This window comes from Candoia aspera, chromosome 5 (assembly GCF_035149785.1).
Source record: "Candoia aspera isolate rCanAsp1 chromosome 5, rCanAsp1.hap2, whole genome shotgun sequence".
Lineage (NCBI taxonomy): Eukaryota > Metazoa > Chordata > Lepidosauria > Squamata > Boidae > Candoia > Candoia aspera.
Window position 1 is genome coordinate 83,835,974 of NC_086157.1, and position 72,089 is coordinate 83,908,062.

A 72,089-nucleotide genomic window follows, 5' to 3' on the forward strand; every position below is an offset into this window, starting at 1 on the left:
TCTCATCCCCATAACATCGACTGGCCCTACCTGATCATGCAGGGAGGGCATGTTACAGACCCCATCTGTAAGATAATTTTATCGGGCGGGGTCCAGGAAGTGGGCCTTCTCTGCAGTGGCCCCCGCCCTTTGGAACATCTTGCCCCTGGATGTGAGGCAGGCCCCTTCATTCCTGACCTTCCAGAAGGCCCTGAAGACTTGGTTCTGCCATCTTGCCTGGGGCAGAAGATGGGTAGCCATTCTTGGGGATGGCTCATGCCTTAGAGCCTCTCCCACCAGATTGGAATCTTTTTAGCCTCTTGGATTTTATATTTATTTATATTGTATTTATATTGGTAACTTGTTTTTATTTTTATGGGATTTTAATGTTTATTGTTATTGTATTAATTTTATTGTAAGCCACCCAGAGTCCCACTTTTGGGGGAGATGGGCAGTAACAAAATTTGAATAATAAATAAATAAATAAATAAATTTACTCTTGATTTAAAGACTTTGCTCCTATTCAAAATGCAAGTGTTGTTTTTTTAATACCAATAAACTATATCACTGTTTGGATTATCTTCTCCACATATAACACATGAAAAGGAAAGTGGGCCATACTTCCTGTAGTTGTGATATAATCACATATGTCCTCCTTGTTTTTAGTCCTAAACAGATGGAAAACAAAGGAAAAGCATCAGGTGATAAATCTATTCTCAAATTCTTCCATTACTGATAAAGAAAGGGGATTGTCATTTAAGGATCACAAAAGTTTCAGACTCAGTACCTTCTGCCATATGATTCATATCATCAACATATCAAATAACTGCAAGAATTACGATGTAGAAATTAAAATTGTGGGATTAATATGCAAAACAGCCAGGAAAACAAACAAATTGATCACCAAACAAATCAATCCAGAGTTCTCACTCGAGGAACAAATGACAAGGCTCAAATTACCCTACTTTGGACACATTCACTTACCAACAGTAATTGAGACCATGAATTCTGTTGCTAAGCAATGCAGTCATATGGCATGACTGTGCCAACTTACAACAGCAGTTCCAGCAGCCCCAGTTGCTATCATCAGGTGAATCCTGTGTGGTTGCAGTGTTCTACAGTCATGTGATCACAATTTGTGACCTTCTGCTAGCTTCCACATTGACTTTGCTTCTTGAAATCCAGCAGTGAAGGCCACAAATGATGTTCACATGACCATGGGACATTGCAATGTCATAATTGTGAGCCAGTTGCCAAGCACCTGAATTGCAATCACATGACCACAGGGACTTTGTGACATTCTTAATTACAAGGACCCATTGTAAGTACCCCTCATTCAGTGCCGTTGTAACTTTCAATGGTCGCTGAACGAGTGGATGTTAAACATAACTACCTGTATTCGAAGACCTAGTTCTCTGGAAAAGGCTTTAATTCTGGGAAAGGTGGAAGGAAATAAAAGAAGAGGATGACCAGCAGCAAGGTGGGTTGTCTCAGTTACAGCAGCAATGGATATACCATTGGAAGACCTGATATGATTGCTAAGAGTCAACACCAACTTGATGGCATGTAATCAATCAATCAATATCAATTAGTCAGTATGCAAAAATCTTCATCTACACTCTTCAAACTTTTAGACCATAGTTGCCACAGTCTCTGCACATTGCCATGCTTGTTGGAGCTTCTGTCACATACAATCCCCAAACTCTGGAAGATACTTATTTATGGCTGTTCAACAAAAACATCACACCAGCATTTTTCTGATATTACTTTTCAAATTATTTTATTAATCATATTTTACATGCCATCAGATCTATACCCTGAAGTGCAAGTACATGTTTCTGAGGTATTAAGACTGGAGAAAACCATGCACAAGTTTCATGTAAAAAATACAATATTTAGCAGGCAAGATATTTGATGAGTATTTGGAACCCAGAATTAAATGACATGACAGGTTTGATTTAATATCATGATATTCAAATCACCCTGACAACTTTTTCTGTACAGTCATACACCCATACACAACATTGTTTAGAGCAGTATGTACAGTATGCAGTTATACAGTTTGCCCACTGTAATGTTGGGCATAGGTTCCAAAATGTTCGCATAAAATTAGCATCCAAATTACATCCTATCATGCTATGCTGTGTTTTGCGTTATGTAGCCTGGGACTGGCATACATTATCACATATTTTGGAAAATGGTACAGATTATCTCTAAGTTTCCATTCCTTGATGCCTGATATTAAAAACTAAACCACTTGGTTAAGCAGCACTTCATCAACCTGGCAGACTCCAGAAGTTTTGAGACTCTGTTCTCAGCATTCCTAACTTTCATTGGCTGAAAATTCTTGGAACTGCAGTCCCAACACATTTGAAAGCTACCAGGTTCAGAAAGGCATGTCTGAAGTGTATCAGGGTAGTTTGAGATATAAAGTAATAATGCTAATGGAGTTTGGGTTTGGCCTGTTGTTTTCAAAGACTTTTCAGTGATCTGCTCATAGTAAAAAGCAAATTACTTTGCAGTTTGTATGTAGAAGGAGAAAGAATTAATTTACATGATAGACTTGATACACAAACCACTTCAGCATGCTAGCTGGGGAATTCTGGGAGTTGGAGCCCACACATCTTAAAGTTGCCAAGTCTGAAAAACCTTGTTTTAGAACAAAAAGGGTCATATAGGTTTGGCAGTTACAATTACATCTTTCAGATCATAACCCAGGGATATCATCTAGACTTCAATTACTCAGCCTGGTGTTAGTATCTGGTAACTTGAGGCAACTGCTAGGAAACCAGTAGCCTGGCAGAGCCCACCATCACTGACACCTATGCTAGTCCTCCTACACCAGTGGCTACAAACCACCATGTTAAATTTCCCACAGTGCAGCAAATTAATGCTTTGCTAGGTACTCAAGAGCATTGTGGGAAAATCAAAATGGGAGATCATAGTCAGTTGCTGCTAGCACCAGTTAGCCCATGAATGGGAAGAGTGTTTTGGCTGATATGAAATACATTTAGATCTGATTTTTGTCAAAGATGGGGAATAGAACTGGATGATAGCATACCTCAATTCTGCTTCAGCTGTAATGTTAAAGGTAAATGAAGCTTCTATCAGGCAACTTAATGAAGAAACTATAAGCCATGGATTAACATCTCTACAACAAGTATTTATGTGAAAGTTCATTAAACTTCAAATTTCACTAGAACCTTAGGTTATTAATGTAGGAAGCCTTAATTAATAAGTGTTAAAGCAGGGCATTCACTATGGCCATGTGCTGGCTGCATTCTTTTCACTTAATTTGCTGGACTTGTGGAGATTTGTCCCAACTGTTAAAAAATGTATGAAAGCCATTCCTTTACAAACTTGAAGTAAAAGAATTTTTAAAATGTATGAAAGGTTTTGTAGAACAATACACTGTGCTATAAACCAATCTGGTGAGCTGCAACCCAAAGCTTCATACTTTGCCAAATGTATACCCTTCTTTGTGCAAAAGTTTAAATTATTTTACTATAAATCAAAGTGAAAATCATCAACCTTACAGGCACTTTTGCTTTCATTCCTTAAATGGTTGTAAGTATGGGATAGCCTACCAACTGTTCCATTAATAAGCAGGAAAATAGTGAGCTTTAGTGAAAATCTATTTTCATCACCCTAGAAATAGAATTTATTTAGGCAAATACACCAAGAGAGAGCATGCAGATCTAAGTAAGGTTCATCAAATAAGAAGTGAAACATCAGTTTCTTGTTCAAAATCATTCCATTAGCTATTTCATGTTTCATGTTATCCTATCCCTGGAACATCCCCAGAAAAGTTTCTCAAGGATTAGTTGGGTCCTTTTGAGTGGAATAAATAATAGCAGCAATTTCGATGAGCGGAACAGAAGGAATCTCCATGGCTGCTGCATCAACCTACTAGGTTCCAGTTGCATATTTGGTTTAATTGTATGTAGCCAATGCCATTAAAACAGAAGAAACCAGTTTAAAAAATAGGGATACAACTTTCAAACAGAAGAAAAAGGAGGAGGAGGAATCTCAGTGCCCTGCCCCCTCCCAACATATTCCCAAACAATGAATAGTTTCAATCCATATTATTTCAGTTTTAAATTTGCAATACAAAGTATTTAGTTCAGGCAAAGTATGAATTAAACACCGTCATAATATTCATTGCGGTATAACAGGTTGCTACCCTAAAACAAAGCAAAAAATCACCTTACTACATCATTCAATCTCATTTTCCAAGCTATTATCATCACAATTGTTTTTATTTTCAGTGTTCTGCAGTGCTTTTGTGTATCCCAATATGAATTCAAAACTATATGCCTCTAAAGATATAAAAATCAAAACTATATGCCTCTAGAGATATGCACAGAAAGTTTTGACATACAGTGCATAATTTTGTAAAAAGTAGGTACAGAAATTGTCTTTTCTCAAAAGGATAATTTAACTATGAAAGTTTCATAGCATTCTGGTTTATATAGTATATAGAGATTTAGACGAGGATTTTTGCTTTATTTTATCTTTATGATTCTGGTTCTATTATCAGTTATCCCATTGGCAAAACATCAAAATACCTATTCATTCACGTATACAGTACATCAATGACACAAAAGAGCTACTGCTTCTACTGCTTATTATCTACACAATAGCATAACACTACAAAAAAGAATAAGTGGAATCTGAAAACAATAAAATGCTGCCTTGGTGAAACTTTAAGGGAAAAACATTTTATGGCAATCAGAGAATGTCTAAATTATTTGTTCCTTCTAGTTGAAAACTGGATTTCTTACACCACTCAAAACTAGGCTACTGCTATGCCATTTTCTGTAGAAAAGGAGGGAGGAAAGTACACAAGAAATGGTGCTGATAATTCCTAGAATTACTATTCCTGAAATCAATGCACTGGTCACTGGATTCAACGGGAAAGAGAATCCATTTGGACTTCCTACAAAGAAAAGGAATAGAGAAGAAAGAGTTAAACATATTTTGCAAACCCTGGGAACAATCCAGCTAATATAGTGTGTGTATTGATGTATGTATGTATGTATGTATGTATGTATGTATGTATGTATATATATATGAATGAATGAATGAATGAATGAATGAATAGTATATGTTAGGAGTCATCTTTCTCTAAAAATACATGTTGTACGATATGAAAATGGAAAAGATTTCCACCACCCTATTGCAATAATCAGATCACAACCTTATCCAGTTGTGATAGAGACTCATCCCAGACTTCCATGGGCAAGCAGGATGAATCTGGATGGTCCACCCAGGTGTCTAATGGATTCTATTGCCCAGCTCTGCACTAATTGCAGACATAACTGGTACAGGAGGACCTGGCTACAGTAACTAATGTGCTCACTACCACCTGGGTAGACTGCAGTAGATTGTGCTTTATCCTTTTAAAGTCAACTAGGAAATTATAATTGGTCTAGAATTCAGTGGCCTGTACGTTAATGGGCTCCCAATGCTGGGAGCATGCAACACCAGTACTATGGGCCCTGCATTAGTTACCAATTCAGTTCCTGGTACAATTTAAAATGCTGGTTTTGACCTATAAAGCCCTTTATGGCTTGTTGCCAGGATATTTACAGTCTAGCCTACTGGATCAGCAATGGAGAAACTCCTCATGGTCTCACAGTTCCAGGAGATGAGGAAAAGGTAGAAGATGCTGCTTTTCAATGGCAACACTAGTGTTTGGAACAGTCTCTTTAGTGATAAACCTAATCCCCTCCTTGATAATTTTCAAAAGGTTATTAAAAAGTGGCATTTCCAGAGAGCATTCCAGTGATTTTTACTCAGTCATCTTATACTTTAAAAAAAAAATTATTATTTTTACTGCTATGGCATGGGGGATATTTTTTAATGCTCTTTTTAATCCTATCATATATGTTTTAATCACCTCCTGTCCATCTGGGGACAGAGCAAAAATATCCAATTCAAGTGACATGATCATCTTACTCTGTAACTCTAAGTAACAGGTACAGAAATTTCAGGAGAAAAAAATTAGCCAGAAATATAATTAGTGGATAGAACACATAACTTTGGCTGACTTTTTCCCTCACTGAATTTTTAAATGTCTTCTCTCTTAGTACTATGGCATAGCCACACTTCACTCTTTTTCTTACCATCTCCTATGGAACGCAGTCAGAGATACATCTGAATATGACCTGTGTCTGATCACAATAATATCAGCAGGACTGGCTTTTTGAATGTCATATCCTTTTTAAAGGATGTGATCTACTAAGTTTTTAAAAGCTATCCATAGAAATTTAATTGGATGTTTAACATTTACCATTTGCTTTCCAGTTTCAATTAACAGAAAATGCTGCAATGTATCAGCCTAAATCCAAAGTATTGCACTAGTAATTAGCATAACATTCAAATATTTCTTTAAAATTTGAGGGAATTTTATTGTTATTGCTATCACTTACCAAGCTGTGAATTGTTGGTTGGGATCTCCTCTATATGAAATACAAAAGTAGATTCATTTTAGTTTGAAGGTATTTATTTTCCCAATTTCTTTGTGTTCAGACAAAAATATCTGATACTTTAAACAGGAATATCTATTTGGGGGTGACTGATCTAACACCCCAAATGTTAGATTCACATATAGGAAGATATTCATCAGAACAAAAATTTCTACCAGGTTTCAAACCAACAAATTTTCTATTTACAAGGCAAAAGTTATAGCTATTGTGCTATTATAGCATTCATGGTATAGTAAACTATAAAATAAGCTAGAAAGAAATAGGAAAATAAAAAATGTGTTTTTTTTAGTTGCTTTATTGTACCTGCATGAATGCACATGTTGATAACTTAACTTTATATATATAAATTTAACTTTTCTTTAGCACTGATTTAACTGCTTTAACTTTGTATATATATTCATATACATTCAATATAATACATAAGCAATATATGTGTATGTGTGTGTTCAATGGGAGGATATGGTAGCCTGCTTTCTGGTCTGAATGCCTTGAAAGCTGGTGACAAAGTGTTTTGGTCTAGATGGAAATTGCTTAAACTAGATTACAGTCAAGCCAACTTATAGGACAGAAACATCTTAAATAATAAATGCAGATATGCCCTAAGAGCTATTTGACATTTTCCCTAATTACTGAAATTATTGTACAATCATAATTTGCTTGTCATTTAAAAAATAATAACTAGGGCCTGCAGTATCATTTTTCCCAGTTTTATTGCTCTTGTTTTTGCTTTCAGTCTATATTTTACCTTGACTCCCCTTCCCTATTTTGCAGTTATTAACACAGAACCTATAGGCATTCAACTCTTTCCAGAGTGATGGCAATTTTTTTATTATTATTCTTTCCATAGAACAAGCACATTGTGTTGATTGCTGTCTAAAAAACTATGTGGTTACTGATTTATAAAATGTAGGTGTCTTTTTGGTACAGATGGTATGTGTGTGCTTAGTAAAGCTTTGGTAATGTGACACAGGGAGCTTAAATGTAATGTGACAATTATGGAATTTGACAGCTTAAATCTTAATATATGAAGAACAGATAAGAAAGTGAAGAAATGGATTGCCATGTGCATAAGATCCAGTTCACATTTTGTTATAAATGGTAAATGTCAAAATGTAGAATTAAACCACAAGTTATCTGTATGTGGTAAAAAACCCAACATGCTAAAAGTAGCAAGTGCCCAAGGGCCTTGCTTTCATATTTTTGAAGCCCTATTCCCATGTGAGAATGCAAGCAGGTTTATACTGGCTGAATTCTCCAGTCTTTGCGTTCCCAACATTCTCAGTTCAGTACTGTCCACATCATTTTATTTTTATTTATTTTATTTATTTTATATCCCACCTTTATTATTTTTATAAATAACTCAATGTGGCGAACATACCAAATACTCCTTTCTCCTCCAATTTTTACCACAGCAACAACCCTGTTATTAAGTTGGGCTGAGATAGAGTGACTGGCCCGAGGTCACCCAGCCGGCTTTCATGCCTGAGGAGGAACTAGAACTCTCGGTCTCCTGGTTTCTAACTCATTGCCTTAAGCACTAGTCCAAACTATTATGGATGATGAATCACTGAAATAAAGATCCAGCTATATTTATGTAGGTTCTCTGCATGATCTGTTTTCTGAAACTATGAGATCTATATTTGTACTGCAGGCACCTTGCTTCAAAAGTGCTAATTTAACACCTGAAGAACAGTGGAAGGGCCCACTGGAAATGTAACAGGGTAACACCTATAGTTGTTTGTTTGTTTGTTTGTTTGTCATATTTTTATCGCTGCCCATCTCCCCCACGACAGTGGAAATCACTAGGGCAGTGAAAGTTTGAGCAAAGAATCCCTTTAAATCTATTTCTCAAAGCAAAATGATCCCCTTGCTTATAAAAGCAAAGCAGCCATGTTGCTTTATACCTCTGGTTCCTCTAGTATCTGTAGTGGTTTTAGACCTTCCACTTAGAAGGCTACTATAGTAGGGTTTTTTACCAGATACAGATACATAACTTGTGAGTTAAGTCTATATTTTGACATCTGCCACTGGGTCCTGCAAGAACATATTCTGATTATGGCAATTGTCAAACAAGGTTACATAAAAGAACATAAAGAAACACATCATGTCTTCTCCCTGATGAGGTGCATGTCAGTCAAAACTGCGTTACGTAGGCTTAGTGATCACATGAGAATTGAATACTCAAATAGGGGTGTAGAGCCTATCCTTGAACAGGAAACTATTCTTGAATAGGAAATTATCCTCTTTATATTTTTGAAATCATGCAGAATGATTGTTCTTACCAGTTCTAGTAATTATGGGGCCAGCAGATATTACTGCACTTCCAGAAATGCTCTGTGGGCTCCAAGTGGTTCGCTTTGCCACATCTCTTCTTTTTCTGTTACTGCAGATCTAGAAGTTTCAATCAAAATAATCATGATTCAGAGCAGATAGGAATAACACTTTGGTGTTCCATTTTAAGATTGTATAGAAAGTGGATCTTAAAAAAAAAAAGCAAAAAACAAAACCTTCCTGCTTAAAAGAATTTTCCTTAAAATGAAACTTTTGAAAATTCACTGAACATAGTTCACGCTTGGTTCTTTCCTAACATATTAAATTAATTTATTGGGTCTTTCCTAACGTATTAAATTAATTAAATTAAGAATTTTTACCATCTATCTCTTGGAACATATTATTAAGAATATTGTTTTTATTATATTGTTTTATTGCTTTAATGTTTTATTGTATTTTAACTAATGTTTTATTCCTATTTTATGTAAAGAGTCACTGTCTGAGTGAGATGGGCAGTGAATAACTTTGATATATAAATATAAACAAATAAATATTCAGAGCTTTTTTAATTGTATAATGGTTATATCTTTCATTGTCTTCTCTTATTGTGGTTGTGGAATCTCATTCAGAAGGTTGTTCAAATTTGGTTGGGGAATAGCAGGTGAAATTCAGGCTACAGAATGCTTCTTTCACAAACTAAAGAGTTTGTTTCCATCCAGCAAAGATTCCCATAAGTCATAAATATGAAATTATTTCCATAATCTTCAATGTGATAGCTCTCCTCTATAAGTTCCATGCTTTGCTGGGATGTTACTGTACACTTCAGAATACATTTACCCTTTCATAACTTGCCTTCTTCATGATCAAGGTATCTCCCTTACCAGATAAGTATTGCCTTCTTCTACCTGTTCAGAAAATCTGTTCTGAAAGGTTGGTCAGCACTTCAGCAGAACATGGAAGATGCAATGAAAACTTCAAATAAAAGATTAAGGAAATATTCTCTAGTTATGGAACCTGACATTCAGATAATACTAGAGTATTTTTCTCAGTTGGATTACTTGGGAAATGAAATAATGTTTATTTGGTCAATGACCAGCAACACTTGAACATATACAAAACAAAAGTAAAATCAAAAGGGTGAGATAAAATACTACCATAACATGGAGTCTCTATAATAAAAATGTAACATACCCTACTATAAGGTATGTTAATTACCTGGATTACTGAGGAAATGATATAAAATGCAGAGGCCTGAGGTTCCAACCATCTTCAGCTATTAAGCATAAGAGAGGGAATTGGAAGATTTGGGTGGAAAGCTGTGTCAGAGTAAAACTCTTGGTCTTTGCCCTGGTATAGCTCCAGGCAGTCCTGTGATCATTTTAAATAATAGCAACTTTAGCTAAATAAATCTACAGCTAGATGCAAAAGAATAGCCAAAAGTACTAACGTTACTAGGAGCCTAGTACTAATTTGGCCAAGAGAATAATCCCACAAAAATTAATTTAAATGGTAACCCTAAGCAAATTTGACTTACAGTAACAAATACCCACAAAGCCAAGCCTGAGTATCTTTTATATGATTACCTGGTAAAAATATTTCAAAAAGCAAAGAACTGAATCGAAGTTGAAACACTGTTTTATCAACAGCAGGTTTGCCATTGGATTCACTATGGAGACATGCTATTCTTCCCACATATAAACAGAACAGTTTAATATAAACATAACTGTTTCAGTTTTGGAAAAAAAATTACTGGAGACAGTAATACCAGGAGGGATATTGCATAACTCCCTAAAGGAATGTATATCTCCTCTTATTTCTTAAGGAATATCAAGATATCCTACTAGTACCCAACATAGAACAAGTGGAAGGAGGAATAAATGAAAATCACTTCCACATCCTACTTTGAGGGGTTCAAACACTCCTTTCCTGAGCAGAACATTGCTTAGTGGTCTCTGGATATAACTCACTATATATAGTTTTGCAGCACTTCAGGAATTTATATAAAGCTTCTCCCCACATTAAACTGATTGTGTTCTAGATTCAGTTTTGCTCACCATTAGCTTTTTGGAAGATGAAACTTGATCTTTAGGGTATCGTATTTCATATTTTTTTCACATCACTCTTTGACAGTCCATAATTAATAATCTTTTAAGACCTACCTTTCTGTTAAATAAATAAAGTATCTGGTAGTGGAGGGAATCAGCAATGAACAACATGCTTCACCAAAGCTAACAGAAGTCAGTTCGATTATTTTATCTTAGTGTAACCATTACACTGAAGACTCATCTCTCATAGAGAGTATGAAAATCATTACACACTAGTCAACTACTTTAAAAAAAAATCCTCTATCATCACAAGTATTGTTAAACCTTCAAGTTGCAGCATTACAAACACCCCAAAACCTACTGGAGCAAGAAAGGGACAGTCATCAGCTCTGCACAACTTGGTCACACAATGTAGAAAAACAGCAGACATTTTCTGGTTCTTATGTTTCACAAAGCGGAACACCTCAAAAGAGAATCGGCCCATCTGACTCTTGCCATTTTCAATTATAGTTGTCTGAGGGTCCTTGTCACAACTGAAAAAGGGAAAAAACGAAATGAACAACTTTTTCTCGTTGAGAAATACCTTAGAAAGAGAATATTGTTCACAAACAACACTACATTTTAGAAATAGTTAGCATTCCTTTCTGTACATCATCTGAGAATACAAGATATAGCCAGTTTACTAAGACTAAGCACATCTGGCTCAGGGAAAAGCCCGGATAGGAAGTTACCTGGGGCTTTCACATAAATCACCTTGATTTCCATGAGAGAATAAATATTATACATTTAAATAAATGAATAACTAGTTTTTGAACATACTCTATTTTTATTGCTTTGTTAACTATTTGAAAAGTTTAATATCTCAGTGCAGATATAAATTGCTTGTACCATATCAGACAAGTTCTCTTGTTACTGCAACTCATCCTTAGGCCAAAAGTAAACTAAGAATATGAACAAAATTAATTTGCTTCACATTTAAATATGAATTGACATAATTCGTAGTTTCTGGAGTAACATGTACAGTAAACAAGAATACACTTCATTTTTCACATTTCCCTACATCTTGCAATCAAAGTTTCCACTTAAAACTTGCATTCAAAACTACATACTGTATATTAAATATATTTTTTTTCCAAAATACCTACATTTTTTTTTTCATCAGGAAAATTGTGTCAAAATCATGTATGAATTTTCAACATGTTATACCAATACCTACATAAGATTTCTTTACATCTTCATGATGATTGCTTTTAAAAATGTTTGGAAAAAAATGTCAACTTTTCAGAAAGCAGTAAAGGTAGATCCAGCCATTCATTGAAGAATCTTGCTCAATTTCTCATAACTATTTGGTAGTTCTTGTTAACCCTGGTTATCCATTATCCATAAATATTTCCATGATCCTGGCTAATTCTTGTTGAACATAAGAACAACTGTTTCAGCTGTAGTAACAGATGCCAAAATCATGACCAGATTTAGTGACAGATCAGATCAGAAGATAGGGTGTTGGGTTTGTAAGGAAACTGTGTTCAGGGAATGCTTATCACAGAATACTATTCAACTGTCCATTAATATCTGAAACAAAAATAGCACTATTTATTTTCATTTATAAATGTTATCTGCCTGGCCACTTTTATACCAACAGGTATGTGTGTTTTTGAGTGAGCATGTACATTCACTAATGTGCAAGAATAATTTTAATGCTTTTAATCACATCCATCTATGCAGAACTCACTCTTAGAAAGAACAGTGGCAAAACATGCATGCAGACTGTACCAATATGAGTCATACATGCAATTTGAAAATGCAGTATTCCAAAATGAAACAATTGAAGCCCCAAGAATGGTTAAGTCTTTCTTCATACCTTTCTTCATGACATGTTCATGTTAACATTTCTTCAGTGTTAATTCCTTTTACTGTGTGGGGCTATGCAGGCATTATTCAAAGAGGTTTGATCATGGACGAACAGAGATTATGGTAGTACTTGATACTAAGCATTTAATGCATATATAGCATTAAAGCCTATAGTAAGGCCATCTTAAATCAGACCGAAAGTCTATAAAGTCTAGTATTCTTTTTGCACAAACACTTACCTAACAGCTGTGAGGAAACTGTAAACAGACATGAGTGCATGTTCTACAATAAATGGACTTGAAATATACACTCAGTGTGACTAGTATCCACTGATAAAGTTATCCTCCATAAATTTGTCCTTCGAATGCAATGCAAATTGGAAGCCATGAATTGAGAATGTTTGCTTAGTATATAATTATTGGAGGAGGCATGTAGAATAGGCTAGACCTAGCAGATAGCCAATGACAATGGGCATTATTTACATACATATTTCTGCACTGATACCAAAGAGTCAGTTCTTCTATTTGCATTACTTATTATATTAGCTGTAATATTACCACTGTAAATAGTTATTAAATAAAACTAACACTTTACTTAAGCAATTACAACTTTTGAGTTTATTTTTAAAACAAACAATATATTTTGTCTAGTCTATCACAACGATGTAAAATATAAACATGTTGTTTAAAAATGTCTACCTAAAGAAGAGATCATATCGCAGATTATCGTTTGGATTTCCAGATGGAGTAGTATAGCAGTAATCCATCAGAACATTCCATCTGCAAAAGGAAAGAGAATTAACTGTTAAAGCACTATTTCTCATTCATTATATTCTTTCATACATATACTGTGTTTTTAGTAACTGTGCAACATGCTTAACCATTTTGAGTAAAACCTAACAAATGGATTTGCACAACATGCTAAACTTGGATACATTTTTTTTAACGTTTTGTGACTTATCATGTCCCATGAACCAGACCACTTGGTTAGGTTATGGTTCAGTGTATTGTGCAAATGCCCAAAATGAGTAATCATGTTAAGTCTTTTAAGTGAATGCTCCCATTGAATGCTGTTGCCTTCTGAACAAGATTAAAAAAAAATCTCACCTTAGAAATGGCAGGTATCAAGTAGCAGTATTCTGCTAGAAACTCCTACCTTTGCTGCTACAGACAAGGAACTATTATCTGCTGACAGATTAACAGATTTATGCACCACACAATTCTACCTCTTAGCTTCTCTCATTTATAAACTATTTAGTAAAGTTTCATTGCAACAAGCATAAGGGAACCAATTAAGCTGACCTTCCCTGACTGCCACCTGATATTATTATGCCTATACACATATGCATACAATATGTATTTTTATCCCCTAAAAATACAGCAAATTAAGGTAGTCTGATTCTGAACATACAAGAAAATAACTGAATTAACACCTGCAGACTGTCTGGATTCATACATCCTACTTAGTCATAATGTGAAGGGTTTGGATTTGGTAAGATGTGGGTTGTTTAACTAGCCACTGTCATTGGCAAACCATAGTTTATAGCTTAGGTTATTATGTAAGCCCAGCCAATAGTTAATATCCACAAGTTTAAAACAATGTGAAGTATGAACCAACTAAAGTATGACTGAGTACAGATTTTTGACAAGCCCACAGAAAGCCTAGATCTGAATGTCATATAATGACTGTGTGCTCAGTTCTTTATACATTTGCAGCAGTTAAAGATTCTGACAATTTTTACTTAAAGGATCAGAGAGCATATAATGGAAAATATATTTTGCTTGAGATCGTGGTATGCTACGACTAGTTAGAGATAATGATACTGGGTGAGCTAAAACAGTGATCTGCTTTTATTCAAACAGCATTCAACTAAAGACCTACCAGATGCATTTGCACAACATAATAATCTTGAATAATCTTAATCTTGGTTAGATTTGTTTGTTTGCTTGTTTTTGGGGGGGGGGGTTGAGGAAGTTGTTTGGTTTTGTTTGGTTTTTGTAGCTTAGCACATTGGCTGAACCTAGCCCATTTCATAAAAGCAAAGAACAACAAATATGGTAAATAAAAGAAAATAATAAAATTATATAAAACCCATTTGGTTAGTTAATAGCAATCCCGTGTGACCCTAGGAACACAGTTAGTCGATAATCAGCTTGGCTGGTCAGGCACAATGTGTGAACTCAACCAGTGTGAAACAACTTTATAAGTTCACAACTCATTGTAGCCCAAGGAGTTTTTGCAGAGATATGTCTAGAAGTATAACTGCAAAGCAAACTGATCTGTATAATTGACAGTACCTTCCATCCAGGTTTGTTGCTCTCACAGCTGCAAAAACCTTTGTTTTCAAAGGTAGTCCTATATTAGGTATAATCAGCTGTTGGCTGTATGTAGAGTCCTACAAGAAGATAGCAATTGCAAATATTGTGGCAATGTGATCTCATAACAGAAGAAGTCGCAGTGAAGCTGCAAACACTCAAAATGTAATCTGCTTGGAGCATAGCAGCTCTAACAGAAAGTAAGACACAGGAAAAAAAACAAGGTAATTTATAGTGACTTTTAGTGTGCACTACTTTTAAATGTCAATGGAAACATTAGGAGTTTCTCTCCTCTGAAACTGGGAGGACACAGTCTTGAACAAAATGTAATTTATAATTCATCTATACAGTTTTCCTCAAAATTGCTCCCCTAATTCCTTTTTATCCACTTAAAAAGCAAAAATATCCATTAACCAACTGGCTGTAAAAGGAAAATTGAGAAAAATACTAAGGGAAGACTAGATTGACTTCCTACTTCTCTCTTTAAATAGTGGCTCTCTAGGTACTTTTCAGAAGAAAAGTTGTAGCCCAGATTCTTAGGTCCATGTTTGCAATGAACATTTAACCCAGCCCTGATGTAAGACACAAATCCTTTATGATTTTCTCATTTGTTGCAATAATTTTAAAAGGAATGGAACTTGTGCAAACAAATAGCTTTGCCTTCCACTGATTTACATTGTGTATTGGGCACAATTGCTCTGACATAATTCAATATGACCAAATGCACTTACAGTGAACTGCACTTGATAATGTTGTAGATAATAGAAAGGATGTCAAGATATATAGAGATCATATCTTCTAGAAAACTTTGTGGCAAGTGCAAGTGGCACCAGACTGTTTGTAAAGGAACTAAATCAAATACTAACCAGGCTGTGTGAATGGTTAAAAAGTGTCACATAGAATCCATAAACCAAGCTGTAAAATGCATTAACATGCAAATAATCTGTCTCTTCAGTTTAGCAGTGTTTTTTTAAGGAATTGCCTAGAGACCTCCTTAATATCAAAAAGATATTGAGACAGTAAGAACAGTTTTACTTCTGTAATCCATGCATTTTGCCAATATACAAACCAATTTCTGTCAAAACTCTTGTACTGAAACTTCATTGGGATTCAAGACAAAGCAGACAAATATAGATTTTTAAATCTTATTAAGTACATGTTTAATACTTGGTTTTGATAATTTGAACTGTTACACTAGAGCTAAATTGAATTCTAGATGTTGTAAGCCTTAAGATAAGATTGGGTAGCATCTCATTTTCTAAAACAAGTAAATAAGTAAATAAATTACACTTACAATGCAGCCTTATACATGATGACTCAAAACAAAGGCCTATTGAATTCAATAGGACATTACCAGATAAGAGTGTATAAGACTGCAACTTCACATATTTTTCCAAATATTTGGTTCTGTTATATCAACCTCCCCAAATGCTGCAAATCATCTCTATGTCCTTTATTTTGGTGTAACAATATCTAGGAATCCTTCTCAACTGGTGAATTTGAAGTTATCCCATTTTGAATCAAATGAAATATGACCTAGTTAGATGGTCTATCTAGGACTCCTTTGAATATTTGAAGGTACAAATGCTTAAGTCCAAGGTTGATTCACACTTTGAGAGGTCTTCTCATATTTATCCTATCACAGTATTTTCAATAAATATATAGGACTCTGAATTAATTTCTTTGGGAAGGATGTCTTGCAAGAATTTTATTATATACATTACAATTATTTTGTAAAAGCTGGATTTGGTCCTCTATATACTAGCTTTAGTTACTAGCTGGAATAATGAATTTCAGAATTATTTTGGCTCAACTTAAGAGTTATTATCCAACCCCACTGAAATCCTGGGTACCTGTACCCTGAATTGGATACCCTATTTTGGTGGGATTACTGAATACATCAAGACATATTATATATGGGAAATATTGGGACAGAGATATAATTTTGACCCATTTCCCATGAAAAGCTTATACTATGACAACACCTAAATCTGTCTTTGGGATTAACTGAGGCTGTCACAGTTTCATTACTTAGGTGCAACTCAGTTCTGAAGTAACAATTTTTAAAACTTTTGCAGAATTAAAGAATTAATTTGATTTAGCTCAGATTACTTCTTAGTTGTTCAACTTAAATATTTGCTATTCTATATATTTGATCCAGATGTTTTTTGTTGCTTTTGAAGTTCCATAGCAGTTAGAGATTTTGAAGGAAAAAACTGAAACTCTTAATTTAGTAATCTGTTCCTTACTATTTAAACAGCTCTGAAAAGTTATGTTAGTAAAACAATGGACTTTAGTAAATGCTTTAAACAATGTGAAATTAGTTTCCTATTATCTTAAAATGAGGTGTGTTTATGTAGTTGCCTTAGAGAATTTATAATAGGAATTGGTTACAGCTTGCCCTATTATCACATTTTGGGTGAAATCAGTAAGATTGTTAATTCATCTTTGGACCAATCACTGTTTGATACAGAGACATATATTCTTCTTGGCAATATCCCCAATATTGACTCTATCAAAGTATCAAGAACAATGGGCTTTTTAGGGATAGGGTTAGGGTTGGCTCCTACAATACCGGAAAAAGAGACACCTGCCTGGCTTGCTTAATGGATTGTTATGTGTTACTTGTCTACAATTGAATTAGCAGGGGTTTTTTTCCCCAACAAAGAGTAAAAGAAGATGAATATGATTTTAAAAAATGGTTATAGCATAATTTACCAGAGGGTCCCCATTTTTTATTTTCTTCCTTATTAAGTGTTATTGTGATGATTAAGTTTAAAGCTGTATTATTTCATGAATTCTGTTGTATGAGTGTACATTTAGTTTAATTAGTTTAATACAATAAAATTCATAAAATTAAAATATCTATAGATAATGCTTAGCTTACAGACTCAATAGACAGCAACTATCAATATCCCAATTACATGGTGAAAACATCTGTTAACAATCTGGAGTTCCTAGTTTAGGTGAAATCCCTGCTATCATAGGGGGGTATCAAAACGTGGTAGCTTTAGTTTATGGCTGGGGCATTACAAGGTTATATAAGAATGCTGTGCAGATAAAAAGAAATGTATGTATTTGAAGAACTGTAGTAGCCTGTAGAGCATTTAAAATATCACTTGGATTGAATTACTGATAATTTTACTAAGATGTACTTTTTAAGGCACTTGATATAAAAGATATAGATGAAGTCCTGTTTTAAGTTGTATGCCTTCCCAAAGCAGCTTGTTCTTCTGAATTCTGTCATGAATTCAAGTTGCTGGCTGCCAGTTTTTTTTTAGCTCCAGGGGCATTACTTTAACTTACTATTATCTCCTTGTAATGAGTTCTTCTTCCAACTCTGTTTTATTTCCTATGTTCCTTTTACATTTTTTGATTAAATTGTCATGTCTGGAAATGTCAAGATACATTTATAATAGTATGTGCATTTATTAATTTAGATTGTTGTCAAAAATGTAGGGATAATGAAGTGAGTAAAGCAATCGTTTTGCATTTTATTAATCTCAGAATGCACCCTTCCTTAGGAGTACTTAAGTCACTCAGAGGCAATGGTGGGAAATTGTACCTCAATTCATTAAGCAAACACAGCACAGCACTAGAGTATATTAAATTTTAATGCATGGAAATTAGTATATTTCTTATTCATGCTTAATTAATTATGCTCCTCACAGAGTAGGATCTTGACCCTTTCTCAAAAGCATTTCTTGTTCACCAAGTAATCCTAATAAATCCAATGGTAGATTTATACATATGTATGAATTCACCAGGAGCACCAACATCACAAAAGGAATTAGTCCAATGCTGCAACCTTCTACTTGAGCAGAATGTCGATTTTATTTTGCAAAGATAATCCACAAATTCAGTGTCAAGTATCAGCTCTGACAAATTTCAGCTAGTTTTAATATACCATCAGCATTTATTTTAGTCCAGATATGAAGATGAAGAGAAGCTGTCCTGCCAAATCTGGATTTTCACCCCTAACCTCGCAATGTGGAAAAAGGAACATTGACAAGAAACTGTAACCACATTTTTGCAGGGCGGTGAAGTGCACTGTTTGATGCACTGTAATGATTTTTACTTTCCTTACAGACTTTTCATTTGAGCAGGGGAAAGTTAAGAGTAGAAGAGTAGCCAAAAGTGCTACACATTCTTTTTCAGAATGCTTTGGATAGATTATTGCTTAGGGAGCTACATTATAGTTGATGTACCTCTGATTATGAGTCAGAGTGGGATAATGAATAAACACACACCATCCAGGACAGATTGGTCTGAATCTGCTCTGTTCCAGTTTGTGTCTCTCTGAAGATCATATCACAATCTATTTATTAGGAATGTCACAAAGATGACAACAAGGGAGTATGATCAAAATGGAATGACTTTTGTGATTTCCATAAAACACTTTGTTGCATAAAGGAAATGAGTAGAGAACGGATATTGGATTCAGTGAACAATGCTTCTGCACTGATCTTTGCAGTCAGACAGCCATTGGTAGCCCTCTGTCCCCCATTCACTACAACTTGGGCAGTGCAATGATCTGACAAGTGAAGAGAGATCTTTATTTTACTATTTCCTTAACAATGAGTTTCTTGTCACCCAACTCTCTTGCACTAAATGGTTCCATAATGGACTTACCTGGCTAGCACATTTCTCCTTTAAACTTCTGCTACAGTCCTTCACCCATTTCCAAAGCATTAATGAGCTGGCAGACTAATTCTTTATCAGCATCCCTTCACTTTATTTAAAATAATCTCAACTATCTATTTAAAATTCGGCACAACTCAATCCTACAGTATGGACTACTTTCAACTTATTTTGTTCTCAAAGGGTAATGTTACAAGCACTTTATTAGGAGTATTTAATTTTAAAGGTTCAAAATGCATACACTCATTTCTGTCAAATTTGATACCTTTCTTTGACAGGATAATGGTTTATTTATTTTGAAGCTTTCAATCCATTCTATTCAAAGCAAAAAGAACTTACCACATTTGTGTTCTTCTCATGCTAGACTATGAGAAAATGGAACCCAATATATAAATAAATGAAGCTATGTTATAAATTGTCCAAAAGAAATTATGCAAATTCAAAATAGTAATATGCATTGATTCTATCCTCTCCACCTGTCTAAACAAACCATATCCCAATTCTTTGATAGCATGCCTAAACTGTAAACAGAAGTGTGCCATTCAGAATAAAGATAGCCATTATATTTTTTAAAGTAGTGTACATTGCTTAACAGTGCTATTGTTGTTCTTTTCATAGATGGAGGTCAGTGGGTGTGTCAATTCTTGAGTTACTCGCATAAGAAAAAACAGTTCTGCAATTTTGGGGGGCTGTGAGTCAGCTGGAAAAATAAACTGATAAGCTACTTACTAATGACAATATACATGCTCTAAAACATTTTTGCTAAGGGCTTTTGTTTTTGAAGAGAAAAAAAAACGGATTATACTTGGAACAGTAAAGGAGTAATGTATCTAACAGATGGGTCTGTCTTGGAGTTTAGCAGCCCATCTGGTCTACAAGGAGTGGAAATAACCCAAGAGAGATGATTTGCACACTTGTTTGGATTGGGAAGCCATTCCCTAATGCAGCTTCCAGAATGCTGCATCACAAGAAGCAAAGCTGGTTCGAAAGCTGTGGAGGAGCAACCTGCTGTGGTCGTCCTAGAAAGATACATCTGTCTTAACCATATGATTTTATTTACAAGGTTAATGTATAAAACTTACTTGCAAAAGCATATTGAGTGTAAAAACATTCATAAAACATAAAACAAAATAGAATATTTATTGGGCAAAACAGTACTGGCTGTCATCAGTACTAAGAACAGATTCTCGTGAGCTTTAATAAAAATAATTTATTTAAATCCTTTAGGAAAATGCATTATTCCTTGTTCTCAAAGTTTTAAGAAACTTTCCTTTTCTCTCTGATTGCGTAAATATATTGTTTTAAGAGAGGAAGGAATAGTTTTAATCTAACACATTTTAATCTGATCTGTAGAACTGTATTATCATCAGACAGCAAAACAAGACATTTGTTTAACTACAATTACTATTATTCTGCTATGATATTTATAGCTCATTCATTCCACTCCAAATCTAAAGCACAGACTTTTAAATCATCTGTATGAATTATATACCAGGTCCATGATGAGATGAATAATAATCTTGAAAATGGAATTGTAATTTACTAAAATGCCAGTTGAGAGATGGAAAGCTGATTTTTAAATTATATATTTGAATGGAAAAGAAAAATTCTAATCAACACAAAATAAGATTTGGAAGATTAGTGTTGGCCTTATAAAAAAAATCAGTCAAACTCTTCATATTTCCATTTCAATGTCCCTATTTATTCAATACAAAATTTTACAATTACATATATTCCCATTTAATTATCATGCTAATAAGAAGAGAGTATCAGCTGCCACCAAGAACAATACAGAATATTAGCTATCTCGATGCCCTGCCAAAAAACCAACAAAGAGATAGCATTAGCACTGATTTATAACAGGGGTAGATCTTTTTTGAAATACCTGATGATGCTGAAGAACAACTCCCAGAATTCCTCACTATTGGGAGTTATAGTTCTGAAATGCCACAGGTGGCTTCCCCCAGTTTAAGAGTTATAATTATATTTGCTATATCAGTACTTGTTGGCTATATCTTTTTAATCAGACCATTAGTCCAGACATGGTTAGGATAATAAAGAAGTTTCTTCTTCAATGGAACGTGGTATGTGAAGCAGCTTAGTTCCACTTGTGGAACCTACACCCAGACTGAATAATTGAATCAGCTGAACTACTGTTGCCTGGTGGCCAATCTTAATGCTGATTAAACAGAATGCTTCCATTATAAACTCCAAACAGAATTGGGAGTATTATTATTAATCATCATCATCACCATCATTATCAGGATTATGTTCTTTACCTGTGTTCAGTATGTTTCATTCTATCCATGTAACTGTTTTGTGATCTTGTTTTTTTGAAGTTAAAATTTGAACAAAACATAAGAGACACAATACTATGATTCCATGTTTTAATGATAATTAAGTTATAACAACAACAATAATTGTCTTGTTTATTTACTGACAAAAGGTTGGCATCAAAAATGTATAATAAAATGTTTCCTTCTGAAAAAAGGAAAAAAAGGGTGATATCTATCTTAGGGCAAGCAGTGTCAGGGGGGAAGGGTAGGAAAATTACACAAAATACATGATGATGTCATTATGCAGGTATCATCATTTTGGTGTCATTGCTATTTTCTGTGGAAACACTGGGTATTATGCCACTTTTTTTCTTTTAAAAATCTATCCAGAAATTATTTTAGCAATAATTAAGATTAATGAAAAAATAGGAACACAAATTGGAACCCTACTACAAAGCTTCTAATATTTACTCAGAAATATCTATTCACAAGCAATTCCTATGAGAACAAATCAATTTAAGACTGACTTATCCTGCTGATTTCAATAAAATCTAGTCTGTAACTGAAACCAAAAAAGGACCCACTAAAGATGCAAAGAAAGCCAGGTCACCAAGAAAAAGTATAAACAGGTATCCCAGAACTGTAAATGTGTTAAGCAAGCTGGAGCTTAGAATGAGCTGAGGATAACAGATGCTCAGAACTGAATAAAGGGCTTCTCTATCTATCTATCTATCTATCTATCTATCTATCTATCTATCTATCTATCTATCTATCTATCAGATTTCTCTGCCACCCATCTCATACCCAGCGACTATGTTCAGAACAAAAGCAAATAACTAGTGTATCAGGGGCTGTGTGAAGAATACAAAATGCTAAGGAGTAATAAAGGATAGGGAAAGTAATTCTTCTCTTATTTTGGTACAATCTTCTCCATCAAGAATGTATGTGCTGTACCAAGAACTTGTGAAGAGAAGGATGAAGGGGATGGCTTGAAGACTGAGCCTGATAGACATGGCGATGGATTTCTATATACTTTGAATGAATTTTATCTCCAGACATTCCAACTACATTCTGAAGAAACAAGAATTTTTTTTTAGATTTTGTTTAATCCCACCTTTATTATTTTTATAAATAACTCAAGGTGGGGAACATATCTAATACCCCTTCCACCAATTTTCCCCACAACAACAACCCTGTGAGTGAGTTGGGCTGAGAGAGAGTAAGTGGCCCAAAGTCACCTGGCTGGCTTCCATGCCTAAGGCGGGACTAGAACTCACAGTCTCCTGGTTTCTAGCCTGGTGTCTTAACCAGTAGACCAAACTATATGTTATTTTAAAGAAATTGTAGAGAATGGGAGTGATCATAAAGAGGTAAATCTGTAAACATTTTGCAAATAAAGTGGTAATCAACAATTTGGTAACAATGTGGTAACTGTCTAAATTATTTTGGCAGACTGACTTTCTCTCTGTCTTTTCATCCAGTAACTTTCCTTAATAAATTATTTTTACTTCAGCGAGCATTTGACAAAGTATGCCATGACATCCTGATTAGCAAACTAATTAAGTGCAGACTGGATGGCATGATTATGGATACATATTTGGCTTGAAAATCACAATCAAAGAGTGCTCATATGAAACAGGATCAAGCTGAATGCCAGAAAGTTCAGTCCTGGGGCCTGTACTGGTCCAGACATTTATTAATGACTTGGATAAAGATATGGAGAAAATGCTTATAAAATTTGCAGGTCTTTCAAAATTGGGTGGCATAGCTAATATCCAAGATGACAGAAATAGAACTCAAAATGAACCCATATCTTTGAGACATTGCTCTAAACAGAATGAAATTTAACAGAGACATGTCCAAAACTGCTCACTTATCAGATAAAAGTCAAATGTTCCAGTAAGGATAACACCTTGGTTGGTAATAGCACTTGTGCAAAAGATCTTGGGATATTCATTGGTTATAAACTGAATATGAGTCAGTGTGACATGGCTATCAAAGAGAAGCAATTTTAGGTTTTATCAAGGTAAGTTTCATTTCCAAATCATGGCGATTAGTGAGTTCCATTTTATTCTACTTTGGTCAGAGGCGAATTCTAGGCAACAATACATTTAAAGCATTAGTTTCTTTTTTAAAAGGTTCAGGGAAGGGCAAAAGGAATTATTAAGTGCTAGAAACTAATTGGATGAAAAAAGGTTGAAGGGGTTCAGTCAGTTTTATCTTGGAAAAAGAAGAATGATATGATAACATTCTTTAATCCTAAAAAGAGATGATCCAGACCAACTCTCCAGTTTTCCAGAGTCCTGGATACAGAGTGAATTAAGTTAGAGAGGCACATTCCAACTGAATATTATGAAAAAGTTGATAAAGGTGGGTTAGTTGATCATAAGGGTTAGTTGATCTGCATGTGTGTCTCAGCAAGGAGTTTGAAAGAGGAAAATAATTAATGAACTATAAAGAAAGGAATTTGTAACAATCCTAAGCCTGTTCTTCCCATTCTAGACCTTAACAGCCTCCAGGAACTTGGACAAGTTATCAACTACATCTTGTGTTTAGCTCAGGGTTAAGCTGTATAAATGAGTATGATCAACTTACTGATGATACTTCACCCCATGCTGAAAAATAACCTCTCCCAATGGCTTTATAAATATATTGAATAGGGAGTTTCACTTGTTCCCAGGGCAGGGATTGTATAACAGAACAAATGTATTTAGAACATTGCTTTCTACTTACATTGTAAAGGAGCAAATTCAAAGTGCTAATAAAGGTACCATTGTTCTCTCTTACAGAGATAGCAGCTGATGACCTATGAATAGATTAGAAAGCAAAACTATTTAATGTGTCACATATTCATTGCTTTTTGTTGTTAAAACAAGGAGCATAAGCTAATCAATGCATAGAGCAAATAATTAGCAAACAGAGACAAAAAAAAAGTCATCCAGTGATTTATAATGGTACCATTTACTTCTGAGCCCTATATTAAAATTTTGTTGTGTAAAAAATAATCATTTGTGAAGTAAAATAGTTCAACAACTGTTCTGTTCAGTGTATGTGCAGCAAAGCAGCTCAATATCTGTTTTGTGATTAACAGCATTTGGAAGCAAATTTTATTGCAAAATCCTTCACCAAAACATAGACCTAGTTCTATTCAAGCAGTAAGCCAAACCCTGGGAATCACATTCTTTTTATAGTGGTTGTTTTTTCCCCATGACCTCTTTCTTTGCTCCCCTGCTCTATATTCTCAAGTGTGATGGCAATTTTATGTATGCAAGGGGAAAGGGCCAATATTTATGCATTTGTCTCATGCTGGGAATTCAGTATGCTTATGGAACACAACCACTTCCACTTCCCTAAAACCTGAGCAGTTTCATAATACAAATAAAGCAGTCATAGTAACTTTTGATTTATAAAACAGCAGTTGTTTCTTTAAACATCAATCTGATACTTATACTTACGAAGCAAGTTGTGTATTGTTGACTAGGTATTCCAAAGGATAGCTACAGCTAAATTTATACAGAAGTCCTGGTAAATAGCTGATGATTGTTGGTGGATCTGGGGTATCTATATATCCTGAAATATTACCTATTTGGACTGTGGATGCATTGCCATATACATTGATACCTGGAACTGAGGTTATCTATTAGGATAAAGCAAGAAAATTGAAATTACAGAGAGGTAAAGCTTATAGTGGAGAAAAATCTGTAAAATAATTCAGATGGAATTTTACTGCTTAAGACCATCTTTATGGCGTCATCTGAATGACTGATCCCATGGTGCACTATATCCTTAATTTTTCATGTGGCTTACCCAACCATCCTATAGCTTTTCTTTGCAATCATGAGAGAAACAGGTAACTAAACATTCTGGCAAATAAGCAGAATGTTATGACCTGTTACAGAATCTTGGTCCAATCATAAAGTCTGCTGATCACACACATTTTCATGGAATTCCCTTTGAAATTCTTGGGACTTATTTTGCCTTTTTGGTAGAAGGCAAGCAACATCTACAAATATTTGAATAAAATAGCTGGTGATTCCTTCCTTTTATCAATAGCCAAAATGGGACAGTTGTCTGTCTGTCTCTCTCTCTCTTTCTCTCCCTCTCTCTGTCCAGAAGTGCCTGTTGGAATTGTGTTACATTCTGTCATTTTTCCAGTAGCTTTCAAGTTCAAAACTGGACTGGACTGCTAAGCAGTCAAACTGACAATGTTTGTATTCAGTGGCAAGAGGAGAAAGTGAGAAAAACGTGGCCATGTTGCTAGCCAATATCATTTGCAAATTCATACAATTGGTCCAACTCACAAAATTTAAGAATATTTCAGATAAGCCTAGCTTGGACCAAAACCCTGCCTATTCTGTAAGAATTATTTGCCCTTCCTATCCCACCCCATGCCAATATAAGGAATGGTAGAGAGAGGCTTTATCACCACCAGCCAATTCTATCACAATCATTCTCTACCAGTATGCTGTAGGTGTTTAACCTATTTCTGAAAATACAACAGATAGATTCTGTATGTTTGGGATTAATCTGGAGTTTGCTAGGGAAAAAGATTAACATAACTTCTCTATCTATGGCTAAATCTTTTCTTATTTTACCAGTTTCAAGAAAGAGGCATGCCAAGCAAAGCCTATTTATACTTATTTCTTAACAACAGCTATGAATGGCACTGAATCTCACTAAGTAATTTGTTCAACTCTTTTCCTGCGGTATTTTCATGTAAAAAATGTTCCCTGAAATAGTTATTTGTCCTCAAAAGACTATTTTCATTTTGAGAAAGAGTTCAGAATGATGTGTAGCCTTGCCTTGGGGATGTGGAGGGAGGAAATAAGGGAGAGAAATTTCTATACACCCTCCTATTGTAAGTTCTTTTATAGGAAATGGTGGTAACCAAGTAGAATATAAGACTTTTATTACCAAAAAAGTCTTTTAATTATATACAAAACATCTAGTTTTTTATCTTAATTTCTTATGGTTAGACTTTTGCTTTTAACCTTGACTCTCTCTCTGTACTGGTCAATGGTCCAGCACAAACAGTTAGTTATTCATCTCTCCTGTTCTCCTTGATTAATATGTGTAAACACTTCTTTTGTTGTTGTTGGTTGGTTGGTGATCTATAAAAGCTTAATTCTTTTATTTAAACATTTATTTAATGTTTATTAAAATAAATGTTTATTAAAATAAATGTTTATTTAAACATTAAACAATAAACATTTATTGTTTTATTATCTCTCCCCCCTCCTTTCCTAAGTGTCTAAATCTAAGGCTGGTTGCTCTCCATAGGATAGCAGTCATTCATCTCCTCCTGTTGATGCAATACTATTCTTCTTTCTTAGCTTTCACCATTCTTCCAGTGGCATCAGTCAGAATTAGGAATCTAGGAATGCAGGAATCTCTTCTCAACTGGTTTCTTGTAGCAGCCACTTCTGTGTTCCATACTGATGTGTTCCAGACCATCCCACTGATTTTGCAGAACATGGGGTTTGGGAAATGAAAAGATTGGCTCCCCTGCAAGTTCTTCTCTTCCAGGTCAGACTTTCCTCCAATGTTCTGCTACATTTCCGACTACCATTTCTCCTTTCTCATCTACACACCTCCAGTAGCAATCATGGTTACTTATCTCTCCATTTCATCTTTTTCCTTGGATTGCCTTGAGGTGTTTATTTCCTATAGGCATTGTGATTTCTGGTCCTGTTATCTTTTTTATTATTATTATTTTACTATCAAACCACTCTGATGCTCTCACAAAGATAATCCACTTATCTACTCCACCTCTAGTTCCTTACTGTCCCTATTTATTACTTCTCACTTTCACTTCCCCCTTTTGAAAGAGGTATTTGTCTACATGCCACAGCATATTCATTTCTGGTGGGAGACAATCACAGTAGCTAACAACCTTGGTGAGGAGCAAGCAGAGAATGCCCTCTCACATTTCCAAATGATATCGAGTACTACACTATTAGGCACTGCTGGAGAAATATATCGTAATTGGGCAAGGAGAAATATACAGGTTATTTTTACATGAAGGTAAAAGCTTCATTACATTATTTCCAATCAGGGATAGTGATGTTTGCTTCTACCTCGTTTTCAGTTATTTGAAAATGATCTTACATGTCATAAGGAGGGAAGGATGAAGGGAGGGAGTGGACAATAATTTCTTCTTGGAAGACTTAGGTCTTACTTATGTATTCCTTACTTATGGAATTGGGAATATTCATTGCCCAGAATGTTTCTTCCTTACCTGTGAACTCCAAGTATGGGATCTAAATTTAATATACACATCAAATTTAAATTGCATATTAAAATGGTATGTTTATAAATAGAGATAAGCTTTGAAGGTGACTGGAAGATTAATAGGTGATATTTTCCATTTCTGCCCTCCAGTAACAGTTGCCTACCAATTTGGCATCAGGCCAACTGGGCAATATAGATAAGTCTCATCTCCTCAGGTCAGGAAAAAGGCTCTGGTATCATTATTATTGCTGTTGTTTCATAAATTGACATTCATGCAAATCATGATTGCATTCCATAATAGATTAGAACCAAGGGCACAAAGGCAAAACAATGCATTCCTTCAGGAGTAAACACTTCTTTGAGATGAATGAAGCAGTCTATCATCAATGAGAACAATACTGATTTTTACATTTAAAGCATTCATATTTGTGTATCATTCCCACATTTTGAATGATGTACTGTTTCACACAATTTTAGATGCCTAACAGTTGCATGGAGCTTCCAAAGATTCTTGTCTTACCATTAAAGAATTTCCACAGGCTTCCAAAGTGCTGAGATTGATTATGAAAATTACCACTGCTGGAAATGTGTTGTTGTTTATAAATCCCCTGCAGTGAGAGTCCCCATGTTTCCCATTTAGTGCTAAATCAGTTTCAGAGTAACCAGAAAACAGGACAGTGCAAAAATTAATCTTCATAGTAATTGCCTGCACTCCACAGTAGACGCTGATATCTTGTTCTGCTGCAATAAAAAAGGGCAACTACTCGGATTATGTTAATTTATATTTTTAAATGTTTGTATTAAAAGAATAAGCCTAATTTAAAATCAGTTTTAAAACACAGACAACATAAGAAGCAAAATAAAAATAATTGCAATACATATGAAACAAATGGAGCTCCCTTACCAATGAATTCCATGTGATTGTGCCATAACTGAAAAGGCTACACTCTGCATCTTAACAACATGAGTTTAAAGTGACTTACCTTCATGTACACCCATTGGATGGTGGGGAGGAAGCACAGTGTTCTCTACACTACACATTCAATTAGTTTTCCCACAGCATCCATAGAAAACAAACCCCAACTATCCCCAAAACTTTCAGTGGAGCAGTATATTGGTATCACACATATTTTGCAGATAATAGTGCATTTTAAATAGCCATGCTAAATAGCAAATTTGTAATGCAATCAGACTCAGATATAAGTTAGGAATAGAATAATTAGAATAAAATACCAGATTTCAGTTTTAAATAACACCAGAATTTGGGGTTTATAGCCTGAAAGACTCGTAACACAGCTTTGATACACACACACATACACACAAATGACTTGAAAGCAATAATTGATGGAGCAGCCATATAAGAAATCGGATGATTAATGATTCAGAATACCTGTTTATTTAATTTTGGCAAATAGCAGTTATAAATTTACAAGTTATAATGTTAGTCAGCACAATCAAGGAGGCTGAGATGGCAGAAAGTTTTCTAATAACATTTTAGCAGAATAATAAATGTATCTGCTGCATTATAAACTATTATAAACTGTAATCAAAATAAATCAGTGCTTTAAACTTATCATACATACATACTGAAACCCATATTCTATCCATCATAACCATATTTGTTTAGGACATCTGTTTTACTAGTTAGTTGCAGGTGAGCTGAGATAGATAGACAGATAGACAGATAGACACACACACACATACACACACACACAAGTAACTGTTGTACAGCTGTAAAAGCTTTACTCTGACACTTAAGAAATGTTGTGGATAATCAGAAAAGGTACAGGAAAATATAATTGAAATTTTCCCTAAAGCCACTTGTCCTTTAATTTTCTTTGAAAAGAAAATAAGCAGTTTTGACTCTCATTCATATAACAAATTTTGAGGCAATCTTTGTTTTAAAATTCCAAGTAAATTTGTTTTGTTTTTATGGAAGTCATAAGCAAATATGGGTATTAATATTTTAGATCAGCTTATTGTAAAACAAGTTTTTAAACCATTTAGTTATTACAAAAGGAATTTGGAAAGCCTAAAATTGTGAATGGCAGTATATTCAATTAACAATATCTGGATTTCACAATTTCTAAATTATTGTCCCTATTGAAATATGTTTTGGATAACAGAAGTTCACATTTTTTTAAAAAATAAAATAAAATATAGCACTAATGTGGATATTATCTATTTGCAGAATTCTGGAATAGAGTTGGTATATCCCATTTTAACAAATGAATGGTTAAGGGTCTTAAAAATATCAAATATATTTCCTACATCTTAAGATTAGACTAATGCGACAAAACATTTTCTTTCGCATTTATTCAGTTCCTTAAAGAATGTTATAAAATTATGATCCCTCATTATGTTAGAAATGTAAAATGGAGGACAGAACACTTATTTATATGATGTGGGCTATCCTACTATTGCCTCCTTTTGCTTACAATCCAAAAGTGTATTAATATAGTGTCATGAAGGTATTTTTGAATTATATATCATTTTTTTTCAATTTATCACTTTATGAAGAGCTGTGATATCAAGCATGGGGCACAGCAAAACAAACATACAAACCTACTACTCTTCAACATTGTAAAAACAGACCAAAACCAAATTAACAGTTTTGAAACAATGACATGTGTTTATTTTTTGTTTATGAACTGGCTCTCTACTGATATAAGAGAAAAGCAATAAATATTATTCCATGTGCTCAGGATTTAATTATGTCTTTAAAAACAAGGCTAAATTACTTTCTTTACATTTAGTTCTTTGTTTAGCCTTTGTCCCTTTCTCTTTTTTCTTTTTTACTGTTTTTATAGTTTTGATTTTTTTTATTCTTTCTTATATTAAAGCATTAATATTAAATAAAGGGGAAAATAGGATATGCCTTAATCAGCAACACAAATTGCATTTCCTAATCAAGATGTCACATGGATCTAATGTCACTTCTGATCACAAAATGATTTCTTCCTACCTCCACAGAGGAGGTGTCATAGAAGTACTGTGATCAGGCTAAGGAGAAAGATTGAACAATAGGTGATCAAAGGCACGCATACATGTGTGCATGAATGCATACAACCCATGCAGTGTTGGCCAAGAGACACAGACGCAAGCAGCTACTATATACTAGACTGTAGAATGTTTAGAATTTGAAACATTTTGAACTTAAAACAGGGCTCAATGTTTTGAACAGGTTGTTGTAGCTTTTCTGGAAGTGTTTTGAGTTTGAAATGGGGCCTTTAAATTTAGAGAAGTTCCAGAATAGTCATAATGTTCTGTTTAAACCTCAAATTAACTGTCACTGTCAAAACATTTGCACACTCCTACTATATACATGTCTCCAAGCAATTCTTCCACATGCAGAGAGCAGTTGGCTGGCTGCAAATGGGACAAGCAGGAATTTTTCTCTCACTTATATATTGCCAGTAGAGTTAATGTATCTATGACCTGACGTGTTTTGTTTTCCTTTCCTAGTTACAGTGCATAATAGAAAATTGAGTTACTCAAAAAGAAGTGATACATTAGACCTATGCGAATCAGAGCTGATTCGATTCAAATAGTTTTTGGCATTATTTGATTTGAGTTCATAATTTGTGATAGGAGGCTAAACTGATTCAATTCAACTGTTTCAGGATTCATTCACAGTTTACACAGCTGCAGCTGCTTCATTTTTATGAGGTAAAAATGGCATGGGTAACAAAATCATTAGCGAATATTAACCATGGCTACTTTCAGCTGGATATCTTCAATCGTTGCTTCCCATAAACTTTGAAATATTCTCTTCCATTTCTTAAGCAGAGACAGGAAGGATGAGAAAACAATAGCTTAGCAGCTTCTAAATCATCCAGCAAAGGACCTACATTATGCTGAACCAATGCAGCAAGTGTCCTAACTCAACTTAAAAATTAAAATATCGTTTACAGATAAGCTCTCTCTTTTTGCTTGCTTTTCTGGGTTGCCAGCCTGTGGTATGACACTAAGGGACTGCCATTGACTTGCCTTTAGAGTTCTATAGCCTTCTGATTACTGCTTTTGTTGGGTGCCAGGTGGATTGGCATAGCTAGTTGGCAAACTAACCCCCAGAAAGGAATCCTATATCATTGGTATCAGGCTAGGTGGGATGAGCAGAGTATATAAGCAAAGACTGACTCTTTGGGGGAATAAGCTGGCAAAGCAGGAATCTCTGATTCTCACTCCAGCAAAAGCCTTTTTTGTGCACAAGGGACAAATGGAAGAAATCATCAGGTCCAGGAAATAGCTACATAACCATTGTATACTGTCTTCAGCTAGCCAACCTTTTCAATAAAGTTCGCCATTATATGTTCTCAATTTAAAATGTTTGCCTAGGAGCCATGGCAGTGGCTGACATAACTGTTCAATGATACATTTAAGAAAGACATTTACTTGGGCTCCAGTCCATCAATAATGCTATCAGTCCAGTCATCCTCAACGACAGTATAGGGGTCCATAAAAAAATAACTCTTCACAATCATCTTATCGATAAACATTACACTGCTTTCCAAATGCAAGTAATTATCTGTTTCTCTGAAGAATGCCACGTTTTCTGCAGCTCCGGGTCTGCAGAATTAGGAAAGTCTCTACACCTAGCTTTCCATGCCAGTTGGATTCTTTGCTGTGCACTTTCTATAAGTGCAATTTCAGTTTTGTTTCTTTAAACTGAAGAGTCTGCAGAGCAACCTTTGCCCTACACAGCTGCACTACTTTGTCCAGAGTTAAATCAAGATGATCTAAAGTATTTATCAACATTTGAGCCTGCCACACCTAGCACAACCCGGTCTTGGATCATGGGTTCACTTAGAGTGGGCCAAACTTTCAATCAGCTTTAGTCTGTGAGAAATTCTTCCAAAAGGTTCCCTTCTTTTTGAAATTTTCTGTGAAATATCTAAAATGACTTCCTTGTTTTTGGTATGCAATATAATGCAGATTTTTGCAAAATACTTTCATAATTTCTTTTCTTGTCTTGAATAAGTTGCATGCCATTAAAGTCATCAACTACTGCCTGTTCACCTACACTGAGGAAAACTGCTATTTTTTGTTCAGATTCTTGTTCCTTTTTTGTCCGTCAAACTGCCTTGCCTGTCAGCGAGTTTCATTTGATTGTCTCATGCTTTTATTCCTGCCAAATGGGTTAGGGTTAGGATTATCGATCAGTGGTTGACAGTTACCTCTACAAATTTATGTACCCAGCCATAATAACAACAAGGATATTGCATCAATTGATTTTTGTCCACAGTGGGCAAAAACTTTTTGGATATGACATTTTAACACTAGTGGAAGGGAAAAAAGGAATAAGACCCTTTGTTCATCATGGCCAGAATATATATAAATATCAAAAGTCAAACTTTTTTCCAGGATTCAGCAGTGTTACTTGAGAACTGCCACTCTTTAGGAACCTTTAGGTGTTCCATCTCTTCTGTTGGTTGCTTATCATCTCCTTTTTTGCATTTCACTCCTGTTACTGTCCACTTTTTTTCTGTGACTAAAACAGAGAGCCTGAAACTAAAACAAACTCTTCTATTGTTGTTGATTTAATTACTAAGTGTTTATAGCACTCTATAGTAAGGTGAGCTACTGTTTTGCAAAACTCGTTTCAGCTGGTTCTCTTGCTATTTAAGGGAATTCTTGAAGTGTGAGTGGTATCCCATACAAACTACCATCAAAAAAGTAAGATGCCAAATTTTTTGGACCATTTCCCATACTGGTACAGATCTATCCTGTGGCTTCCACCTGAAGTTTGAACCTAAACTGAGGATAAATCTTGTTTCCCACCTTTCTCTCTGGTGTTGGAATACTTCACTTGTCCTTGCAGATTTCTGTCTTACTATCCCAGTCATGGTGAGGGATACAGTGTTCTTTGTAATCTGTTCCATCAGCCTAAACAGCTTTTAAAGGACACCTGCTTAGAGAAATGAGCCTGCCCAGAGAGAGGAAGCTAGGAGCCAGCAATTATGGGCATCTGCAGAAATTGACAGGTACATCAGAATGACAAAGCAAGGACTGTGACATCACAAGGCAAGCCTGTCTTGTTACACATGTACATACAATATCACAAGACACATATAAAAGGGACAGAGATTGCATCATGATGTCGCAATACTTTCCTGCCAACTGCCCACACTGCTGCTCCTGCAGATGCACTATATATCAGCACTATATGTTTTATCTTCAACAGGAGCTGAGAAAATACCAAAACCTGTGGAACCCCGCAAAGCAGGGGCTGAGGGTGTAACCTCTGTCCCACAATCAACACTGACTGGAATCAGCCCCAGAGGAAGAAAAAGAATGAGCACAACACAGTGCCACCCACCCTCAAACTCTGGAGCCAATCCAAAAGAATACTACGGTTGATGGTATAAGAAGCCACTGAGAGATCAAGAGCAAGGATAGACACACTACCCCCATCTGGCTCCCACCAGAGGTTAACCAAAAGTGCAACCAACCCATACCCAGTCCTGAATCTGACTGAAAGAGGTGCAGATAATCTGCTTCTTCCTGGATTTTCTGAAGCTACTGCGCAACCACCTTCTCAACAACCTTCCCTAAGAAGGGCATGTTGGAAACTGGACAAAGATTGTCCAGTATAGTTGGGTCTAGCAATGTCTTCTTGAAGATTGGGTGAACCACCACCTCTTTAAAATGTGGTTGGACGATTCCTCTCAGAGAAGAATTCACCACTGCCAGCATCCAGCCACACATCACCTCCCTGGAGGCCTTGGCCTTAGCCAGCCAAGTTCTTCAGATTTTTAAAATGCTGCCTGACACAGAAGGACTGAACATTATGATAAAGATAATCTTGTGCTTGTTCGGTATTCAGGTTTTCCTGAAATGTATATTCTAAACAATATAATTTCCATGATGCATGCCAATAAGAAAGAGAGACTCTGGATGCTTATCATACATATTTGCATCAATTAACCTGTTCTGTGCTTTTACAAACATAGGCCATGAAATAAAATTGCAAATAATAAAGGGATGTCCTTTTGCTAATCTCAAAAGGCATATTTTATGCAGATCTCAACTAATGCTCACTAAGATTCTATATTCAGCTCAAACCAGTGAAATATCCCAATAAATGTGCTACAATATCCAACAGAGAGCTTAGTCCTGCAAGGGAAGTACTACTTGTAATACCTATGAGAAGTTAATTCATTTGAATGAGTCTGTTGCTCATCCCAAGCAACCTCACATGCTTTTCCACAATGTCAAGAGCAAATAAACATACAACACTTCAGATGAACAGTTCAGATGATATAGCATCATCTATTCTCTGAGTTTAGCTCTGCAAAATTCCTCAACTCATCATTGTTTGCCATGGTATCATATTTGCAAAAAGAGGCTCAAAATAAACACAGTGCTTAACTCTGGTACAGCAACCATATATCAGAGTGATATGCTTGCTCACAAATCACCACTGTATCCATCACAACAGCAGATAAACCCCAGTGGAGTTAACATCCTTTTAACCCACGTCCTAGGAATTTTCCAGAGTAATTTCACATTTCAGGACAAAGTTGTCACTTACTCAGTGCAAGCTGTGTGACTGAAGGTCAGATTACATTGTTTCACAATATTCTACTGAACAGCTTTCTATCAAGTTTTCAGTATTGTGATTACTTATTCCTTAGCATTGCAAAATTCAATCGAAAAAGAATAAAACTATTCATCCAGCTGCTTTGCCACACAGGAATGTTCCATTTCATCTCTGACAACTGGTGAAAAAAGAACCATGAAGTTTTGAAAAGCATGACGATCTGAGCAAGTGGCATGCTCTACCCTGTTGACATTTTCAATACTGCAGGCTGCCATCAATTGGAAATCCATCCAGATTCCCAATATATAATTTTGTTTTATACCCATGTTATTTTTTGCTGCACCTCAGTTTTGAAATGTCTGTCAGCTGCTGAAAGAGTTCAAAAAGCAATTCTCATGCTACTCACTGGATTAAAAGGCATGTTTAACATTAGTGATGAGATCTTTGTGTTTGGTGCCACTTCATGTGAGTATAGTTTTCATAGTTTTGAGCTTTTGCATGTCAACCTGAATCTTAACTAGAACAAATATGAATTTAACAATTGTTAAAATTCTTTGTCTATATGTTCTTGGCAGATAGTGTCTTGGCAAATCCCCACAAGGTATCGGTCATGAAAAGTACAATACCAACTGTTCCCACTGTGTGCAGTCTGCTGGGATTCTTGGCCTTGAAAACTTATCTCAGAGTCTCAGAAAACTTACAAGAAAATATTACACATGGGAATGCTTGATGCCTACTGTTTGCCTGTGATGTTGTCATGCCATATTTTGATCTAGGAAAGCAAACTGAACTCATGGTGGATGACAGTCATATTAGCCTCAGAACAGTCCTCACACAAATCTCATCAGAAGGCAAAGTTTTCAGTGTTATGTATGCCAACAAAACTGTTACACACCTATAGAACAGAAATATGTTCAAATTTAAAAAGGGAATATCTTGCTGTTGTCTTGGCATGTTCCAATTTTGACTTGTATTTGTATGGCTGTTTTTTCACAATTATAACTGATTACAAGCTTCTTGAACCAACCCATCTTTGCAGCCTCCTCTGCTCAGTAAACACTTATTCTCAAATTTCAAGGATATAACTACAAAGTCCTTTATCTCTTAAGCACAAATTATCCAGTTGATTGTTTCTCCAAAACTCTGGTACTACATCAACTTCAGAACATGATACTTTGAGCTTTGTTCAAATGCATACATGTATGAATGTTATTCTGTCCCACACTGTTTTTAAAGCTTTATCACTTTCAGTGGTAGAGACTGTTATATGACAGGAAATTGAACTTTTCGAACAGTAGAAAATGCACATTATGAACGTTATTGTCCATATGACTTGAAGCACATGGAATACTTGAACAATGTGTCCATATTTTTTTTTCATTATGCCAAGCTGTAGATTCACATGCTAAATGTCCCCAATTTCATATTTTACTTCTCCCATCATTACCATGAACTCAGATCAGTGAAGATTTTTGTTGTTATTAACTAGAACAGTTAAGAATCCTGTAGTGGAATTGGCCACAACCAGATCTACCAAGTAGTAATTCCAAAGCTAGACAATTTTTTTAAAAAATAGTTTTTTGAATATGGCATACCAGCTATTCAAAAGTGAAAGTGAATAACCTTTTCAGAGGAATTTTCTCATTTTGCTAGTTATTTTGGTTTTACACCGTGAGGCAGTAAATCATGCCTCACTAGGCCTAGGCTAATGTGGAGTTCAGACACTCCAAAAGGTTCTTCAAACTTCCTTAGCAGAAGGTGTTCTCTTACAACAAGAACTGTTCAAATTTCTTAGAAATTATAGGAAGACTCGTGCTTAAGGGATTGCACCAGTTACTGCCAATTTTGGCAGACTAATCACAACTAACTGCCCAGCTGAACATCCCCCAATGAAGCCTCATTTTATAGCAATGGGTGATTGGACAGTGTATAATGAAACAGTATGCAGATAAATGCAAACTTTCAAACTTGTACAAAATGTTTAGCCTTGAAACAACACTGCCATTCTATGACAGCAGTATCAAATCAAAAGATACCCAGCGTCATGATCTTGGGTCAAAGAAGCAGTCATCAAGTCACTAGAACTGTTTCACAATTCTAGCCATTCCATAATACATTTCTAGATGGTGATGATGGATAATGATTATGTCTCCATCACAGCAGAAAAAGACTTGTTTGGCACTATAAACTCACTTGTATCCATTATGCTAGCACAAGATAGTTATTCCTATCCCCAGCAAACCATTCAACAGCCTCCAGGCTACTTGATGGACCATATCACTTACAGTAGGTATAGTAACTGCTTAGCTTCCATATTATAGAATTTGTGGACAGGGTAGTGGTTTCCATCACATCATTAGTGTTGGACTATTGTTTACTTTTTTGTCATGATTAGAGGGAACAGAGGTGATGTGGCATTCTGTTTAATCTGTTCTCTGATCCTACACTGGTGCTAAGGGACACCTGTTTAGAGAAATGAACCAGTTCAGATTTTAGAATTGATCAGAGAGAAGGCTTAGAGCCAGCAATAAGAAAACGTAAAAGACAAGGCAGAAATGGTTTAATCTCTTCTAGTATTAGTAAGGTGTGTTGCAGTGCCTCTTTCATCTCCACCTTTCTGCAGTTATCATCCAGAGCATAGCAGTGAGGAGGAAGAATTTGAGAAGGATTGTATTTTTGGACTGGAGGAATAATCTCAAATATTCATCGAGGCTACCCTGAGACAGATTCTGGGAAGCAACAAAGGTTATAGATGCCTCCCACCTCCCATTTCATTTGCAATAACCCACACAAAATCAAACCTACTAACTGTGCATATATTCCAAACTTAGTGCCATATTGCTTTAGAGGGAAAAGGGGACAGGGTTGGGAAGAGAAGAGTAATAGTAGTAACTACCCTGCCTGGAGTGAAAAGAGAGTTCTGAATAGACTTTATAGGAAAATCCTTTCCAACTTCCACTGGAGAATAAAAAATAGACACACATACCCATGGGTTACCTCCATAGCTTTCTGCATAATTTTCATAGCTCACACATTTACATGTTGATGGATAACAAAATATTGATCTTGCTTTTAAATGATTTGCAAAGATGTACTCAGTAAAACACTTTTGAAAAATGAACAGTGAGAATTATAAAGGAAAAGATGACTGGAAAAACATATTGAAAACCTGAAGATATTTTTGATTTCTTTAATAAGCTAAATATGTCCTACGAACTGGATTTAGCAATGGTAGAACAATCTTTATCTTCTCTAGGATGGGCTAAATATTGTTGAACATGAAATATTTGTTAATCCTCTACATACTGTAATTATTCTTTGTGCTACACCAGTATATGGATCATTAATTTAAACAGGGTATTTATTAGATCATCATTATGATTTAGTGTTTTTAAAGTGCCAAAAGGATTATATATTGACATTAATCAATATGTCAGAATGAATAATAGTGCTATGTTTTCAATTACCTGATGGTACTGGAATGTTGAATGCAAATACACACTTGTGCTAATAATGGCAAGGAGTGACAGTTGTCTCAAGATCAATTTAACAGTGGTTTCTAAAGGGACAAAAGAGACTTTATCAATACAGGAATCTATTGTTAAAATCAATGAAGGGGAATGGCAATAACTTAGTAGTAGAACATACACTTTTCCTACATAAGATTTCAATCAGCATTTCCAGTGAGAAGAAACAGGACTTGGAAGGATGTATGTCTGAAATTTTAAAGAAATACTGCTCCATAACTGACTACAAAATACATGTTAACTTATATATATTTTAATATTGTTGCTTCTTATGCATGTCCCTGCACAATAAAATGAAATACAATGAACATTTAACTAAACTACGAAATGAGATTGTACCTCTGGAGATACATTGATCTACTGTAAGTATAACATTACCTGTGGTGATGAACTCAGGATTGTGGCCATTATCTCAACTTCCATGCATTTAGGAGTCCATCTGCACAGAAGCCCATGCAGATTTAATTCTGTGCATTGTTTTTGTAAAGTCTGTATGGTTAGCTTATTTGTACATTTGGGTACATTCCCAGAGGCCATGATGCAGACAGACAGAAGCTGAGACACATGAAGAAGAGGACTAGCATAAAATGGGACAATCTCAATCTCCCCACTACATTTTGATCTCTATAAACTTTGAATCTTTGCACAGGACTCTTCAGTTCTTGTTGTAATACATGTATTATGGAATGTGCAGTTGGCATTACTGGCATTACTATTGTCATAATTACTTCAATTTATAATTAGCTTAGCTGCCAAAAGGGCTAGAATGAAGAAAACAAAAACAAAAAACAAAAAGCGGTATTGATACTGATATCTCACAGCCTATAGCAACTAAGCCTTGATGTAGGGTGGCAATCTTCCGATAGCTCCTCACTATTTGAGATAAAAATACAAAGTGGGTGAGCAATAGGACTTTGTGTCTTCTCTCCATTTCTTTGGTGGAGAAGTCTTTGTTTAATAAACCCTCTTAACCTTAACTCTATTTTAAGATTAAGACTACAGTTTATATGCTGTTGATCTTCAGTAATAGTACTCAGAGAACATTTCAGAAGCCACAAAAAAGCAGTATAAAGACTGCAGGTATTAAGAAATGAAATGTCAAAATAATTTTAGAACCCAGTGCAAATTAAACAAAATGTTGAAACGCAAGGCATGAATAAGCATTCTGGAAGAATCAGTCATTATTCAAGTCTATCTCTTCATTAGGGAAATTGGATTCAACTTGCTCTTGAGATGTTGGCTTCTAGATGAAATTTAAAACTGCTGAAACATTTGATCCCTAATATAACAACTACCTATCAGGTTAATGCTCCAAACATAATGCCTTTTGAAAATAATTTGATCACAATTTTCAGTTCCCTAATTTGTGTTCTTTGAATGTATTGATATATGAAGACACAATACTATAAGCAGCATTCAGAGTTCACATTTTAATTCACAATACTATTTCAGAGGAATCACATGCTAGAACCTTTGGCAATAGAATTGGTTCCAGCAGACAGAGCACATATCAGTAATCACCACCTATTATTGTTTGTCTTTACACTGTTGTGTTTATAGCGTTGATAGGTTGTTGTGAAAGAAATAGCAAAGGTGTAGTCCATAGTCAGACAGTGGATATTTCAGAGTGGAAAGAAGTCTTATATATCCATCATCAAAGAGAAAAAGCTAAACATCAGATATTAAAATAATCAGCCAAACCTTTGATTTCTGTTCTTTAGCTATATATAAATAATTCAGGTGAAGTTTGCTGTCATTATCCCCTTCTCTGAACACTATAATTTAAAACTTACTGTCTTATGGCAAGAGGAGTACATATATATTTGGAAATCCCCAAGTACCCAGTGATAACCATTATTGGTAAGTTGATTATCAAAAATTATTACCAATATTATTATACTTTTTATTCAATCAATAAAGTTATAGAGTATGACTGAGCTTCATTCTATGATATATTAAAACCCCAGAAAGAAAACTTTTGGAAGCAGGTGTATTTTCACTCATTCACTTCAAATATAGCAGTGGAACAATCTATAGATAATATATGCCATTTATCAAAATATATAAGAATAAAAGGAAACTTAAAGTCACAAAAATAGCATGGAGAAACAGCTATATGTTTCTGGAAAAATAATGAAAACAGTGTTGTATACTTAAGTGAAAAATATGACTTATAATATTATTGAACAATGTTTTTTACAGTGTTCTATATTTAATCACAGAACTGATTGCAAGGTAGCTAAACTCTGTGATTCAAAAAATAGAATGGTCATAAATCAATGCCAAAACTAACAGTGCTTCTGTTACAGGATTTACTTATACCGTGCAGAACTATACACAACCTTCCCATGTATTCCCATCTTACTTATTTATGCATGGGTAAATAATTTTGAAAATAATATGCATATAAAGCATGGAAATAGACATTTCCCTGATCCTAAACTAGTGGAGTCATTAGGGAAGTCTGTTAATGTATTGGGAAGACTTATAATTGATTTTCAAAAATGGTTTAAGAAGACTCAGTCACTTGTTCTGTTTCATAATTAACAGATACACACTTTTTTGTGACGAGTTACAGTAAATAAGCACACATACATACAAAAGTCAACACTTGCTTTCAAAATCTGTGGGTAAAATTAAATTAATGAAACAATATAAGCTCCATGTTCAATGTGTATAATACTAAGGCTACAGAAGCATGGAAGGTCAGCCTAGAACTATCTACTCTAGTATACTTATTTTTATTCTCAGAACTCAATGGAAATTTTAATAACAGTAATTTTCTCTATAATGACCCAGTCTTCATAACCCCAATCTGCCATGGCTCCTTTTCTACATTCAGCCTCAGCGCAGAGCTATTTTCTATATTTAAATCAAGAAAAGCAAGCATGAGGTGTTGGCTTCCTTTCTTTCAAAGTGGAGAAATAAGCAAAGGTTGAGAAAGGTGCACTAGGGCATTAGCATAACACTAGACAGTATGTGCAACCTATCCATTCTAAAGGCGAGGGTGAGAGCAACTGCTTCAACTCATTGGTATAGTGAAAAGAATTAACTATCTGACAAAGCTTTGCAGAAGCTAAACAAAATAAAATATTGTAGAAGTATGGTGGTACTGAAAACTATTATGTAGCTTGCAAAGATATTGTGGCTATTTTGAATCTCAAGAATGAGTGGGATGCAGTCCCTCAAGCAGGAGCTCCTTCACTGTTAGTGTACTAACACAGCTGTGCAAAGCACTCAAAACAGCTGCTTCACAATGTGAGGGTGCACATACAAAGCATCTCTAATCAAATCATTAGAGTAGCTGTATCTTTGCAAGCTTCATATGGCTGCTTTGAAAGTTGTCCTTGGCTGTCTCAGCATGGATAAAGGAATGTTTTGCACAACCTCAGAAGTTCCTAAATAACAGTACAAGATGGGGGGGGGGGTTGGAGGGGGGGTCATTTTTACAATTTGTTATTACTCCACTGTTGCTTTTCTACAGTCAGCTGTGAACAATGGTCTATAAAGACCAAGCCTCAGCATTTAATTAGTTCTACTTGAGTCTCTGTAAAAAAGCCAAAAATCTGTTTTCCCTGGATCAAAGCATTCTTTTTATACATATATATACTTTAAGATACAGAAAAATGAAAGAAGAGAAGAGAAGAGAAGAGAAGAGAAGAGAAGAGAAGCACAAAGCAAGTCAAAGAAAGAAAACAGAAATATAAAGTCATTTAGCCCAAATTTTAAACACTTGATCAAATTTTAAATCTTGAACAGTGGAGTCCTTGGTGTTATCTGAGCTTTGTTGTTTTCTTGGAGACGTTTCATTGCCAGACTAGGTTAGTGTGGGTTGATTTCCAAGTGCTCCATTACTAAAGCAACAATCCAACCTCCCACAAGAGGAGCTGTGTAAGAACATTATTCAGACAAGCACAAACTGTTAATGGTTTTCCTACTAACAGATTAAGGTGCTATTGTATCTAATCATTTTGGCCGGGTGCAGAGGTTGAATTCAACTGCCCCCTTTTCGAATGTTAATTATTGCACCTGGGGGGAGGAACCTGCCCGGACTTGTTTCAGTTCCTCTTTCTCTTGTCTGCCGGCATGTAGTCAGCCAGGCTAGCTCTCAATGAGAGCTAAGTCCTTTAAATATGTTTTGCTTTCGTTTTGCTTTCTGTAAATAAATTATTTTTATAGAAATGCCTGGTGTGTGACTTTTCTGATCTCTCCTGGGCTAAAGGCTTTCCTAGCAATCTGCCAACACAAACACACTGCAGCAACCCAGAACACCAGAAACAGGAAACAGACCACCTATACAGTATCTTCCAGCAAAATGGACACCTCCTCAACTTTATCAAAAAGTGCTTCACCACTCAACCCACTACAGCACAACTAACAGAAGCTATGAAAATGATAACACTACCATACGTCAGAAACATCTCAGAAACTACCAAGAGACTGTTCCAACCACATGGCAGCACACAAACCAACCAAAGCCCTTCAAAACATCTTAAGCAAACCAAAAGACCCAGTAGCCCAAGAAGAAAAGCAGGAGTTATCTACAACATACAGTGTAAAGACTGTAAGAGCCACTATGTAGGACAGACAGGCAGAAGACTAGCACAGCACATCAACAAACACCAACTAACAGTCAAAAGTCACAATGAAAACTCCTCAATCTCACAACACATGGACAGACTCAACCATAGTTTCAACTGGGAAACGGTGAGCGTCCTAGACCAAGCCAAATCCAAACACATTAGGGAATTCCTGGAAGCTTGGCATTCAGACAAGTCAACCATCAGCAGACACACTACCATTCAAAAGAGACAATAGAAAAGCCAAAAGACCAGTATACTCCCTTGCCAGCAATCAACACCCAGATACGCAAAAATCAACACTAGGATTAATACCAGACAAACAATCAAACAACACAATATACCCTAATCAAGGAACTATTAACTCAGTCAATCAACCGAGCAGCAAACAACAGCCCAATCAAAGAACTCCCAAGGAAAAAACAACACCCCTACCAACACAAGCAGGGCAAGCCACTGTATATACTGTAAACAGAGAGAAACTCCATTCCCTTTTCTCACTGAAGATGTTGCCTAGTCTGGCAATGAAATGTCTTCAAGAAAACAACAAGGCTCAGAGAGCACCAAGGACTCCACAGTTCAACCCTGAGCTACAAATATTCTCTTCGATTGAAACCTTGATCACACAGAGCAATATTGATCAGACTTTCCATTATACTAATAGACAGTTTATAGATGCAAACTGAATACAGATTGTAATCATGGGGTTGCAATGTCTTCCCATCATTATAAAAGTGTGATAGCATTGGAGCAAATATATTATTGTGTGTCCTATACCATTCAAAACCAGTAGCTTTTCCTGTTTTCATACATTTAATGGTATCATAGTTTGAAGACATAAAGGTTCAGCTAAAAATATTATGTGATTGGGTGTAATCTTTGGAAGAACTATGTTATTTGAAATGTGATTTTTTTTTCCCCCTTGGTTACATTTGACACTGTATTTATACGATGAAGAATAACAATTTAAATTATAAGCAAACATTAAATTGTATTAAATTGAAGTCATTGTACATTTGAACCTACATATCCTTCATGGTAGAAATAATATTGCATGACCATTTCAGTAAAAAAGCTAGTAATTTTCCCTTGCTTCCAATATCATTATTTATATGATTCAATTAATATTCTGTATTAAATGTATAGAGGGAATTAAGTTCCTGTTTAGCAGTCATAAAACCTGTATATAATTCTGATGTAAGCCATATTGTGTATGTGTCCAAAAATAATTGTCTTGTTAATATTTTTTATTTTTCAGTGAAGCATAAGCAATAACATATACTGTATACAGGTAGTTTTCCCTTAATGACCACAATTGGTACCAGAATTTCAGTTGCTAAGTGAAGCAGTCATTAAGAGAATCGAACCCAATTTTATTATCTTTTTTGTGGTGGCTGTTGAGCAAATCACTGTGGGTGCTAAGTGAACCATGTGGTCATTAAGCAAATCACATGGTTCCCCATTGGTTTTACTTGTCAGAAGCTGGCCAGGAAGGTCGAAAATGGTGATCACGTGGCCATGGGATGCTGTGACAGTCAGAAATGCAAACCAGTTGCCAAATGCCCAAATCGTTATCACATGACCGTGGGGACACTGCAACGGTCATAAGTGTGAGAACTGGTTCTAGTCCCGCGTTAGGCATGAAAGCCAGCTGGATGACCTTGGGCCAGCCCCTCTCTCTCAGCCCAACTCACCTCACAGGGTTGTTGTTGTGAAGAAAACAGGAAGAGGAAGGAGTATTAGGTATGTTTGCTGCCTTGAGTTATTTATAAAAATAGTAAAGGTGGGATAGAAAATAAATAAATAAAAATAAATAAAAGTCATTATTTCAACACTGTTGTAAGTCTGAACCATCACTAAATGAATGATTGTTAAGTGAGGACTATATATACGTCTTCATATATATGTTTGTGTTTGTGTATATACAATATATATACACACACACAAATATCCACCCCTTAAAGGCATCTCAGACCAATATTTTCAGAGAATGTATTTTCATACATAAATTTAAAAAATCTTAAAACTTGTTGCACCTTTTTATTTGGAAAAAGTGGATTCTTTAATAGTGATGTGTTTAAACACCATCTCAAAAATGTGGGCCAATGTAGAATTGATAGTACTACTGAAACATGAACAGCTATAGCAATGGAGCCTATTTTATTTATCCATTATCTAAAGATCAGTATACTAGAAAATAGTCTAATAAAGAACAAATCTGATGTAGAGTTGACTGTATTCATGTGAAGAATTTATGAGTCATATATTTTGAAACTCTGATATACAATATAACTTTGCAATACTTGTTATGTATGAGAGTTAAGTACAGGTGTAACAGTATTGTGATTTAATAAATGATTTAAAGCTTGTTTAAAATGTCTAGCTATAATAAATAGATATTCAAAACATGTTCATTGTATATCTAGATAATCTTTACTAGAACCATATAATGAATAAATGCAATATATTTATTAACTTAATCACCAATATTAAAATACACTATATCTTTTGGATCACCTATTTCTTGCTGTATCATAAATTCTGAGCACTTCTTAATCAAAATAACTATGCCCTTAGCAGATGATTGATCAAACATCTTGTGGAAGTATATGATTTTTTTGTAAATAAAACAACTGCAGTCTTTAAACTGTCCAGTGTAGCAAGCAGCTGTCTCCTCTTAAAAGGACATTTAAGGACTTTTATATTTCACAGAATGAATACTTTTTGGCTGACACTGATTTTTGAAAAATTGAAAAAAGAAACAAGAGAAAGAGAAAGAGAAAAACAAAGAAAATTTAAAAATTAAAAGAAAAAAAAACAGAGAAATGCCCTCCAAAGTAATAATACAAAGCAAAAAAGTTTTTTTTTTAAGTCTAGAAAGCTAAAAATCAACTTCTATTGGGATGTCCAAGTGAGGCATAATGAAAATGAAGTAAAGAGATTTCTCTTGCTCTTCAGCCAAGATGGAAAATCTTTCCCTAAGTGGGAAATTAAAACCATCATCATCAACATCATTATCATTAAAAAGTTGCTCTTGCTTTAATTCAATCTTCTGGCAATAACCATCTCCATAGCATCTGATGCAAAAAAACTTCTTCACACTGTAATCTAAATATAAACAAAAAAACTGCTAGAAAAAGAATTCAGACCTTTTTTTATTAGTTACCAGATGAGCTTGCCTCAGTACCTTTCACTTCTGAACTGAAGGAGGGTGGGGGAGGGGGAATCTGTAAAAAAAATCATTAGGATCTTTGCTTTCCATTTGAGAGAGCTCATTGGCAAGAGAAATGCAGAAATTTCACAAGACTGGGACAGAGGGGTAGAGCTAAATGGAAGTGGAAACCAGCTTCAAAAGTAGCTTCTATTTCAAGGTCCACTCAGGCAGCAGTGAAAGCAAATTACATATGGGCTGATCTTGCTCACCATTACAAAAATGTTTAGAAATTGGACTTTCTTCTTTTTCTCTTGGGGGTTGGAACCAGCTTCAGCTAGAGGTGTTAGCTGATCAGAAGAGCAACCAGAATTTTTGTTTTTTTCTGCCATCTCTATTTTGGACCAATAATAAAATGGTACATAAGTTGACAGTTTAGTCAGAAAAAGGTAGGTTTTACTGTTCCCCATTAAACAATAAAGCAATCTAGAAGTAAGGCAGTTACCATTTAATCCAGAATTCTAACTCCTAAAGTCAGCATTCTACCACATCAAGCAGAAGTCACAAATCATTTTCAACTATTCAATCCTAAATGATCAGATTCACTCAGCACTGCAGTTATTACCATTAGCATTTGATGGATTTTAAATTTCTTTTAAGGGTCAATTATTCTTCTACTTTATTTTGTAGTTATCTTTTTTTCTGAGATCAAGTATAGACAATCAATTATTTTTAAAATGCTATGCTATAAATTGGTCAGTGTAATTTAATATATGAATATATGATTAACCTATCCCATCCTGAAGGGATATTTTAATAGATCAGTTCTATAGCTTTTAGAACATGGCCATGTTAACTTGTGAGCAGAAAGAACTCAGCTACCCATTTACTGAACATGCCTCTTTGATTTAGCAGTCTCAAGATGGCAAAAGAATGCAAATTTATGTCATTTGACTTTCTGACCCAAACTATTGGGTACATAAGCCTTAAATCTTCTACTCATACTCCTGACTTGGAACGTTGTACTGTTTATTGGAAAGGTCAGTAAGACATTTTAATTGAGAGTCATTGATAGTTTTTAACTTTTTATGATCAAGACTCTTAGGATAATGTTCTTATATAATGATAGTCACAGAACTAGCAACTGCATCTATGTATTGCTTTTCAGAACATTAGACACAGAAGACCTGCTTTGTATTGTGAACCTGACTATTCAGTGGAAGACTTTTTGACTTACCCATCCTCCCTATCACTTAAATCTAGATTCTGAATCCATTGAGTCTTAAAAACAAAAATAATGAATTTTCTAATTGTGTGACTGTCTAGAATCTTTCACTATTATTATAAATAAATAAAATCAAAATTATCAATTCATACCTGCATGAAGCAGAGGTGATATTTCAATGCTTCTTCAAAAGAATTCAGTCACTTAATGAGTACTCTCCAATGCTTCTTTGACTACAAAGCTTGCATTCATTACAAATAAATATCTTTCCAAAGCAGGGGAATAAAAACTTTACAATTGAAATATTGTAGTAAAGACTTACCAGGAAACCTGCTATGTAAGTTAGCATCACAGTTGTATCCATTGAATTGCGCAGTCACTGAGAGCAATTTTACAGACAGCAGAAGCAGGAGCCATATTTGTTCCATTGCAAAACCTAGTAAAACATTAGGCAGATCATATCTGAAATAGAAGGCTGCTAAATGTGGCCTGATTTTAAAGCAGCAGACTACAGTACAAGTAAAGTGGTTCTCAGGGCCACAACTGGGGGGGCAAGCAGGGCAAGTGCCCCAGGCGCTGCACTGGGAGGGTGCCAAAATGAGCACCGGGGGGCGCCAAAATGGGCACAGAATCCATGTTTGCCCTGGTGACACAGACCCTAGTTCCGGGCCTGGTGGTTCTTATAGAATGTGAATTTCCGCTTGTAATTCCTTAACTAAGAGAATTCTATTTTCATTCTTCTTGCATTCTATTCAAAATTTCCCTAAATATTATGACAGAACTACCAAAACCTCATTAGTGTCTTTCAAGTACTAACATCACCAACAACACAAAACAATTACCATTATTTGTTCATACCATTAAAATCATTCCATTATCCTGTTCAGAAACAATTTTTAAAATACTCTTATATGAATCATTACATGATTTAAGGATATTTATTAAAATGTCATTAAGATTTGAGTAATAGAAAAATAATACCACTATCCTGAGTATATTTACTCATAATAAATACAGGTAAATTTGGTTGGTGCTACTCCCACTTAAGTGTATTTAGGATTTCCATCCTCATTTCCTCCATGGCTTTGCTTTGACCTTTTCCAAAGGTGTATGTTTTGGGATTATATCTGCAACTACTAATAAGCACATATAATAGTACAGCTGCATGCATGGGCTCTGAAAAGGAGCAAATGTCATTGTACTCACAGCTGCCATAATTAATTAACATTTTAAAATGCTCTGCGTATTTCATACTAATCAAACCACTTTCCTAAAATGGAAGCAGCCTAAGGACTTCGTGTAGTTTGTATGTTCCTTTGGGGATGGTCCATAGATCAACAAAAAATGCATGCAGATGGCTTTCAGTCTGACTCATACAATCATTGGGATTAGGGTATGGAAAGTCTCTATATTGCAGAAGGAAAGCTGCTGCTGTCTATCTCTCAAATAGTCAATACCAGACTGGAAAAATAAATAGTGTTCAGAGTCCGTGTAAAGACTCATAGGGTCAACATTCACCAATTGCATAAGTTTACATAGATCAAAGTAATTGTCATGTAGCCTTTAATTGTTCTGCATATTTTGAAGACGTTAACAAGAAGATAAATGTACACCTTTTATTAACAGCTGAAAGTTTAGCAATTATAGCAATTAAGATACATTTTATTCTTGAATTATGGATATTGTATTATTGTTATTGCAATACTTTTCTTGCTTATGAGTTATAACAATTGAAGTAGCCAAAAAACATGTATAATAAATAAAATAAATAGTGAAGCCTTTCACTCTCAGCTTGAATGGAAAGGCTGCATTCCTTTATTGCTTCAGATATAGTCATGATCTCTGGGAATGTATAATTTAGCTGCAGCATTTCACCACCTAATCTAATCCCCAAAAGTCTTGTTTACCTCTGGTATGTACATTTTCTGATATTTCATTAAGTAAGCAAATAAAAACGTGTTCCTAGGTTTTCATTTTTAGAAAGCCAAATTTTATGGTGATTTTTTTTTAAAAAAAGTATTCTTTTATGGAATGTATTTATTTTGAATCTTGGTCAGTAATCATTTTGGATTTAAGAGATACTTTGATACTGGAAGCAGTTGTTGAAACATGCTGTGTCTAGTTCAAAACAAGTGCTTAATTTAGCATCATATATTCTTTATAAAGAATATGAGTACAGTGAAGCCTGTATGTCCACTTTATTTATTTCTTGAGGAAGATGAAAACCTTCCCAGAATACAGTTAGGTTTGTCTCAAATGTATTTATTTATTTTCCTCACTTTAAAAAATCCTTTAAAAATATCAGAAACCCAATGATAATTGGTTTATTATTCTTCCAAACATGAATTAATGTCCATCAGTTGCAGTTAAATCTTGATTAGAAATCTCATATAAGTTCCCTCCTTCACACTGTCAGTGCATTGAAGTTGGGAGCATGTTAGACTGACAGCATAGATGACATACAGGTCTCTGTATCACAGAGTTTTGTTTTAAAAGATCATCGTCATCATCATCATCACCATCCCAAGATGACTTCCATCCTAAGGCCCTTCTCAAAACAAAAGAACCTGATGCCTAACTAGATTTCAGAAGCAGTAACTGAAAGGAAAAACAAAAATTTCTGCCCTTTGGAACTTTTACAGAAATTTATTTCACAATGCCCATTATAACTCCTAACATTTAATTTACACTGCATGATAGTGAAAAAAAAAAGTTCAGAAACTGTTCACAATCCTTGAAGTTTATAAAAACATGAGATAATATTTTAAGTGGCTTCCATAAAAAGTCACTTACCCAAATCTTGTGTACCTGCTGAGTTAGCAATACTCCATGTATCCTGTTCTGCTACATGTAATCAAGTGTTAAACGTCACTGTTTAACAGAACTTTTGCAGAAAAATACTCCAGTTCCTCAGAAGAGGAAAGAGGTACCCATTATGGATTTTTTTAAAAAATATTTTTTAGGTATGCCTGGATTTTAGGTTGAAAGCTCTGTCAGTTCTGGAAAAAAAAAATAAGTGTCTTCATGCCCTGACTGAAAGTTGAGTAGGTTCTTTATGATAGCCTTTTTCTGTTTTATGTCCTACCCATCCCCCCCTTCTTTTTTCTGATGCTTTTGATCTCAAGCTTTCCAAGGTAGAAACATTTCAACAGGTCCGTGTGGGGTAAGCAATCAATCTGGAGATATTATTCTGTCATCAGCACATTGAAAGAAAGTCTTATCTGTAGAAAAAAAAGATAAAAAGAGGAAAGAAATGAGCAGAGAGATAGCATCGGTCACTAGCTAGCAAGGTTATCACTGTACTGTTGTGCTTTGTGTGAAAACGTCTTTTCAGTTGTGTTCATATTCTAAAACAGAGTGGCAAGAAATGAAAATGCATTCTGCATTGAGATCAAATGAGATATAGGGCATAATTCTTACTGTAAATGTAATTGAAGTAATATTTACTCTGTATTATAAACTAGGACAAATTTAATATGACACAAGCTAATTTGTATTTCCCAAATAAATACATAAACCAACTTTCAGACATTTCTCTTTTTACGTGTTTCCAAATTTTGATTGTTACTAAAGTTCTCCAATAAAAAATATGAAATACTGAAGAAATTATATAGAAAACTGTATCAATTCAGAGCAGCTGTATAAAAAACAGCATATTAGGCAGATTTGGTTACAAAAAAAGCATACTTATGGAAAATAGATACAAAGTGTGAACCCATTTTCATGTACGTGCAAATGTGTACCCATTTGCATGCAGATTTTTAATTCACTTATGTGGTATGGAAATGGGAAGGGACAAACCTGTATTTGAAAACACAAAAACATGATAGAAAGTGAAACAGAGTATTCCAATATTCATTGGCGAAAGGGACTGGGAGGGGTGAACAGGCAAAATAGGTTCTTTCTGTCGTAAAGAGATTTAAGGGACTGATTTCACTTCTAAACACTTTGAACCCTTCTTCAAAATAACTCCTCATACCATATAAAACCTGGTGTGGCCCTTTAGCCAACAGAAGTTACACAACTCTCTTGAAATGAAACAGATGATAAACATAATGTTTAATGTACAAAAAACAGACATGTAGAAAAAGTCATTTTAATTAGGGGTAGTCCAATACTATCCAACCCAATTTAAAATGTCAGTCCAGTAGGGATCATTTCCACTGCTGGGTTCTGAAGCAAAATTTGAAAAGAGACGGAGAAGGAAGAGGAGAAGGAGGTGGTTCTGCAGTCTAGAATGGGAAAAAAACAAATGGCTGTTTTTGTTTTGCTAAAGTGTTAAGAAGAAATGAAGCAAGGAAAATTTCATTGAGTTTTTAGAGGTACACTTCTTTCATATTGGAAGACCTTTTTGAAAAGATGCTATAAATTCATTGGTTCTGGCCAATTAACTTTTTCAGCCATTTTCTCTTCCACTTTTCATGCATGAAGGCTCTTTTGTGTTATTTTTAATTATCTTTTTTTTTTTTTTTTTGCTGTTCAGGCCTTCCCTGTCCTGCTTTGAGCTGTTTTACTGTATTTTTAATCAGGCAGCTAATCAACCTGGCTAAACTTGAAAAGCTAAGTAGTGACCGAATGGGAAACCACCAAGAAAAATTAGGTTTGTAGTCTAGATTAGAAAGTGAAATAAACATCCTAGAACAAGACAATGGCTAAACGTCTTGGTAATGTTGCCAAGAAAGCTACATGGCCATGCATTCACAGGTTCTGAGCTCAACTCAGAATTAACCTTTTATAGTGTTGTCAATATTTCATATGGTCACTATTCAACAGGTTTGTTTTTTATCAAAATTGTTTTATTAAGTCTTATTTTTTATTCTGATTACTTCTTAACATTTCTTTGGGCTGACATTAATGATATGCAAGTTTAGAAACATTTTTATTTAAAAAAATACTACTTTTTGACCTGGGGGAGCTGGGGGTGTCGACGACCGACAGGAAGCTCTGGCGTGGGCTGGTCCATGAAGTCACGAAGAGCCAGAAGCGACTAAACGAATAAACAACAAAACTTTTTGACCAATAAAAATGTACAGAGCTATTTATAAATGCCAGTAATAAGGTAAATCCCACCTAGATGCCTGTAGTCTATGTAGTCTTCCCTTGGTAGACCTTGCATAAAGAGAAAAAAATGAGTCACAAGGGGAAAAAATATCTCAAGTACTAGTTTATACAGTTAGAGCCAATAAGGATAAAAATTCTTCATGTACCTGGATGGAATAGTTGTTCCCTTATAAAATAATAAATAATCTTCTTATCTTACTATTTCAATGCACTGAGTGGGTGTTCTCTGTAATTGTTCTCCAGGCATACATAATATAATTCCTACTGTGACTTCAAAATCCCTGTCTTGTTCCAGCCAAAGACCAGTTTATGCAATTAGTAAAAACATGGATTTCTTTTCCTTTTTTTGGCTAGCTTAGGCTGCACATGAAGAGAAACTTTGCCAGGTAGTTTACCATCCCTAAAAATCTTTGAACTCCTTTTACATCCTCAGGCCTTGGCATCTCTTGGATGGGCTTAACCTTCTCTGGATCTACTTTTAACCCCTCCACCATCAACAGGTGACCTATGTAGGGTACTTCTTTTAGTCTCAACCAGGCCTTATCTTGGTTTAATTTGATATTTCTGTCCCTACAGCACTCCAAGAAGCGGCATAACTTTTCATCATGATCCCTTGCAGCTTCTGTTTCAGTATCTCCCTCTCCTGCAATCAGGATATTATCTGCAATATTTTAAGACCCGGGATATTCTCCAACTCTTGGGTTAGTCTGTACTGAAACACTTTGGGGGCAGAGCTAATGCCCATTGGCACCCGTAGCCATCAATATCTGCCAAAAGGAGTTGCAAAGGTGATAATGTAGCTGGATTTCTTATTCAGTTGTATGTGCCGGAATCCGTTCTTTACATCAAATACTGAAAAGACCTTGGCACGTGATAGATCACACAGTACATTCTCAATAGTGGGCAAAGGATAATGGCCGCATTTTAATGCCTTGTTTAGTGGTTTCGGGTCAATATAAATGCACAGTTTTCCTGACTGCTTCTGGACAATGACCAAACTGCTAATCCAGTCTGTGCTGGTCTCTACCGGTGTGATTATGCCTTTCGCCTGAAGGCTTGCCAGTTCCTTCTTCAGTGTTTCTACTAGTGCTCTAGGTACTCTCCTAGTGGGGATCTTTACTGGCTATATACTGGGGTCCATCTCCAGTCTCAGAGTTCCTGCCAACTGTCCTTCACCTTCAAAAACATCTCTATATTCCTTTAATATAGTTTCCATAGTCCAGGCTTTGGGCCGTTTTTCATCTCTGGTTTCCACTGCCTGCAGGTTATTGTCATGGTGCACCTGAATCAGCTGCATGGCCTGAACTGCTTTGCTTCCCAGCAGTGGTCTGTGGCCTTCTCCCCAGATAATGATGAATTCCAGGCGATACAGTTTATTGTTCTTCGGATTGCGGATCTTTAGCCTACATTTCCCCATAGGCTTCAGGGTACTCTTGTTATACATAATGAGTGACTGGCCACATGATTCAATGTCCATCTCACTATCCACCATGGCTAGTGGCAACACATTGCAGGTGGCTCCACAGTCCAGGGTGTTTGCCTAACAGCATCTTGGCGAACAAGGCAGTGGGGTATGTTTCTTTTGTCCCAATATTCCCCACCATGTGGGCATCATGTTCCACAGGTCCTAAACTGAGTGTTAGGACATCCTCATAGTCTTCTGCCTCAACCCCATTATCCTGTATTGTTCTCACCACCAGTCTATACAGTCTCTTCACCCCCTTGCACTGGCTTTGGAAATGATTATATTTGCCACATCCCTTGCATTTCTGTCCATATGTTGGGCATTGTTCTTTTTTTCTTTTCATGGTGTTTTCCACAGTATATGCATTGAATCCTCGGTAATTGGCCCTGATGTTGACTGTCCTGCTCCTTGTAGGGGCTGGACTGGTGGTGAACCACATGTACTTGCACCTCCTGTATGCCTTCTAGTGTCCTGAGCCTGTCCTTTGCTGATTCTGCTGCTCTCCCAGGTTCCAAACACCGAGCCAATGTCAGATCAGGCTCCTGCAACTGTCTTTCCCGGAGATGTGAATCCATAGTCCCACAGACAATTCTGTCTCTGATAAGGGAGTCTCTGATCGCCCCAAAATTGCAGGTTGCTGCCAGAGTCCTTAGTGCACTAACATAGGCATCTAGCCTTTCCTCAGTACCCTGCTGTCTCTTAAAGAACTGGTAGAATTCCATCATTTCATTTTGTTTGGGTACGCAGTAGTCCTCCAGATCCTGTAAGAGCTGCTGCAACATGCTAGTGGGATCAAACCTGAGCAAGCTGCAGATTTGCGAATCAAATAACATAGAGTTTTACCTCCCTCTCATCTTCATCTGTAAAGGCAAGGTCCCAGTACAGTGCAAACTCCTCTTTCCAATGCTGCCACACCTGAGCAACATTGGGATCACTGAAATCCAGTGGCGCAGGGGACTGCAAGCCAGACTCCATGGTTCCTGAAGTTGTTTCTTTGGTGCTTGCCACTATGCTAATCCTCCAAAGTGGGTTCTGTTGTTAACTTCTGATACCATGTTTCAAAGTCTCTTCTAATAATAATGAGTCAGAGGTTCATTTATACTAAATGTCTTTATTAGCTAGCAACTCCCACATACAGCCTCCTGTTCTAACTACTTGTTGAATAAAATGAACTACTTCCAAGGCCAAAGGCCATACTTCCCAGCAGAGGGTGTGCCTCCTCAATCTCAGTCCTTCCTCTATGTTACCAGCTTTGTCCTCCTGACTCTGCCACTTAGTTCCACCTATTGATACAGGGTTGACCATAAGTTCTTTATGGAGGAAACTCTTATTTCTGTTTTTTAACTAGTATATAAGTCACTGTATTACCTTATGTTACAAAAATGCAAAATTTCAAAGGCAGCTGTTAAGGAGGGTTCCTTCATTTTTATCAATTCTGAACAATAAAATACTTCTTAGCACATTTCACTTTTTATATCTAAAGAGCAGCAGAGATTCATTATTTGGACTGCTTAATTTATCACTATTCTGGGGGACAGGGGGCATGTATGTTGCACTTATAATGAGTGAGCCAAAAGAAGAAAGAGGATGTTTGAATGTTACAGTGGTCAAAAGACTGATATTTTTAAAAAATACAGAATAATTACTATGATATAGACAGAACAGATTTGGTTTCTAGGACAAAGTTCTGAGTTATCAAGTTGGTAGATTGCTGAAACATGATGGGTTGTATTTCACAAAAACTGGTAAAATGTATTTGGCCAGAACATGGTACAATTCATTTTAAACTAGATGTGGTAGAAGATGAAAATGAAAACTCTGAAGCAATAGCCACAGGACTGAACAGGGCCATTTTGGCAGCACCTACACTTCTTACAGATTTGTGATCCATAAAAATGGAAGTGTTGCTGAAATAAGTCCTTTTAAACCATTAAAAAGGTAGAAAGAACATGGCTTATAAAGTTCACAGTCTACACTGTCTATACACTTCTAGTACAGAAGTATGGGAAATAAACAGGAAATAAAATTTGAGTTCTTAGTGCAGATGGACAAGTATGATTTAATAGGTATAACAAAGAGCTGGTGAATGTCTCCCACAAAAGGAATACAGCAATTGAAAAATTGCTGAAAAGGAAAAGACACAGTTGAAAGCAAGGAGAAATTGCACTAGATGTTAAACCTATCTATTCCAGTTCAGAAGTCCATATGGATGAATTTGGCAGTATTGTAGAGAGCAACTAAAATAAATAGAGAAAAAATGACAGTGCTGCTGTTAGTACCTACTAGCATGCTCCCAACCAAAAAGATGAGAATGGTATCTTCCAAAAGCAAATTGGAGGTCTTTCAAAGATGATGAAATCCTAGTGAATTACTCAAACATCTGCTGGGAGACAAAATCTGTCAGGCTTGGTATTTCCAGGAAATTCCTGTCTTGCATTACTGAAAACACTGTCCTTCAGAGGATAGAGGAGTGCAAGAGGATCAGCAATCTAATTATACAGAAAATTTAGTTGAAAAAAATGGAAGCAGATGAAGTATTGGGGAAATAACCATGCAATGCTAGAATTCTTCCTGTTAAAGGAAACAAAAAGTGGTTTTAGTAACCTGAGAGCAATAATAAGTAGATTCTCATGACAGGAGAAACCTAATGGGAAAAGAAGGTCAGGATGGGTGGGAATTCTTGAAATAGATTTTAAAAGCTCAATTGAAAATAGTTCCACTGAAGGGAGGGCAGCAAAAGCTACCGTATAGCTATTATGGCTACACAGAAAGCTGAGTAAAGATCTGAAAAATAAAAAGGGCAAATGTAAAAAAATAGAGAGTTGGATCACAAAGGAAGAGGATAGTCTAGGATGTAATCCTAGAGCTCCCTTCTCAACAGCTCACTCAGGCCTTCCACATATCTTAAAAGAACCCGTCTTGAATTCTGTATCTAGTTCTGGGGACCCCTTTAAGAATGATTCAGAGAAATTAGAACAGGTTCAGAAAAAGGCAATGTATTTGAACAGGGACTGGAAATGAAGACCCATGAAGAGATATTGAAGGAACTATGTTTAGCCCTAAGAAAATATGGCTGACAGGGGGGAGATATGATACCAAACTTCAAACATCTAACTCCACAGAATAACGAGTTTAAGCTAGAGAGAGGCTGATTCCTAATAACAATAGCAGCTCAACAGCATTGAGAGGTGGTGAGTCCCCTTCACCGGATGTGTTCAGGAGGAGGCTAGGCAGCCATCTATTTGGGATGCTTTAATTTGGGTTCTTCTGCTGAACAGAGGTTAAGTTCAGGGCCCAAAATGGGCCATCCCAACTATCTGATTCTACGATAATAATAGTGGAAGCACTCAACAACTTGTTTTTGTGCAGTTAAACCCCTGTCAAACCCTAATGCAGCAGCATGCTGAATATGTGTGTGATATTGTGATCCTGGCTGGGTTTACAGTATGGCACCAGCCAAGATCCCAGGGCAGGGGAGGAGGGATGGCTGTTGTCATCTGGGAATCTCTGGTGGCCTTCAGGGATGCTGCTCTGCAAGTGTCCAGTTGTGAGACCCTGTCCCTGAAGTTGGGTTTCAGAGAATAGTTGGGATTGTTGCTATTGTACCAGCCTCCCTGCCATGTAGCAACCTCCCTGCCTGAGCTACTGGAGACTTATGGTTCTGGGGGACTTCAACCTCCCATCCCTGGGGCTAGCCTCAGAGGCAGCTCAGGAGTTCATGGCCACCATGGCAGCCATGGCAGCCATGGTCCTGTCCCAGATTATTCAGGACCTAATTCAGGACAGTGGCCTCACACTGGACTTGGTTTTCTTGTTGGAGCAGTGGCAATGTGATCTAAGGAGAGAGTTAAATCTGTCCCCACTGTCATGGTCAGATCATGCCCCAGTGGCCTTGAGATTCTCCTATGCTGCCCCCCTCCACAGGGAGGCAGGACCCATTCGATTGGTCTGCCCCCAGTGACTGATGGACCAAATGGGGTTCCAAAAGGAGCTGGGGGCTATACCCAAGGATCTGCTGCCCGGTCCAGCAGAGGCCCTGGCTACCACCTGGAGTAGGGAGGTGGCTGGGGCCTTGGACAGGATCGCACCCATGCAACCTCTCTTGTCCCATCTAACCTGACACTCCCCATGGTTTACAGAGGAGCTGAGAGTTCTGAAGAGGATTAAGAGACATCTAGAGCACTGCTGGAGGAAGACAAGGACCAAATCCAACTGAACACAAGCTAGAACTGCTATCAAGGCCTACCTTGCGATGGTAAGAGTGGCAAAATGTCAATATTTCTCTGCTCTTATTGCATCTGCAGAATGCTGCCCAGTGGTCCTGTTTAAGTTCACCCAATCTCTATTGGGGAAGGTGGGTCTAGTAGCCCACCTACAGGGCCACACAGAGTTTTCCAGGTATCTGGAGGATAAAATAGCTCAGATTCGTGCCACATTGGATGCCAAACATGGGGCATGGCCTGTGGAAGTGCCTGGGGAATATACTTACCTGGTTATCTGGGAACAGTTTGATTCTGTTGGGCACGAGGAAGTAGACAGGGTCATCCAGACTGTAAATGCCACCACTTGCCAATTAGATCCATACCCCTCCTGGCTGGTGAAGGCAGTTCAGGAGGTGATATGTGGATGGGTCCAGGCAATGGTGAACTCATCCCTGAGGGAGGGAGTGTTTCTGACAACCTTTAAAGAGGCACTGGTGTACCCCCTCCTCAATAAACCAATCCTGGATCCCACCGTACTGGACAATTTTCATCCAGTCTCCCACCTCCCCTTTTTAAGGAAGGTGGTTGAGAAAATGGTGGTGTTGCAGCTCCAAAGGATCCTGGATCAAATGGATCATCTGGGCCCTTTTCAGTTGGGTTTCAAGCCCGGATATGGGACAGAAACAGCATTGGTCACACCTTTAGATGATCTCTCATGGGAGCAGAATGGGGGCAGTGCATCCATCCTTGCTCTTCTTGACCTCTCAGCAGCTTTTGATACCATCGACCATAGTATCTTTTGGGTTGGCTCAGGGAGTTGGGGGTGGGTGGTGCGGTTTTGCACAGGTTCACCTCCTTCCTCCAGGGCCGGTCCCAATCAGTGTTGATAGGGAGTGAGAGATCCAGCCCATGGCACCTCCTTTGCAGGGTGCCACAGGGTTCAGTACTCTCTCCACTCCTTTTTAGCATCTACATGAAACCACTGGGTGAGATCATCTGTCACCACAGGATGAGGTATCATCAGTATGCTGATGATACCCAATTATACATCTCCATCCCGAGTAACTTAAGTGAGGGCATGTTACAGACTCTGTCCATGAGACCCTGTCCATTGCTATGACCACCCTGTCTTGGTGCCTGGAGGCTGTAGGGCTCTGGATGGGGAACAACAGGCTTCAGCTGAACCCTGGTAAGATGGAGTGGCTGTGGGTCAGGGGCTCCCAGGTATCCGGGAACTTACCATCCTGGTTCTGGTTGGGGTTGCACTACCCCAGACAAATCCAGTGTGGAACCTGGAATTTCTCTGGACTCAGACTCCTGCTCAAAGAGCAGGTGGCAGCTGTGGCCAGGGGGGCCTTTGTCCAACTTGTGTTGTACACCAGTTACGCCCCTTCCTGGATAGGGAAGCCCTCCGGTCAGTCACTCATGCCCTAGTCATCTCCTGCATAGACTGTTGCAATGTGCTGTACATGGGGCTACCCTTGAAGAGCATCCTGAAGCTACAGCTGGTTCAGAATGCAGCCATGCGAGCAGTTTTAGGAGCCCCAAGGATGGCACATATAACACCTTTGCTGTGCGAGCTGCATTGGGTGCCAATTTGCTTCTGGGTCCAATTCAAGGTGTTGGTCATCACCTTTAAAGCCCTACATGGCATGGGTCCAGGTTACCTGAGGGACCACCTTGCCCCCATTACGTTGACCCATCCCACCCAGTCAGGCAGAAAGGGCATGCTACAGATTTTGTCTATGACAGATTGTCAGGGTCCAGGAAGAGGGCTTTCTCTGCCATGGCCCCTGCCCTTTGGAACACATTACCACCAGAAGTGAGGCAGGCTCCCATTCTCTTGGCCTTCCAAAAGGGAGTAAAAACCTGGCTTTGTCACCTTGCTTGGCATCAGAGGGGGGATAGTCAATCATGGGGGTGGTTGGCGCTGTGATGTGGCCCCAAGGAATTTATATTTTATATAAATTTATTTTTTTTTAATTTTAAGTTTTATATTTAGATTTTTATGATGTACTTGTTTTTATGATTTTTTAATCTCTAGTTATTTTAATTGAATTGTAAACCGCCCAAAGTTGCTTGCAAGATGGGAGGTGCAGAAATGTGAGAAAGAAATAAATATTCCTTCTGAAGAGGTAGAAGACAATTTCCCAGAGAAAATTGCAGCCTTTTTCTTCAGCAAGATATTTCTCAGTATGTAATACATAGGCAGATCATGAAGACACGAACGATAAAATGAGGAAATCATCAACACCCTCACCTTCATCAAAGACACACATCACGGAAGTAAATGTATGCCTTTACCAAAGCCCGTAAATAGATAAGCAAAATCTGTCTGTAATTGCCAAGAGATAAACATTTTGCAGTACTTAGACCTTGTGAGATGTATATTTTATAAAAAAGAATTATATTTATTCATTAGTACTGTCAGTATATTTGGTTTTCAAAATGGCAAGAGGAACAGAGAAATCAAGTCCCTATTCTCTTTACTCCTGTAGATACTTGTAAAACAGTATCAGCTATTCCATTCCCAAATAATTTTAGCTTTGTAAACTACATGTATTTTTATTCTTACTTTATCGTCTTTATTTGTAAAGTAAAGGATTTTGCTCTGTAATAAGCAGAGAGTTCTTTAGACCATTTCAAGGCAACTGTGAACAGATATTGTAAGTGGAACTAATATAACTGTGGAACTAATATATCACAAGAACAGAAAGCAAAAGACAAAGATTTGGCTATGTCTGAAACATGTCTATTACAAAGTGCTTTACTCATTATAGGCAGACATTTCCTTCATTTTCAGATATCCACCCGGTACTCCGAATGCTTATGTCTGTACTTTGTTCAATGTCAGTAATTCTGATACCTGATTATATCTTTCCAGAAAATTTTATAAGACTCGGTTTCTTTTTTTTTTCCTTCCTTAACAATTTGAAATGTTTTTTGTTCATATTCTCATATAATAGATAATGTCTGTTTTTTTTTCAAAGCAGACCAATAGTATAAATAAATAAATACAAATAAATAAATAAAAACTTGACATTCAGAATGTTTTGCTAGAGTAGACAGAAAGGAGACAAAGCAATATTCCTAATCAAATAAAAGGCGGAAAATTTGCACTCGTTCACTAATGCTAAGCCACTGTCATTTAACAATTGTAAGGATTGATATTCATTTCTATATTGTTCCCTTTATCATCTTTGTTGCTGTTGAAAGCTATATGACATGGTGGGCGATGCTGAGCCAGAGCAAAAAGTGGGCAGGGCTCTTCTGCCATCTCCTTTCTCTCTCCACAAGCTAAGTTGTGAAGTGTTAGGAGATCAGTGATGTACTGCTGGACACAGGTTAGGAAACCTGACAGTATGTTTTTAATTATTTTTGAAAAGCATGCTGTCTTTTCCATAATGGCATTATCTGAATATATGACCACAAATAGGACACACTTCACTGATAAATAAAGTAATAGTTTCATTAATGGTTTGAAAGTCCAATAATCACAGAGTAGATTTTCAGACAAGGCTTTGTCAAATCAAAGAAGCACACCTTCCCAGGGCTTCCCAGGGCTTGCATAAGTTGAAAGCTAAAACTCCCTCATTCATTCTGATGGAGAGACTAAATGATCATTACAAAATAATGAAAATACAAATTAAAGACATATACTGAAATGAACAGGGAAGCTGGTATGTATATGAATGCCACTAATCCCCTCCAAAATAGTGAGGGAACTGGAAATCAGGAATATTTTTTAAAAAATGGTTTAGCTTGAAAAAATAAAGATTAAATGAAGATGTAACCTCTGAAGTACTGTTCTCTTTTGTTCCAAGAGATATAATTCAGTCAGTCCGTTTTGTTTTTTTTTCAGTCAGCATGAGATATAAGTAGAACCAATGGGAAAAATTTGCAGGAAAATAGAACTCAGCTAACTATTAAGAGAACATTAAGAGAAAAATTCTAATGAGCTAGAATTTTCAACAATGGGGTATTTTGTCTAAAGAGTCAAACATCTTTTCTTCCCTAAATATATTTAAGGAGATGCCAGATGGTCACCTATCATGTAAGTTGAGTAAATAACAGATAAATTCTAGATTGTAGAGCCTGTATTGAGTAGATCGCTGGGATGAATCCTCATCAAATTGCACATTTTGTGTAACATTTTTCATGGGTTTTGTGGACTGGAAAAATAATAGCCTTTTCATAATGTAACTTTAATATTCTGTATATTTTTCTTCCTAGTTTTTTATTTAACCAGGGAAATTTATCCCAAGCCAAAATCTCATTCTCTTCCATGAACATATCTCAGAAGCTGTTAAAACAGGAATCAGTTAACTATGATCCTAATCATTAACACTCATTAGATTACCAACTTTTCTAGCTCATTGTCTAAAATACAAATGTAATCCTTTAACAATTATTTATGTTTTTTTTTTAACTCTATTTGGTAAGGAGGTCTATACCAAAAAAACAAAACAAAATTCAATTCTCCGAGTTCTTAAAAATGGTTCTGTGTCATGTTCACTGATTCAATGTAGTTTATACATCGTAACGTTTCACATGTCATGGCGCTAACACGCGTTTCTGTTTGGGAGGGAGCTGCTGTGAGACCTTGTACCAAGCTCTGTATGTGAAATCAGTACAATGGAATGTGTTTGGGTTATGTTCTCTGTTCAAGGCCTTTTCCCGCAGACCATCAGAAACGGTTAGGAGCACTGGGATTGTGAACTTGACAAGACTCTCCAGGGGGAGGGATTTCATTTGCACTGAGGGTTTTTAGTTTGCATTTGGCGTGCTTTCATCATTCTCAGCTTTCTCTGTGATCCTGCATACTATTCTTTAATAAAACAGATATCTTTGAATTCCTGCTCATGAATCTGATGGTGTTTTAGAATAGGCAACCATTACATTCTGGCACTGAGCAATCTTTTTTTCTTTTCAAGAAACATTTTAAACTGTTTCGAAAGTTAACTTTCTTTTGTCCTCTTCTGAGACTTGATGGTTTTTCAGGCTTTGAGATAATGATAGCATTTCAATACAAAAAAGTCATACGAAGTGTATCTCTGTTGTCTAACATCTGTATCCTTTATCCTAAAATTGCTTAAGCTCCGACATTGCTGCCCTTTCTTTTGGCCCAAGAAACAAACAGCCCATTAGCAATTTTGAAGCACAGACAGATTTTCCCATTGAGATGATTCCCAGCACACTTGCAGGTGCTGAACAACATCTCTCTGATGGGGGGAAAAACACCAGTACAGAGGAGATATTGTTCTCTAAGAGATTTCCTGGTTTCACATTTTCTGAAGTATACTGTTAAACTGCTGAAAGAGCTTCACTCACATAATTTGGCACTCGGGAGGAACTATAATGGACCACTGATCTGACGAAAAACAATAAGCATTTTAGATTACATTTTAAAGGAGGATGCCCACATTTTTTAAAACCATACTGGGGGCAAATTCTGGGGTCTTTTTTTATAAAGAGAGAGATAGCTTTCCCCATTCATGAACAGCTATACCCAATCATGTCTCCTTAAGCTTCATTAAAGGATATCAGTAGAGGGCAGAACAGGAGCACACTAGAGGATAAATTTTCATCATTACTAATTGTAGCTCCTCAAATTTGCCATTCCCCCTTTTACAGTATTTAAACAAACTCAGGCATGTCCAAATAGATCATCAAAATTAGCTCACCCATATTAGCTCAGTAGTTATCAATAGAAAACTGAATTCTACTAACTTGTTCAAAAGTTATTGGTGGGAAAAGGATGTTGACATTCGATTGTATGAGTAATCCCTGCAAAAAACAAATCTATAAACCTGATCAACTGCATATAGATGTTTTGCAGCAGGGGCTTAACAAGGAAATTTGCCTTTGCTTGATAATGATTATTTCTATGTAAAATTCAAATACATAGCTTGTATGTTATCTCAAGAAAGTTTCTTATATGTATGAAACACCCTATGCATGTTTGAAAGTGATGCCCACTGTTTTCAACGGAGCTTACCCCTAAGCACTTATAGGACTGCAACCTTAATCACAACTGTACTGGGAATTTCCCTTTAGTCTGTACTCCATCATTACAAATTAAAAGGTATAGGGTTTTGTTTTTCAGAAAGGGGTAGATTTGTACTGTCCTACAATGTTTCTGTTACCAACAAATCCCACTAAGATAATTAAATATTTGCATACATATAACAATAATATTTCTGAAGCACAAATTAAAGCCTTTACAATTCTGCATTCGGTTCATACAGAGAGTAGCTGATGCTATTGCATAATATATACTGCAAAGGGCACCATGAAAGTGCAGATTATCCATCATCTGATGTAAACCACAGCAGGTGATCAATTTCTATGTGCATTTCTATTCTTAGTATTACAGTAATTTAACATCAAACTATCCCATGTGAGTAAAAAAAACATTCATGACATGCAGCATAGTGTCTGGTCTCTGGCAAGTCTCTCAGGAGCAACCAGAAATGGAAACCACTTTCGAACATCAAATTATACTAATGGAATGTTTTGATGCTTAGTCTTAAGCAGAGTTCGATGGCTAAGGGATCATCAACAGTATAGTCCTCTGGGAACTATCTTGGCAATCACTTCCAAAATGAATCATGCACAGAAATACAGATAATGACATTGAGCATTATCTTCAGAATGTGAAGTGGGTTTTTTTCCCCTAGCCTTGATCAATTTATTGCTAATTCTGCAGTATCTAGACCATGCATCAGGAAGGGTCTTTTCCTCTGTTCATGAAAGTTGAGCTTCACAGTACATTTGCCTAAGTGACTTATGTTGCTGAGGTTGTAGCTGTTATTCCTGGAGGGTAAATATTCATTTCCTTGCCCTTTTTCACCTGAAATGTGGTTGACCAAAAAGAAAAAACAGGAGTTATTTACAACGTACAGTGCACAGACTGTAACAGCCACTATGTAGGACAGACAGGCTGAAGACTAGCAGACCGCATCCACGAACACCAGCTATCAGTCAGAAGACATGATGAGAACTCCTTAATCTCACAATCTTCCCATACTTTCAACTGGGAAACTGTGAGCATCCTAAACCAAGCCAAATCCAAAAATGCCAGAGAATTCCTGGAAGCCTGGCAGTCAGACAAAGCAGCCATCAACAGACACACAGAGGTAAACAACATTTACATACCATTCAAAAGCCAAAAGACCAGTACACCTCCTCACCAGCAATCAACACCCAGATATGCAAAAATCAACACTAGGATTAACACCAGATGAACCATCAAACAGCACAATACACCCTAATCAAGGAACTATTAACTCAGGCAATCAACCAAACAGCAAACAACAGCCCAGTCAAAGAATTCCCAAGGAGAGAACAACACTCCCACCAACACAAGCAGGGCAAGCCACTGTATATAAACAGAGAGCAAGGCCCTCTCTCTTTTCGCACTGAAGATGTTGCCTAGTCTGGCAATGAAACATCTGCAAGAAAACAACAAGGCTCAGAGAGCACCAAGGACTCCACAGTTCAACCCTGAACTACAAATATTCACTTTGAGAGTCAGAATATTTATTTGCCAAATTTATAAACAATGTATAATATCAACAATTTGGTTTACTGGGCCACTGGTCCTTGCTTGATTCTTCCCCCTATTGCCACTCAGGGTCAATTCAGCTTGCTATGAATGTTTTGTTACAAGGGTACTTTCAGCAGTTTACATCTAGGGGTGGCATGTCATAGGTTCGGCAGTGAATGCAGCTCAGATGTGTATGGAATCATGCAAAACCTGTTGTTAGGAGAAGCAGGAGAGCAGCATAGCAAGCTGGCAGAACTCAGATGTCTTTCCTGGATTAGATCTCTGGGCAGCCAGGACTAGTTCACTCTCAAGACAGCATTAAAGTCAGTGCACATTTAAAACAACAGGTCTACCACTCTTTTAAAAGAGTAATAAATTGGTATACATAAGGAGCCTGAATAAATTCTGAGAAATGCCTTGGAAAATACCAGTCAAACATTCCACAGACAGATGCCTCTGCAGAAACCAGGTATCTAGTCTGTCCTGCAGCCCAAGCCACTTTGACCATGAAATGCAGTGCCCAATGACCAGGAGGGAGAGACCATGCCCACAGCAGCCAGTAGAAGCTGGGCAGTTCGAAAGCACTGATAGGGTCATCAACTACTTCTTTAATGAAGCATGCTAGATCATGTCTATGGCAAAAAAATGTTTTGGGAAAAGAGGGCAAACACTCCATCAAAACTGAAATATCTAAAGAGAGTTATAAATTATTTTTAGTCATAAATAAAAATGCCTTTGTTCTTTACTACTGTTGCTCCATTTAAAAAAATAAGGAATGTGTACCCCCATCCCTCAGAAACCAGGCAGATTTCATTATATCTGTGTTTTGTTTCATTTCAGAGCATGAAAGCTATTGCCAGTTGGATAGTTTAGATCTAGGAGGAGTGAGCATGCTGAGGCTACTCATTTTGCATGATTCCTGTCTACACGTAAATTGTAGTCAGGTAGCAAGGAGTAACTGAGATAGTTGGAATTACGTCTTGTTCTACCTGCGGAGATGATGCTTTCAGCTGGCAGAAGAGCTGCCTTTGTGTCTGTCACAAGGCTTTTCTTCAATCCTCTTTTAAGCAGTAAGAGAGCAAGAACTGCCTTGTCTGAATTTTGCATACTGCAGAGAGGTACTCCAGGCTGCCCAGCACCATAAAGAAGAGAAACCATTGCAAGCATTTCATTTTATTGTGTTTCATTTTGTTTACCAGCAGAAGTATTCCAATCATCCTGTATTCAGCCAGAACTGGCACGGAAAGAAAGCAGAAAGCTCTTTATTCAACTGAAGTTGGGTGTTTCACATAGAAAAATCCTTTAATGGAAATAGCCAAAGCATTTGTCTTCTTCCAGACTATTGTGACAAAGAATTCCCCCCATCCTTGAAAGTTTTGGCATTCTATACAGTCCACAAACAAGAATTTTAAAAGTAATCATTTATACACACACACACACACTGTGTGTGTGTGTGTATAGTGTGTGTGTGTATGTATGGGTGTATATATGTATATATATACTGTGTGTGTGTGTGTCTATCTATATACTGTATGTATGTGTGTGTGTGTGTGTATATATATAAACACACACACACTGTGTATGTATGTATGTATATGTATGTATGTATGTATGTGAGTGTGTGTGTGTGTATATATCCTATATTTACATTTTCAGAGCAGTTTGACATGTTGTCTCTTTGTTTATCTTTTTGTAAATCAAATTCAGAGGCTGCCCAGCTCATAGCAATTCAATACAATTGAATACAATATACATAGAAGAGGTTATAACCCAGAGACTAATACATCAACACATTGATAACATTCCCACAATGGACACATTTCCTAACATAGCACCTGGGGGAAAAGTCAGGTTTTCAAAGCCCATGTAAAGGATGGATCAGGGCTACTCAAATCTCCAGGGACTTCTGGCTCAAATTCTTCCTTCCATCAACACTGACTAGAACCAGCCATGGAGAAAGGAGGGGACCACTGCAACACCATGTGTCTCACTCCTAATGCCTCCTAATCCCAGTCTAAAATACTATAATCAATGGTACAAAAAGCCACTGAGGGGTCAAGGAAAATAAGGACAATTGCACTACCACTATTCCCATTCCACCAGAGGTCATCAACAAGTATAATCAGTGTCATCACTATAAAATATCTGTAGTACATGAAACCCAACTAAAAGGGTTCCAGATAAACTGCTTCACCTAGAGCCCTTCAAATGTACAATCTAACCACAGATGACTAATTCACATGTAATGTTCCATTCCAATATTTTTCAAAGACTATCCAAGGAGTACAGAACAATCTCTTGACCAGCCCAAATAATTTTTTTGACTTAGTTTTGTAGATGATAATACAAATAAAGTGTCATGTATTACATTTCAGAGACTAATAAATATATTACAGTCTAGGCTTTTGAGGATTAGTCCATCAACCCTAATGTATTAACCTTTATGGTGCCAGAAAACTCTTGCTTTTTTGCTACAAGAAAATGATGTCATTTCCCTTCTGGAAAGTAGGATGAACAAAATCCATTGGCTGGCTTGGCTGCATATTGTGGATATCTATCTATCTATCCATCCATCCATCCATGCATCCATCCATTTTTGTTGTTTATTCATTCAGTCGCTTCCGACTCTTCGTGACTTCATGAACCAGCCCACGCCAGAGCTTCCTGTCGGTCGTCAACACCCCCATCTCCCCCAGGGATGAGTCCGTCACCTCTAGAATATCATCCATCCATCTTGCCCTTGGTCGGCCCCTCTTCCTTTTGCCCTCCACTCTTCCGAGCATCAGCATCTTCTCCAGGGTGTCCTGTCTTCTCATTGTGTGGCCAAAGTATTTCAGTTTTGCCTTGAATATCATTCCCTCAAGTGAGCAGTCTGGCTTTATTTCCTGGAGGATGGACTGGTTTGATCTTCTTGCAGTCCAAGGCACTCTCAGAATTTTCCTCAAACACCACAGTTCAAAAGCATCGATCTTCCTTCTCTCAGCCTTCCTTATGGTCCAGCTCTCGCAGCCATATGTTACTACCGGGAACACATTCCTTTAACAATGCGGACCTTTGTTGTCAGTGTGATGTCTCTGCTCTTAACTATTTTATCGAGATTTGTCATTGCTCTTCTCCCAAGGATTAAGCGTCTTCTGATTTCCTGACTGAAGTCAGCATCTGCAGTAATCTTCGCACCTAGAAATACAAAGTCTTTCACTGCTTCTACATTTTCTCCCTCTATTTGCCAGTTATCAATCAAGCTGGTTGCCATAATCTTGGTTTTTTTGAGGTTTAGTTGCAAGCAAGCTTTTGCACTTTCTTCTTTCACCTTCATCATAAGGCTCCTCAGTTCCTCTTCGCTTTCAGCCATCCAAGTGGTATCATCTGCATATCTGAGATTGTTAATGTTTCTTCCAGCGATTTTAACTCCAGCCTTGGATTCCTCAAGCCCAGCTTGTCCCATGATGTGTTCTGCGTACAAGTTGAATAGGTAGGGTGAGAGTATACCGCCCTGCCGTACTCCTTTCCCAATCTTAAACCAGTCCGTTGTTCCGTGGTCTGTTCTTACTGTTGCTACTTGGTCGTTATACAGATTCTTCAGGAGGCAGACAAGATGACTTGGTATCCCCATACCGCTAAAAACTTGCCACAATTTGTTATGGTCCACACAGTCAAAGGCTTTAGAATAGTCAATAAAACAGAAATAGTTGTTTTTCTGAAACTCCCTGGCTTTTTCCATTATCCAGCGGATATTGGCAATTTGGTCCCTAGTTCCTCTGCATTTTCTAAACCCAGCTTGTACATCTGGCAATTCTCGCTCCATGAATTGCTGAAGTTACCTTGCAGGACCTTGAGCATTACCTTACTGGCATGTGAAATGAGTGCCACTGTTCGATAGTTTGAACATTCTTTAGTGTTTCCCTTTTTTGGTATGGGGATGTAAGTTGATGTTTTCCAATCTGATGGCCATTCCTGTGTTTTCCAAATTTGCTGGCATATAGCATGCATTACCTTGACAGCATCATCTTGCAAGATTTTGAACAGTTCAGCTGGGATGCCATCGTCTCCTGCTGCCTTGTTATTAGCAATGCTTCTTAAGGCCCATTCAACGTCATTCTTCAGGATGTCTGGCTCTAGCTCACTGACCACACCGTCAAAGCTATCCCCGATATCGTTATCCTTCCTATACAGCTCTTCCGTACATTCTTGCCACCTTTTCTTGATCTCTTCTTCTTCTGTTAGGTCCTTGCCATCTTTGTTTTTGAACATACCCATTTTTGCCTGGAATTTACCTCCAATGTTTCTAATTTTCCGGAAGAGGTCTCTTGTCCTTCCTATTCTATTGTCTTCTTCCATTTCCGTGCATTGCTTGTTTAAAAATAATTCCTTATCTCTTCTGGCTAACCTCTGGAATTTTGCATTTAATTCGACATATCTCCCCCTATCACTGTTGCCTTTTGCTTTCCTTCTTTCTTGGGCTACTTCTGGTGTCTCAGCAGACAGCCACTTTGCCTTCTTGGTTTTCTCTTTCTTTCGGATGTATTTTGTTGCCGCCTCCTGAACAATGTTGCGAACTTCTGTCCAGAGTTCTTCCAGGATCCTATCTACTAAGTCCAGTCCCTTAAATCGATTCTTTACCTCCACTGCATATTCCTGAGGGATATTAGTGAGCTCATATCTAGCTGATCTGTGGGTCTTCCCTAATCTCTTTTGTCTGATCCTAAATTGTGCAATAAGAAGTTCGTGATCAGAACTACAGTCAGCTCCAGGTCTTGTTTTTACCGACTGTATAGATGACCACCACCTTTGGCTGCAAAGGATGTAGTCAATCTGATTTCGGTGTTGTCCATCTGGGGAAGTCCATGTATAAAGCAGTCTCTTAGGTTGTTGGAAGAGAGTGTTTGTTATGCAGAGTGAGTTGTCTTGGCAAATTCTATAAGCCTATGTCCTGCTTCATTTTGTTCTCCCAGGCCATGCTTACCTGTAATTCCAGGTGTCATTTGACTGCCCACCTTAGCATTCCAGTCTCCCGTGATGAAAATAACATCTCTTTTAGGCATGTTGTCCAGTAGGTGCTGCAGATCCTCATAGAACTGCTCTACTTCAGCTTCTTCAGCATCTGTGGTTGGGGCGTATATTTGGATCACTGTGATGTTAGATGGCTTGCCCTGAATTCGAATTGAGATCATTCTATCGTTTTTTGGATTGTATCCAAGCACTGCTTTCGCCACTTTACTATTAATTATGAAGGCTACTCCATTTCTTCTGTGGTCCTCTTGTCCACAGTAGTAGATCTGGTGGTCATTTGATGTGAAGTGGCCCATTCCAGTCCATTTCAGTTCGCTGATGCCCAAAATGTTTATCTTTAATCTTGACATCTCACCAATAACCACATCCAATTTGCCCTGGCTCATAGATCTTACATTCCAGGTTCCAATGGCGTGTTGATCCTTAGAACATCGGATTCACCGTTCACCACCAGCACCGTCGGCCGCTAGCTGTCCTTTCGGCTTTGAGCTAGCTGCGTCATCACGTCTGTGGCTAGTTGAACTCATCCTCTGTTCCTCCCCAGTAGCATTTTGACCATCTTCCGACCTGGGGGTCTCATCTTCCGATGGTATACCGACATATCTCTGGTTGTACTGATCCATTTAGTTTTCACAGCAAGAATACTGGGGTGGGTTGCCATTACCTTCCCCAGGGA

The 72,089-nt window shown here is 36.7% G+C and overlaps 1 protein-coding gene across 1 annotated transcript; it reads right to left on the reverse strand.

The window, feature by feature from the left end:
* Positions 1-4,576: 4,576 nt before the first annotated feature.
* On the reverse strand, positions 4,577-54,679 carry ZPLD1 (zona pellucida like domain containing 1). Its single transcript, XM_063304330.1, has 10 exons — positions 54,319-54,679; positions 28,621-28,841; positions 25,325-25,506; positions 24,603-24,675; positions 14,935-15,032; positions 13,336-13,416; positions 11,148-11,319; positions 8,753-8,861; positions 6,414-6,443; positions 4,577-4,918 (listed from the first exon to the last, which is right to left on the reverse strand). The coding sequence occupies exons 1-10, from the start codon at positions 54,677-54,679 to the stop codon at positions 4,740-4,742; spliced, it is 1,506 nt and encodes a 501-aa protein (XP_063160400.1). The 3' UTR covers positions 4,577-4,739.
* Between the last annotated feature and the right edge of the window lie 17,410 nt (positions 54,680-72,089).

Excerpts from the sequence above, each read along its gene's own strand:
- ZPLD1 (XM_063304330.1), bottom strand. The coding sequence starts at position 54,679 with ATGGTGGATAGTGAGATGGACATTGAATCATGTGGCCAGTCACTCATT. Across the intron at positions 11,320-13,335 it reads CGATATGATCTCTTCTTTAG|TTGTGACAAGGACCCTCAGA; the intron begins GTAGACATTTTT and ends TCCCTTTTTCAG. Across the intron at positions 8,862-11,147 it reads ACTGTCCCTTTCTTGCTCCA|ATCTGCAGTAACAGAAAAAG; the intron begins GTAGGTTTTGGG and ends TGAAACTTCTAG.